The sequence below is a fragment of the Coenobita brevimanus genome, chromosome 50, assembly GCF_032717465.1.
Source record: "Coenobita brevimanus isolate Jiangsu-jjx chromosome 50, ASM3271746v2, whole genome shotgun sequence".
Taxonomy (NCBI): domain Eukaryota; kingdom Metazoa; phylum Arthropoda; class Malacostraca; order Decapoda; family Coenobitidae; genus Coenobita; species Coenobita brevimanus.
The window spans coordinates 42,927,109-42,999,197 of NC_137003.1; the positions used below are offsets into that span (position 1 = coordinate 42,927,109).

The window sequence follows — 72,089 nt, forward strand, 5'->3', positions numbered from 1 at the left end:
ATGGCGACGACGAAGGCAGAGGAGAAGAGGCAGCAGCGTGCAGCAGATGATCAGCTGGTCCGCACAGCAAAACTGCTACACCCATTGCTGAACCTGCAAAACCAATTAAGGTGGAGCATCAAAAGTGTCAATGAGACAAAATTCTTATTATGTTACAATTACTCTCTCTGGCTAGCAGTCAGTACATGCTATGAAAAGTACACTCGAGGTCGCCATTAATTTTAGCACACGATTATGGTCGGCAAGTTGAGAATCCCTGTGCAAACTCGGGTCTTCCATAGCCTCGAACTGCACACGGGTCCTCAACCTGTGCCTCAACCTACAGTACTTATATTAATATCGGAGAGCTGAGAAACCTTGTGCAAACTTGGGTCTTCCATAGCCTCAAGTCGCCTCTGCAGAGTTCTCACTTCCCCCTTAACCTACAGTACTTATATTAGTATCGGGAGCTGAGAATCCTTGTGCAAACTTGGGTCTTCCATAGCCTCAAGTCGCCTCTGCGGAGTTCTCTCTCGAACTTCCCCCTTAACCTACAATAATTATATTAGTATCGGGGAGCTGAGAATCCTTGTGCAAACTTGGGTCTTCCATAGCCTCAAGTCACCTCTGCGGAGTTCTCTCTTCCCCCTTAACCTACAGTACACGTGTATGTACAGGCCCTGGACATACTGTGTCCTGTGGGGCCAACAAGTGAGACGTCAGGTCTACACTTTTGACTGGGAACCAGGCTAGTCCTTGGATTACTCAAATCTCTGAGGATGCCTATCGCGGAACCCAGCATACAACAACTGCCCATGTTAGTCAGCAGTTAGTAGGCGAGACATCAGGTCTGCACCTACGTTATCACTTCCCTTGATGTATCTCACAACAAGGTTAAACTGCTGTAGATACAGTGTCCAGCGTGTCAATCTTGCATTAGCCGTCTTGGTCGTGCTAAGACTAGTGAGTGGCATATGGTCAGTTTCCAGAACAAATGATGCCCCAAATAAATAATAATAATATTTTTTAACACCATCAACCACAGCCAAGAGTTCCTTCTCAACAGTACTATAATTCCTCTCGGCGGGTTTTAGCCTACGGCTGTGGTATGCCACTGGGAAGATTCCACCTTCCGATTCCTGCATCAATACGGCACCTACTCCATCTTGTGAAGCATCAGTGCGCAGTATGAAAGGTTTGCTGGAATCAGGCAACTGCAAGATAGGCTCCTTGCACAACATATTCTTGAGGGTGGCAAAAGATCTCTCTTGCGCTTCTCCCCATTCAATGGTGTTTGGAGCATATTTCCGTAGCACTTCGTACAACGGTTGGGCAATGAGAGCAAAGTTGGGGATAAAACTCCTATAATACCCCACTAGACCAAGAAATGCCCTAACCTGTTTCTTGGTCACGGGTCTCGGGGCTTCTTTAACCTTTCTGATCTTGTCACCCTGACACCTGCAGTGATTGTTGCCAACAATATGACCGAGGAACTCCACCTCACCGTGAGCAATCTTGCATTTGCTAGGCTTCACAGTCATGTTGAAACTCTGGAGTCTACTGAAGACAATTTCCAAGAGTCTGAGGTGCTCCTCCAATGTGGCGGAATGAACGAGGACATCGTCAACGAACATCTCTACTCCTACAATACCATGGAGCACTTGTCTCATGGCACGATTGAATACTGCTGGGGAATTGGTAAGCCCAAATGGGAGGACTTTATACTGGTACAACCCCCTAGGAGTAGCAAAAGCAGTGAACTGACGACTCTCAGGATGAAGGGGAATCTGGAAAAATCCCTTCGCTAGGTCGAGCTTCGTGAAATATCGTGACCCTGCCAGCTTAGAGAAGATGGCAATATGGTCACCCATTGGCTCAGCATCCACTTTGGTGATTGCATTGAGCCTTCTATAGTCGCCACAAATCCTGACTCCACCATCTTTCTTGCGGACTACTACCATCGGACTACAGTAAGGAGATGAGGACTTTTCAATAATGCCTGCAGTCTCCATGTCAGCAATTTCCTTATCTACTGCACCCTGTAGTCGCATGGGAATCGGATATGGCTTAACCTTTATAGGAACATTGCTGGTCAACTCAATTTTATGACACGCAACCTTTGCAAGTCTAGGTCGGTCTGAGAAGACATCAGCATAATGACAGAGCAGTGACCATAAGGCATTCTGGTCCCCTACTGCTAAGTCAGGGTTAAGTAAAACATCTCCGACAGTCTCTTCCTGATGGGACTGAGCGGTTAAGGGCTCGTCATCATGGTCATCAGCTGGGATCACCGCAGCTGCCCCGGTTTCTTCCAGTGGCTGGTCACTATCATCAGCTACTCGTAGGCCAGTCTCCTCGGGGTCTGACTCATGATAAGCCTTCAACATGTTAATGTGGAACCTTTTACGAAGATTCCCCATCTGTATTATGTAGTTGAGGTCTGAAATGCGCTCTACTACATCGAATGGACCCTTCCACTGCGCCAACAACTTGTTCTGGGCAGTGGGGAGTAATACCAAGCATTTATCACCTGGACTAAACTTCCGAAGCTTTGCCTTCTTATCATAATAAGCCTTTTGAACTTCACGCGCCTTGATCAGTTCTTCCTTAGCTAACTCGCACGTCGACTGGAGGCGGTCAGCCAAATCAAGGACGTAGGTGTAGGTGGTCTTGACTTCAGGGTCGGGTTCTTCATCGTCCCATAACTCACGAAGGACTTGGAAGTGGGCCCGGACCGACCTCCCATACACCAGTTCAAAGGGTGAGAATTTCAATGAATGCTGTGGGGCTTCTCGATAAGCAAATAGAAGAGGAGCAATGAACCGCGGCCATTCCTTTGGCTGTTCGGCGGTCATGCGCCTCAACATCTTCTTGAGAGTTCCATTGAACCTCTCACACAACCCGTTACACATGGGATGATACGGCGTAGTTCGTAAGCCTCGGATGGACAGCAACCTGAACGTTTCGTTCATCATTGCCGAAGTGAACTGCGAACCCCGGTCGCTCAAGACCTCCTTAGGGATACCTACACGACAGAACACTTCAATTAATGCCTCAGCAACAGTGACGGCCTCTATATTCTTAAGGGCCACGGCTTCAGGCCACCGTGTGCTGAAATCAACTATAGTGAGGATATACTTTGATCCATCACTAGCCCTAGGAGAGATTGGCCCAACTATGTCAACTGCTACTCTCTCGAACGGTTCAGAGATTATGGGCATTGGCTTCAATGGCGCAGGACGGACACGTCCCCGGTCAGTGGTACGCTGACACACATCACAGGAACGTACGAGCCTCGTTATTTCCCGTCCCATTCCTGGACAGAAAAAGTCAGCATGGATGCGGTCAGAGGTCTTCTTTTGACCCATGTGACCTCCCATCGCTGAACAGTGACCTAATTCAAACACTGCTCGGCGATACTTTGCAGGAACGACAAACTGCAGTCGAACCTCACCCTGGGGTGTCTGTGACTCACGGTACAGCCGTCCTCGCTTACGAAGGAACCTGGCTTGACCTCCCCGTGAATACTTGATCACATTACCCTCCAGCTTCTTGCGCACTGAGGCAAGTGTCGAGTCAGTCTGTTGCTCTTGGACAACATCTTGACTACGAATCAGATCTTGCGGCGTTGCGACGGTCATCGGAGTGACGCGATTTGGAGCCTTGGCCATGGCTCGTGTTATCGCAGCAGCCGAAGTCTGAGTAGCAACATCTATGGCACAACTATTTTTGATGCCAGCGATGTTGCCTAATATGAGGTCAAATAGAGGTTCTGGCATGACAACTGCAAGTGTTGTACCAGTATAAAATGGAGATGCCACCTGGATACGTGCCTCAGGGAACAACCTCAATGATCCATCAATAAGTCTAACTTGGATCTGTCGACCTGTATACTCATCAGGCCGAACTAAACTCTGCTTAACAGAGCAGCCTGAGGAACCATTGTCCCTCAGGACATTTACAGAAACACCTCCTACAGACCCTGGCTGAACAAGAAAGGCAGTGTTGTTGGTGGAAGGGTCTGAGGAGGTAGCAGCCAGTCATTCATGAGACTGCGGAACAACCGATGCAGCAAACGTGGCGCCCTGGGAACTAGGTGTCTGAGGAGAGTTCATGGTCGGAGGGGGACTTGTGAACTGTTGGGAAGTACCTGTACTGGTAGAGATGACACCACCGGGTACTTGAGGAATGAAGGCTGCATTTGCCTCCTGCCTCCGATACACTAATTGACCTGACTGAGGGTTACGTGGCTTGTCCTTGTACTGCTGCTGCTGCTTGGGGAACTGCTGCTGGTTGGGGTGCTTGTACCGCTTCCAAGCAGGCTGCTGTATATTTTGCCCCTGGTCCTTCTGTGGTTTTGGACCTTGGCCATTACTCTGAGAACGGCCTTGGTGCTGGGATTCAGTGTGAGACGGCTTCCCAGACTTGGCAGTATCTTTTCTGATCCAGGTGTTTTGCTTACGAGCTTGATACCCGTATGCAGTAAAGAATGCGTCAGCCTTTTCTGCCATTTGGCTGGCATCTTTCACCTGGCAGATCTTAAGCTGTGCTATGAGCTCAGCAGGCCACGACCTCTCTAGCTGTGTACGCAGCATAAGGTCAATTATCCTCACTCACGCAGCGTGGAAGGAGTTTCATCTTTCTCCATCCACTCATTTAAGTAAGCTGTGAGACGATCAAGGAACTGAACAGCTGTCTCCTTGTCTTGGAGACGAGCTCGCATGAACTGAACTTTGGCGTCGTCTACTGTGAGACCATACGCCTTAATGAGTGCAGCTTTCATCATCTCATATGTGAGATTGTCTCCACGAATTCTGTGGAGAATATCGAGGGCAGGGCCCTCAAATAGGCTAAGAAACTGAAGCCGCTTAGCTGCCTCATCCAGTTGATATAAGTCTGCCATGTCCTCAAAACGAGCTATGTACGGCTCGATTCGCTCGCTTTCCTTGTATGAAGGAAGCTTGATGCGTGGGGTCGCCAGGACATGTGCAGGGAGAACGCTCGTGGAGCTTTGACCAACTGCACCAGACGTGTCTGAAGACAAGGAATCCCGCTTGAGCTTCAGCACTTCAAGTTCATGTTCTCGTTCTTTGTCTCGTTGTTCACGCTCGTATTCGCGCTGTTCTCGCTCTTTTTCTAACTCGAGCTCGCGTTGTTTTTGCTCGTATTCGCGCTCTTTCTCACGCTGCTCTTGTTCATAAGCACGCTCTCTTTCACGTTCCTCACGCTGTTCTCGCTCGTATTCGCGCTGTTCTCGCTCGCATTCGCGCTGCTCTCGCTCGTACTCGCGCTGAATCCTACGCTCTTCACGAGCATCTTTCTCACGTTCTTGCTCGTAATTGAACCGTGAGAGAACGTAACTCTGTATTTTCTCTGGGTCTGTGAGACCAATATCTTTGGCTTCCTGTACATAAGCACTGGCTGCCATGATGCTAGCTCAATTTACTAAGAAACCGAAACTGAGTACTGACTGCTTAGCGACGAATACTAATAAACACCAGTAAAGAATACAGACACAAGCTAGTGGTGACCAGTCTTATCCAGTTAACTGGCAAAGAATAAATCAAAAATGTAAATGACTGGGAAGACTCAATAATAAACACAATGGTACGGCGACTTCCCAGAAGCGAATAAAATTGTCTGGCGTTACCAAAAATAAACTAGAGTTAAGTATTCTATTAATTAATAAAGCAAAAATTCACTTGTTAAATCAACGGTAACCACCAGTAAACTTGTGCCTATAAACTTTAATGATAAATACCTAAATATGAATGAGTGAGCACTATCTCGTGAATAGCTTTAGAGCTAGGAGTTAATATCCTGGAATGAGGTCGCCAATTGTCACGGGGTTTTTATAATATCACTGTGTTTTTTGAAATATAAATGGTTAAATATTTAAATTGATAACAATATTCAACAATATTGAAGAGCAGAGACAATGATTGTCTTGCTACATCAAGCAACGATTACTTTACGCTGGCTTAGCACGATTCTCTGAGAACGAGAATTTATAAACTTTCTCAACAGTACACAGCAGAGACTAATTACTCACAATTGCTGAATTACTGTACTGTTAGCCTCTGGAGAAAGTTACATCACCCCTGACAATAAATAACTAATACTAATAATAATAACATCAGGTTCTTGCTGATGCATTAACTCCTGGCACAACGGATTTTAAGTTAATACAAGACTGGTCTAAGTACCAGTTATGAAAGCAAAACGTTTATGCAAGCTAGGAGCTATATGGGAAATAAGCTTAATAATGGAGAAATGAAACAAGATTTTACTTTAAGCTCAAGGAAAAGAACTGTTAAATTTATTAATTACAAAAAAATAAATTTAACGTTACAATTCAAATCAATTAAATGAGACGCACTCACTCACTCGCACAAAAGCTAAATACTTACGCCTAGGAAAAACACCTTAACTAAACTCTTAAAACTAGGAAATACACAAAGGAAATACCAGTCGATGAATACTTTGTATCACCCAGGGGGTGGGAGTTTGAAGAAACTGATACTCTGTGGAGCTTGGGATGCTAGCTGACCTCTCTTCACTTCTGAGCACAGGAACTCTCTCCGTCAAAGCCACCACTAGACTGAATTCAAATACATTGTATGGGCAGGACGCAAGGCGTGGCTAACGGTTGAGGGAAGTAGAGGCGAACGATAAAGAAACAATAGTATCGCTCAGTAGCGCAGTTAGTGACGTGCATCAAATCGGTCACCCCTGAAAACGGTGACGAATGATTTGAAAAGTATACCCCGAAATGGAGAGAGAAACGGTTAACTGAGCGATACACAGTGAGTTTTCCACTAATAGTTCGTGGCTTCTCACAAAAAGGAAATGTCGCGAATTGATTCGTGACAACGTGAAGGCGTCCCTATCCTGCACAGACTAAGGCAATGTAACAATTATGCGAGACCGAAAGTAAAAGGATGCGTTGGAGAGAAGATGACGGCGGACTGGTAGGTCGCGGCCACACTTGCTGCAAACATGTTATCGACAGAAGGAAACGAGGCTCAGGGGTCCGTCTGACCTTAAGCGTCGGATACTGCATGAGCTTTAACCCGGTGTTTCGTTTCATCTTGTCGATCACATATTTCGAGCAAGTGTGGCAGGTCCCTTATGGTAACTAAACGTCCGACAAAGTGACCGATGCCTGGATGTCGGGAACTCATGAATAACTGACAAAGAAGAGAACAGATTGGGTGAAATATGCAACACATAAGTAAATAAATAGATATAATGCACATATATTGGTTTCACATTTTTCCAGACAATCGACGAAAGCAACATAATAAGTAACATGTGAAGGGTGCAGTTGCCAACATGAATACTACTCCATCGCATGATAAACAAAAAGACAGCGTACAACGACATCAGAATCCCAGTGATTTTAATGTGGTGCTTAACAACCTTTCCGGAATAGTATGTAACAGTTTTGGTAAATGTTCGACTATAAATTGATACGATATAATTCTCCGGAACTGTACGCGTGGCTGGAAAAAAAAAATATATGGAGTATGTAATGTGTGCCAAAATATATGTCTGATTTCCCTGGGCACTTAATTTTTGCACAACTTTCAATTTTCCTTTTCTTTTTTTTTTTTTTTTTTTATCCTTCTAACCATTTTGATGCATTGAGATACAGGGTGATAGTGATGTTTCCACTTCCGGTCATCATCATCATCCTTCTCCTCCTCCTCATCATCATCATCATCACCATCATCATCATCTTTCTATTTCCAATGAATAAATTTGGTGAGGGGAATCCAAAAATCAGAAGAGGAAAGCATAGTATTATTATCATTATTATTACTGTATATTCATCTATCTACTGTGTTACGAGTACATAGCCTATGATTTCATCATCCTTTGTGTAATTTTAACGCACAGTTGCTGCATGTTTGATCACGAGCGTGTTCTGCCTCAGTCCCCCCCTTCTACCGTTATAGTAGAGTAAGTCGTTCTCTTTGTTATTTAGAGTGGGATTGTCAACTCTTTGTCCCCATGGCTTCATTTGCGCGTCCTTCTTACAAGTTGTATCAAGCTCTGCCAGCCCCTATATAATGAGCTCAGTCTCTGCATCATTGCCACTTAGATCTGCTCCTCATTTTGTTCACATCTCTGTCCTCCCCTGTACAGATATTATTATTGTGAGTGCTCAAGAAATCTCCAAACATCTAGCAGCTGTGTGTAATTTGAGTATAACTGTTGTATTTTTTCTTGTACTGTGTAGCATGAGTTTAATTTGTGGGCCTGGTGAAGTTTTTGTAATTCGTGTGGGGTTCTTTATGTCAGTCATCATTAATAATATTTTGTATCTGTAATGATATATCTGGCATTCACTGAGTATTATCTGGTATCTCATTTTATCAGGGCTGACTTAGATAAATTTACTCTTGCTAATTTCGTGTTAATAGAGGCTATTGCAGTTAACCATATATTTAACCTGTTTATTTGCCATTACATTATCCTTATGAGTCCTGAATGTTTTGTTGTTAGTTTGAGCATTAAACTTTAACTTGTAATTTTACCTAACTCTTTTGTTTTGAACCTGGAACTTTACGGGACAGTAGTGACTCTTAGTATTCTCACTTAAAGTGTACGTTATCTTTCTCTGTTCCGTAACATAAATTTGGCGACCTCTCATCAGGATATTCAGGATATTATCATAAGGATATTGCTTGATATTTTGTGACTGTTACTTATTCATGATGTCTACTATTACTACGCTTGATGAAGCCAAAGATTTTTTGTCAAATGTGCAAACAGTGTGTGATGTAGAAAACAGAACAAAGAATGAACTTAAGCTTGTTGCTCAACAATTGGGAATTGCTGTTCGCTCTCATCATTCTGAAGATCAAATTGTTGACATGATTAATGAAAGTTTGTTTAATGTAACTCCTCCAAATGAGCAAACGCAGACTGAATTAGCTAAGTTACAGCTAGCCCTGCAGGAGGCTCGTGTGAAGGAAGCTGAATTTCAAGCACAGGCTAAGGAGGCTGAATTTCAGGCAAAAGCTAAGGAGGCTGAGGCACAAGTTGAAATTGCTAGGATTCAGGCAGACCATGAGTATCGCATGAAACAAGGTGGAACTGGATCATCTAGCTCTGATGATTTTGATGTGGCTAAAAATGTTAAACTTGTCCCTCCTTTTAATGAATCTGATTTAACAAAGTATTTTCAGTTGTTTGAGAGGGTAGCTACAGGTTTTAATTGGCCTAAGGAGTATTGGCCAGTACTCCTTCAAACTGTTCTCACCAGTAAAGCTCAAGTAACTTATGCATCTTTGCCTCAGGATCAATCTGATAATTATGATGTAGTTAAGAGCTTGATTCTTAAGGCCTATGAGCTTGTTCCTGAAGCTTATAGAGTAAAATTTAGGACAACTTACAAGCAAGATAAGCAATCCCATGTTGAGTATGCAAAAATCTAAGAAGATTTGTTAGAGCAGTGGTTAAATTCTAAGAATGTGGATTCTGATTTTGACAAATTTAAGCAGATGATTTTGCTGGAGGATTTCAAAAGGTGTATTAGTAAAGATGTAAGCCTATATCTTGATGAGAAAAGAATAGATAATTTGTCTGATGCTGCAGTTTTAGCTGATGAGTATGTTCTCACTCACAAGAGATATTCTAGAGAAAAAGGGAAAGCTGAGAGTAAGTACGTTGCCTCTACTCAGAGTACAGGTAACAGGAAAGAAAATAAAGATGATGTTTCTCAGGAAGTAAATACCAGCTTCACCTCTAGATTTCAGAAAAGTAAATGTACTTATTGTAGTAAGCTTGGTCATACTACGGAGAGATGTTTCAGGAGACAGCGTGATGTGAACAAAAAGGAGTCTTTAAATATTCAGTCAATTGGTCTAATGTCCACTCTTGAGAGTTCCCAGAATTCTTTAACTGAGTTAACTGAACCTGCTTTGAGGGGTAACTTAAATTCTCATGATGGAGCTCCTCTTTTGAGCAGTAACGTGGGTGACACTCTCAAGAGTTCATGTGCTAATTTCCTGTCTGATGGTTTTGTCAGTCCTCTGGACAGTAATGACAGGAAATCAGTTAAAATATATCGTGACACAGGTGCTTGCCAATCCCTTATGCTGACCAGTGTTCTAGGCTCTAATGTTAATTCCTCTGATGAAACTGTAATCTTACAAGGTGTAGGGAATAATTACTTCTCTGTCCCTCTGTGCAGAGTGAATTTAGAGTCTGGTTTTGTTAATGGTTCCGTTATGGTTGGGTTGGTTGAGACACTCCCAATGTCAGGTGTAACTTTCTTACTTGGAAATGATATTGGTGGAAGTCAAGTGTGTCCAGCTCCTCAGTTGTCTAGTGAGCCAGTGGCTGTGTCCCAGGATTGTGATGTCCCTGATGTGTTCCCTGCATGTGCTGTCACTAGGGCTAAGTCTAAAGTTACTGGTGATTTAGAGGATAATGATGATGATGATGTTATCCTAGCTAACACTTTTCTTGCTAATTTGGACCACTCACCAGATGAGGCAGTACCCCGTAGTGTTGATAATTTGTCTCGTCAAGAGTTGGTTGAGTTGCAGGTTGCTGACCCTGAGTTGAAAGGTCTAGCTAACTCTGCTTACAGTGAAGAAGAGTCAGCCGGTGCTTCTACTTGTTATTATGTAAAGTCAGGAGTACTTATGAGGAAGTGGAGACCCCCAACAGCATCAGCCGACTGTGAATGGGAGGTTGTACATCAAGTTGTCATCCCTCGTGTTTGTAGGCAGGATATCATTCGAGTGGCTCATGATTCCAGTTTGGCAGGACACCTTGGAGTGAGGAAGACTGTGGCACGCATTTTGAAACACTTCTACTGGCCAGGTATCTTCAAGGATGTTTCCTGGTATTGTAAGTCTTGTCACACCTGTCAAGTTGTGGGGAAGTGTAATCAGACCGAAAAGGTTGCACCTCTAGTTCCCATTCCTCCTTTTGAGGCGCCTTTCACCCGAGTGTTGGTGGATATTGTGGGCCCTCTTCCTAAGACTTCTTCAGGATTTTCTTATGTGTTGACCATGATTGATATGGCTACTCGTTATCCTGAAGCCATTCCACTTAGAAACATCTCAGCAAAGAACGTGGTTAAGGAAATGCTAGGGTTCTTCACAAAGTTTGGTCTGCCCAAGGAGGTACAGTCAGACTGGGGAAGTAATTTCATGTCGAATGTTTTCAAGCAGTCTCTGAAAGAGTTGGGCATCACCCAGATCACGTCTTCAGCTTACCATCCCCAGACCCAAGGAGCGTTGGAGAGATATCATCAAACACTCAAATCGATGCTCAAGAAATACTGTTTGGAACATCAGAAAGACTGGGATAAAGGTCTTCCATTCGTTGTGTTTGCCGCAAGAGAATCTCCAAATGAATCACCGGGCTTCTCACCTTTTGAACTACTGTTTGGCCATGAAGTAAGAGGACCCCTTAAGCTACTCAAGGAATGCTGGCTGTCGGAGGAAGATGACGTCAACCTGCTGGAGTATGTGATGAAGTTCAAAGAACGGCTGTCCACTGCTTTACAGCTGGCGAGAGAGAATTTAGGAGCTGCTCAGGAGAAGATGAAGACTTGGTATAATAAGAAGTCCAGGTTACGCCACTTTCAGCCAGGAGATCAGGTTTTGATTCTGCTACCAGTTCATGGGCAACCTCTTCGAGCCAAGTTTAGTGGCCCTTATTTCGTGGAGAAGAAACTCAGTGATGTCAACTATGTCATCGCCACACCAGATCGTAGAAAGAGCAAGCAACTATGTCACATCAACATGCTAAAGTTATATCACAGGCGGGACGAAAATAATCCAGTCTGCACTGTAGCTGTTCCACCCGAGTCTGCAAGTGAAGCTCTCCCATGCAGTATGAGCCTGAGTGATAGTTTGGGGAAGAATCCTGATATCATGAATGATCTCCAGACTAAGCTTTCTCATCTACCTCCCAAGGAAAGGCAGGAGTTTTCGGCATTACTGCAGGAGTACCCGCAAGTGTTCCGTGCCACTCCAGGAAGAACCACTGTGTTGATGCATGATGTCGATGTTGGAGACGCAAAGCCAATTAAATTGCCTCCTTACCGTGTGAACCCAGTGAAAGTTCCTCTCATCGAGAAGGAGCTTGGCTACCTGTTGGACCACAAGATGATTGAGCCCTGTCAGAGCGAGTGGAGTTCTCCTGTCACTCTAGTCCCTAAGCCAGGTGGGTCACAGCGGCTTTGCATCGACTACAGACGTGTTAATCAGATAACCAAAACAGACACTTACCCTCTCCCTCGTGTGGAAGATTGCATAGACAAGATCGGAAAGGCTAGGTACATAAGTAAGTTTGATTTGTTAAAGGGATACTGGCAAGTACCTATGACTGAACGTGCTAGGGAGATCTCATGTTTTGTAACATTAGGAAAGGCTTTTGCATGTTCTGTAATGCCATATACAGATTGTTTTAGAGTAATAAGAAATTTCCTTTGTAAATTTCTTTTTCTTTGTGGGGAGGTGTTACATAGCCTATGATTTCATCATCCTTTGTGTAATTTTAACGCATAGTTGCTGCATGTTTGATCACGAGCGTGTTCTGCCTCAGTCCCCCCCTTCTACCGTTATAGTAGAGTAAGTCGTTCTCTCTGTTATTTAGAGCGGGATTGTCAACTCTTTGTCCCCATGGCTTCATTTGCGCGTCCTTCTTACAAGTTGTATCAAGCTCTGCCGGCCCCTATATAATGAGCTCAGTCTCTGCATCATTGCCACTTAGATCTGCTCCTCATTTTGTTCACATCTCTGTCCTCCCCTGTACAGATATTATTATTGTGAGTGCTCAAGAAATCTCCAAACATCTAGCAGCTGTGTGTAATTTGAGTATAACTGTTGTATTTTTTCTTGTACTGTGTAGCATGAGTTTAATTTGTGGGCCTGGTGAAGTTTTTGTAATTCGTGTGGGGTTCTTTATGTCAGTCATCATTAATAATATTTTGTATCTGTAATAATATATCTGGCATTCACTGAGTATTAGCTGGTATCTCATTTTATCAGGGCTGACTTAGATAAATTTACTCTTGCTAATTTCGTGTTAATAGAGGCTATTGTAGTTAACCATATATTTAACCTGTTTATTTGCCATTACATTATCCTTATGAGTCCTGAATGTTTTGTTGTTAGTTTGAGCATTAAACTTTAACTTGTAATTTTACCTAACTCTTTTGTTTTGAACCTGGAACTTTACGGGACAGTAGTGACTCTTAGTATTCTCACTTAAAGTGTACGTTATCTTTCTCTGTTCCGTAACAACTGCCAGACGCTTTAATCCCGTAAAGGGTGGCCACAAACAAATTATTATTATTATTATTATTAGTAGTAGTAGTAGTAGTAGTAGTACTGTAGTAGTGGTAGTAGTAGTAGTAGTAGTGACGCTAGTAGTAGTATAATGTTAAGCACAACGGAAAATACACGGAACATCACACACACACACACACACACACACACACACACACACACACACACACACACACACATTAAAAAACATTTAACATAATTTCACGCAGTTCCTAAAAATCCCAATACAGTTATAAGCCAAAAAATTCATCCGGGTGTTTTTCGTAATTACAATATCGGTAATGGACAATGCAATTTTTCAGGATAAATTTTAATCATTGCTAAGCCTGCTCCACTCATTTTTGTACGTGTGGACAGGGAATGCATTTAGTGGCATATGGAAAGGGGAATACTATTTACTATCAGTGTGTTTTATTGCTACTCACATGGGTATTCTCACATATATAAACCAGCTGACATTCACGCAAGCACGCACGCACACAGGCTACAGATACGACAGTTTATCAGTTACTTCCACCCCCCCCTCTCTCTCTCTATCCATCTGTCTTTTCATCTATCTATCTATCTATCTCTTTCTATGATTTACAGTACTGATTATCAGTAACTGGATGAGAGAGAGAGAGAGAGAGAGAGAGAGAGAGAGAGAGAGAGAGAGAGAGAGAGAGAGAGAGAGAGAGAGAGAGGAGAACAAGAGTAGTTTATCTATCAAAAGATGCTAAATCCCTCGGCGTCGCATGTATTTTGGATTTGTGTGTAGAACAAAATATTTATCCGTGAAAAAGAGCAAAATTAATGACGCAAACTGTCAGACCATTCTCAATTATTTTAAACACCATACGTAGCTTCAAATGCCCTAAATTAAGGACTATCATGAACCTCTTCACCACGATGACGAATTTTGTGTTGCATCTTTCTTACCTCCTGACGATTATATTCAGCTTAGATAATTTTTCGATCTGGTGGGGGGGATTAGAGACGGCCTTCAATGACCCGTTCGCTTCTAAAATCTTGTCTTAAGCTGAACAAAATCGTCAAATGGGACGCTGAAGGTCATAATTTTGCTTACCTAATCAACGTCAGTATTGTATAGGCTATTATGTGATGTGAATGCATTATCATTATTATTATTATTATTATTATTATTATTATTATACAAGCTTTCTGTATAGGGCAAACCTCAGCCAGGGCACAGCCAAATGAAGCCTTTTTGAGAGGAGATGGAGTGAGCAGACCTTGTATTCATCAGACCTTGTTCTCTAGTAATTTTTAATAGTCTGCTTGAGAACTTATACCTTAATATATTGTTTTACTACTGCAAACGATATGGTCAATAGTAAGACACAAATAACATGCGAGAGATGAGCAGAATGTAACAGGGAAAATAAATCGGTAAGGGAAAAGCGTTAGAAAGCCTCCGAAATTAACCGGGAAAGTAAATCAATAAGAAATTTGTTAGAAAGCCTCCGAAATTAACCGGGAAAAAAAAATCGGTAAGGGAAAAATGTTAGAAAGTCCCCGGATTTAAGCTAACTATAACCTTCAACGTGTCCTCCCTCCACTCTGCCTCTCTGACTGATTCCACTCCCAGTCCCTGTTTAAATGAGTCGGGCGGGGATTATAGCACTTATGTATAATGCAACACTAGGCTGACATTTAACACACACTGAGCGATGTATACCACTGTTGTCTTGCGAATTACCTGCCTATATATCATCTCTCTCTCTCTCTCTCTCTCTCTCTCTCTCTCTCAATAGTTGCATTCTTCTCTATATATAGGCAGTTTTCATGCCTACATGATTTCCCTCCTCTGCCTCCCCTACTCTTCTCGCCCACGCACCAATTTATGCAATTTGAATGAACACACAGACAGACAGACAGACAGACACACACACACACACACACACACACACACACACACACACACACACACACACACACGCCCACACACACACACACACACACACACACACACACACACACACACACACACACACACACACACACACACACACATACACACACACACTGACTCACCCCAGCCAAACACCGCCTTGCTAATGCTTTAAAGAGAGATGGACGCAGGAGGGAGAGTGAGAGGGAGGGTCAGGAGAGAAGGAGAGAGTAGATGAGGGAGGAGGAGGAGGAGGAGGAGGAGGAGGTGGAGGAGGAGGAGGAGGAGGAGAAGGAAAGCGATAAAGGGAGAAAATGCAATAAGAGAGAGAGAGAGACGACTGGAAGGTTGTATGTCTGAATGAGGATGAAAATGACCGAGGGATGGAAGAAGAGGGTGAGTCAGGGTGAGATTTATGTGCACGTGGTAAGAATATGAGCAAGTGAGGGAGAAAGAAAAGGAGCGAGTGCTTGGAAAAAAAAAAAGAGTGAGTGGGCGTGAGAAAAGAAGACTGGGAGTGAGTAAATGAGAGAGAAAGGGACTGAGTGAGTGGGAAGGAGAAAGAACGTAATGGAAAAAGAAAGGGACGGATGGAGAAAGAGAGGGATACAGAAAGGCAATGAGTGAGTGAAAGAGTGAGTAATCAATAGAATGGGAGTGAATGGGGGAGAAACAAAGGGAGTGAGTGAAGGAGAGAAAAGCGGTGAGAAGGGAGGGAGTGAGGGAGAAGTAAGGAAGACATGTGACAAGGAAGAATAGATGGAGAGAGAGAGTTCAAAAGCAGTGTGTAAAAAAGTCGAGAAAGTAGAGATGAAAGCAGTGAAATAGAGAGTGCGAGGGCGGGCATGCGAGGGTGAGCGAAGGGTGGAGGAAGAGGGAGAACGGGAATGAAGGAAAACACACAGTGCATATACAGTAAGGGAAACAACGCAGATGTACACGAAAACCGTCCCCCACGAAACTTAAGAAAAAAAAGTCAAACCGAGTGAAGGTTGAAGGGAACCATCGAAATATTTTTCTATACACTGCAAAAAATAAACAAAAAGAAACTTTTACATACACAAACATAGGGAGACCAGCTAGTAAAAAAAAAAAAAATGCTCAACAGTGTTAAATAAGCGACTGTAGAAAATGTATATTTAGGCAACAGAAAAAATTATATATATATATATATATATATATATATATATATATATATATATATATATATATATATATGCATAAAACACAGGGAAAACAACAGACAAAATTTGAAAATCCTGAGGGGAAAGGTTTAAGGAAGCACTAAAGACTCGCGCACGCACACACACACACACACACACACACACACACACACACACACACACACACACACACACACACACACACACACACACACACACACTTCAGAGCTACAAAAAAATCTACATAGGCAAACATCCCCTTGAAAAAAAAACTCAGGTTACCCCTCTGTAGAAAAAAAAAAACACCAAAGTGGAAGAAGGTTGAAGGGAGCGACCGAAAAAATTAAAAAGACTCCACAGCAACAAAGAAAAAATAAAAGTTACATAATACACGAACTCAGAGGAAACCATGAAAAAATGTACTAAAAAACTGAAGCGGGGAAAGGTTGAAGGAAGCGACAAAAAATAATTACTGTATGTACTAAATAAATAAATAAATAAAACGTTCAAAATTATACAACAAATGGCCCAGTTAACCCACTCATGAGCGGAACAACTCCAGGTAACGTCAATTATTTCTTCAGCTGATAAGTGGACCCTAGGAGTATGAATATTATCCCTTGCGCCTTCTACGGATGCATTATTTTAATCAGGATCTCGTTTTTGCTTATTTGAGACTAATTTCTGGTAGTCAATGGATCTAATACTATCCAAATTAACTCTGGGACTCCTAGCAATCTCCTCAGGTACAAGGAGAAACTCCCCTCATGGTCAGGACAGCTCTAGTACTCCAAGTCACTTACAGTCGAAAAGTGCACTGAAGGGGCCTGAGTGTTAGAGAAAAATTCAATAGTCAAGCGCGCGCACACACACACACACACACACACACACACACACACACACACACACACACACACAAGAAATAACTACAGACTTGCCACAAACTCGCCACAAACACGAAAAACAAAGCCCAAATTACCCAATATACCACTGCTTTTCACCACCACAGGCCTTACCCCTCGTGGCAGAAAAGGGGAAAACAAACAGTGAGAGATCAAGTGTGGGGAAGGCAGCACAAATTGGCCCAATAAAGGATATATGGCGGGGATCGTTTTATTTTTATTTTCTTCATTTTTACCCACCTCCTCCCCTCCTCCGTCTCTTGGTCTGTTTACTTTGGTTGGGAAGTTCCGGCAGAGGTGTGTGTGAGTGTTTTCTTTTTCGTATTAGTGTTTTCTGGCGTGTATTTTTTTTCCTTTTTGGTGTTTTTTTTTTGGACATTTTTTTGTGTTGTGTTTCTTGGCGTGTATTTTTTCTGTTTAGAGTTTTTTAATGATGTGTATTCTTCCGTTCAAAGCTTATTACTGACATGTACTCTTTCGGTCGAGTTTTCTGACGCGTACCTTATCCGGTTAGTGTTTTTTTGACGTGTAATTTTTCTTCCGTTTACAGTTTGTTTGGTGCAGTTTTTCTGATTTTTTGATGTATTTTTTCCCCTGAGAGTTTTTTGACGTGTGTGTTCCGCATAATTTTTTTTTTTTTTTTTTTTTTTTTTTACATCTCTCAGGTTCCTACAACTTACCCTTAACGGAAGAAAAATGTCAGTGTTCACCCAAATAAAATATACTCCTTTCACCTTAACTTGGCCCAGATTTTCGTCCCCTTGCATCTTATTCCACGTAGCTCAGCAGCAGAAAATGATAATACTACGGCTCCGCATCCCTTCCATTGCAATTATTCGTGACTATTATCATATTCTAACGTTAAGCTATCGTTATAACTTAGCATTCGAGACGGAGACATGGCAATTTATGGTTAACTTAGAGAGAGAGAGAGAGAGAGAGAGAGAGAGAGTATTGACACACTCAGGTGTTTACACACATTTTGGAAAAAAAATCATCTGATGTTAGCTTAAGAAGGCTTCCTAGCACCTCTTTCTTAGCGATATATTTTTGGATATGCCAGATTAGTCCCGATAAAATGCTAGAGTTACCCCGATGATGAAAGGGTGTTTTTATTAGTCCCCTCGGGAAGATGACGCTTTTTTCATATTTTTAAAAATCCTCAGTCGATTTTTTTCAGCTGGGGGTGGGGGGAGTCTCGGTGTATTCTCGTTTGTTCAGGAAGCTCCCTAACATCTCTTCCTAAGAGATTTACTTTGTTTAGTACACCTAACTGTTCTATTCTCTGCTATAAAAATCTTTCCAATATCATCATACACTGCATAAATGACGTACAAAAGGATATTAACGAACCACATCCAAAATAAATTGCTTAGAAAAAGGTGATAGGGAGCTTTCTTCACGACAAGAACAAGGGCCTTTGAGATATTGTTCAGTACTCTTCTGGTATTGGGATTATGATAGCCTTCTTGCACCTCTCACCACAGCCAACTACCACCATTACCACCACCACCAACTACCACCACCACCATCAACAACTACCACCACCACCACCACCACCACAAACTACCACCATTATCATCACCATCACCAACTACCACCACTACCACCGCTGCCACCATCAGGACCAACCACCATTACCCCCACCACCAGCAACAACAACCACCATTACCACCATCACCAACTACCACCATTACCACCACCACCACCACCGCCGCCAGATACCACCAATACCACTGCCACCACCAAGTACCACCATTACCACCATCACCTGCAACAACTTCTAACATTACCACAGCCACCAACAACAACTACCACCATTACCATCACCACCACCAGTACTATCACCACAACCAACAACAACCACCATTATTATCACCATCACCAATAACTAACCACTGCCACCACCAACTACCATGATTACCATCATTACCACCACCAACTACCACGATTACCACCTTTACCACCACCAACTATCGCCGTTACCAGCTACCACCATGACCACCACCACCACCACCACCACCACCCATTACCACCATTACCACCACCACCATCACCATCATCATCCATAACTACCACTGTTACCATCACCAACACCAACTACCACCATTACCACTGCTACCACTACCACCACCACCACCAACTACCAGCATTACCACCATCACCATACAAAGCAAAAATAAAATTAAAGTGTCATCCTCCCTCTTTGAGGTAAAACAAAAGTTACAGTGTGTGTGTTTGTGTGTGTGGTCTACGGAAGAAATTTATGGTTATTTTGTTAACTGAACACTGGTTAGGCTTAATACTGTCAATCTAAAACCTTGATATAGTTAGTATGGATGAACAGACGAATGCTGTAATGCTGGAGTGTATGGTGTGCAGTAATCAGTGAATAGTAGAGGAGGAGACAGCAGGAAAATACAGCAGTCGCTCCTTAATTCTTACTCAGAGAAAACGATAGCAATGTGAGAAAACGAGTATTTTAGCAGTACCTTTTTTTATATTCTTTGACATTCTGACGCACCCCGCAATAAAGATAATTCATAAAATCACATCTTTAACTGCGAAATGCATGAAATGGGGGACAAAAGAAAAGTACCCTGTCCATGCTGGAAATGCCTAGTGTAAATTTCTAGGTTGCCATGCTTGGTTCATTATTCACCCTTTTTTTGTGTCCGACTCTGGTAAGAAGGCTATGCATTCATAAAAACACATGCTCCTATGATTCACTCTCAGCTACATAAAATCGCCTGTCGTTGGATTGAATAGACTACTAGAATTATCTCAATCATGATGGAGTTAATGATACCAATATTATCAGTCCCAGGGCCTTATACTCAATCACAGATAAAATATGTCCCTGTAATTACTCAGTTTACATTATGTATACTATAACACACTTTAATTTCAAGTGCAGTGACTAGAGCGGGAGGTCATGTAGAAAATAATATGGTAAACAAGTGAGGCACGAATAATGGATGGAGAGGGTGGTGGGGAGGGAAAAGGAAGGGGATGGAAGAAGACAGCGGGAGGGAAGGGGGGAAGGAAGGCAGAAGGATGAGGAGGAAGGGTGAATATTCAGCTGCCACATAAAGACAACTTAATAACGAGTTCCAGGCACATCCTAATACATTCCGAAATGAAAGACAGATCGCCATTATTTACTACTGACTTAATGAGAGTTTTATATTTTCCTTTGCCACGTTGCCAGGCATAGTATTGTGTCAATCTCAAGTCTTTTAACGAAATGGTTTGGCACAAGCTCATCAAAGGCCTAATTTTGCCTCTTTAAAACGTATTTTGAAACCTCGCCCCCTTGATTACTGTAATTAGCGTTTTCACTTTGGCTACATACAAAAAATCAGATAAAACAATATTAAATGGTTCTCTTATGTCCTTATGCAAAAGAGGGAAAACACTGCATAACCAATGGCTGGAAGGATTATTTAAGTTAGACCAAATACCGTAATAACACAGGTGATTAAACATTAAGATCCGTGTTCCCGTCGCTTAAGGAGGCTCCCCAGCACCTCTCTCTTAGCGATTTTTTTACCTCCGACAACGAAGTTGGAGGAGGTTATGTATTCACCTATGTTTGTCTGCCTGTCTGTTTGTCCAGACGATATCTCCAAAAGTTCTCAATGAAATTCAACGAAATTTGGTGGAAGGGTGGGTCATGGGCCAAGAGAGTATTGATTACATTTGAGGGCGGATCCAGATCCGGATCCTGTGTATAATATCTCCAAAATTCTTAATGAATTTCAATATAATTTTGTGGAAGAGTGGGCCATGTGTCAATGAATAATTTATTAAATGCTGGGGCGGATCCGGATCCTATGTATCCCACACAATGTCTCCACGGATAGGGTTCCGGAACCTTTGGCAATGGCACTGGCGAAGGTATGCGCTGTCTGAGTGCTTTCCGTTTTTTTTTTTTTTTATATAACTGGTAAGTATCCTTTGTACACTATTTGTACAGAGTATGGCGATATTAGATGGATTTATGAAACACAGAGGAGGGTAATAAGATGTAATAAGCAAAATAAGGCTGCATCTAATTCACCCCTTCCCCCTTCGAAAATTCTCTGATAAGCATCATCTGAAGGTAGTAAAAAGAATATATATACATTTAGTTATGGACAGATAGATAGATCGATGGACAGATAAAAAAACAGATGGATAGATCGACAGATAGATAAATAAATAGATACTGATAGTGCTGTACCAGTGTAGTATAATGGTAGGATTATTTAACCTCCTCAATCCAACAGCAAATCTTCCTCCGTGGTTTGCCTGTCTCTACACGGCTTTCTTTACCTCTGACATGACTTTTCGCGTTTGGAGGGGCTCTTTCTGACCTGATACTATACTCTTTTCACTATAACTTGGCGAGGATTTTCGTCCTTTTCAAGTTTATTTAACGTAGTTCAGTGGCAGCAAAAGGCAATGCTAAGGCACTATACATCCTTTCCATAGAATTTCTTCGAGACTAGCACCATAATATAATGTTCAATTTAAGATGAAGGAATGGCAGGTATGGGCCAAGTTATATTGAAACGAGTATAGTGGTAGCCTGGGTAAAAGTTCGTCATCGGACTGAAGGGAACAGAAAAAAAACAAAAAAAAGGCTCAGAAGGGTAGATGGACGTGAAGGAAGAACTGCAGCTGAGTCGGGATAAGGCTGAGTGGATTTTTTCTTTATTGTCACCCCTGGACGAACTCTCGAGCTAAGATGTCAGACAGATAGATATATAGGTAGACAGACGGATAGACAGGCAGCAGTGGTAGTAGCACTTTGTAGCCCCAGGTTCATCTAAAATGCGAACCTATTAAGTTCCAAGCTGAGTGTCCCAGCACTTCACCATTCTTCATTTTTCGGGGGAGGGGGAGGAAGGTGAGGGACGTTTGTATAACCGGGCAGCTCCACCGCTCAGTATCAGTGCCACCTCGTGAAAATGTTCTCCTGCAGCACTACACAAGCAAATAAACAGATAGATAGATAAATAGAAGGATAGATCGGTAGACAGATAGAGGGACAGAAAGATAGGCAGGCAGATATACAGCCAAATGTGGAAGATACAGTTGTAGGAGGCATGGGACGAAATTACAGCACCAGCAAAAATGAACAGGAGAAGACATTAATATTTGACTGGTGAGAGGAAAACATATTCCAGTTATAATCATATGCTGTTAATCTCTACTTTCATACCTGTCATAAACCAAACAAATTATATACAAAAACATTTCATACACTCAGCAGCTTAGTTATTGTTTTGGGTTGTCTCCCCATGACACCTTCACTCATAATAGTAACATTTTTTTTTTTTAACATTGTGCCAGCTCTAGACACTCCCTTGGTTGTGTCTTGCGTGTTGCGGGGACAGCTCAGTCTGCTGGTGTGGGTGTGGCAGACGTTTCGGAAGCCTCATAAAATTAGTACTCAACAACGCACTCAGTGGGGGTAAAACACCAAATACTATAACGCATGTGAAGGGTTATGGGAAGTAGGCTAGACTGAGGTGACGCTGATTGAGCCGTCCCCGCAGCACACGAGGATTTACCAACAGAAAGGTGGGGGTAATATATGGACCACCTCTGCAATATCATAAGACAGCTGCTCAGGTTTCATATCAATTTCACATTAACTTGTTTGACAGAATTAAGCTAGTGCAATAAAAGGACACTGTTTACCCTGGGTGAAGATTTATATTGTACTGCAGCATTATAGTAGTACGCGTTATTTAATTACAAATGGACAGAAAAAGTAAGTGCCAACAAAAAACTTATATATGTAGATTTTCTCTTTATCTTACATGGATCAGATATGGGTGTTCTAGGGCTAATTGATTCACTTAATATCATTATAGACTGGGGCATACACCAGAGCCACTTAGCCAGAGCATGGTCACAGCAAGGACCCAGAGATAGGTGCGTGGAGGTGAGGCGCTGAAGGAGCCAGACATACTGCTCTTAGACGGACCGGTAGAGACGGAAGGAGCAGCCGCCTTGAGCAAAAGAGACTTTGGGTGTTCCACGAAAGAGTCACTTAGTTCTGTAGAGACTGGTGGGCTTCGGGGGATGACGTGGGAAATAAAGATGGTTTCATTTCCAGCGTCTCTCCAGGTCGGTTTCTCTTCTGGTTCTGGATCGCCTTCGGTTGGTTCCGATGCTGGATAGTCTTCGATTTGTGTCACTGATTTCGTTGTTGTTATTATTGTAGGAAATATTATTGCTTGTTGATCATCTGGTGGAAATTGAGGAATGGTCACCGCTCCGTATGGTGAACTGGTCAGAGTGTCATCCGATTTATTCTGCGGATCGCTGGATACTGTCTGTGATTCTTCTGTTAATTCTGTACGATTTTCATAGCGATCAACCTCTTTTCTCATATCAGTAGTGAATATTTCTCCGGGATTTAGGTTAATGCGACGTTCAGTAGTTGGAATGTTCTTGGTACTGTCTTCCACGATATCTTTGACTCGAACAGTACGAGTATTATCTTCATCTGAGTCGACCAAATTCGTCCCTCCAGCTAACGGGTCGAATGGGTCTTCTTTAACGATAATGTATCTTGGTCGACTATAGGACTTGGAATTGTGTATATATTTCGGGGATAACTGATCTTTTAGGCTTTTCTTTTTTGTTCCTTGGATAAAGGAAGAGGAAGGTGAGAGTGGGAATGAAGAATTAGGCTGTCCCTCATTCTCAAAGTAAATAAGGAACTTTTCTCCTCCTTCAGACGGATTGACGTATATATGTGTGTTGACGCCCTGATCATCTGGCATGCTTATCTCTGGGTGAACTACTGTGTCAGGATCTTTTGATTTTGTAGATGTTTCCTCTGACTCAGCATCTGTATCTTGGAGGCCATAATCACTAGGGATGTCATTGCTCTCTACTTGGATGTCACTGTCCTCTGTTTGGATGTCATTGTCTTCTGTTGGGATGTCATTGGTCTGTGCCCGGATGTCACTGATCTCTGCTTGACGCTCTTGCACAGAGACAGTGTGTTGGTCAGTCAGATTCAGAAGCCCTTTTTCAATGTCTTCCTCAAGGTCTGTGTCTCCTTCCTTCATGGCTTCTGAGGGGGAGTTAGCTACTGCCGAAGAATTTTCCTCCTTCACGTCAGTCCCTCTACCTCCGTCGGGCACACTGTCATCGCTACTGTTATTCCTGTTGCTGGACTGTGTTTTTGTATCAGAGTTCTGTGGTGCTGCTTCCCGAATATTAAAAAACCTTGCTCTTCTGGATGACCCTGGGGGACGGATTACTGGAAGACGACGGGTGTAAACAAAGGGCGAGTCACCAAGGCGGCCAGCTTGTAAAATTTCTATATCCTCGTCCTCTGAAATCGTCCTGGAGGTGGCCGGTTGCTGAGGTGCGAAGAAACGCCTAAACCAACGATTGAAGCCATAGGGACGCCGTCGTCGAAACAGGGGTGGTGGTGGCAGCACTGGTGGTGATGGTGTAGTCGGTCTTCTGTTGCCCTGTAAATTTAAGTCGTTGATCTCATGCTCTCCACCGGCGATTGAGAGAGAGGCGGAGACAACAGTACCCCCATCATCGTCGAGTACAGGAAGAGACTTACCCATCCATAACGCCCGACCCTCACGCAACTTTCCAACGCCTTCATCTTCATTCCCAAGGCCACTCATAGAACGTTCCTTGCGACTTCCTGGGGCCCCGGCGTTGATGGTAATTGGACCAACGATGTCCTTGATGGAGCCCCAGGTAGCTTTGCCGGGGAAGGTGAGTTCAGATTCCACCAGATCAAACTTGGCTGTACCTTCCACCAGTGGCAGGAAATTCGAGGCGTATCCAGCGATGACCACGAACACAAGGGCCTAAAAAATGTACCACCACCACCGTCATCATCATTATCGTATTTTCCACTGGTTATGTAAACAGTACCTTAATAAATAGATTTTTTTTTTTTTTTTACTGAGTTTTGACCAAAGGCATTGACTGTTGTACCGAAACACGAGAACAGAAGAGAAGGAGAGTGAGAAGATAAAGAGAACGGTGAATGAAATTTTACCGAGGTCACGATGAGACTCGGAAGAATAATTAATAGTGTTTTAAATATTATACAGGCAGATACTTATGAATGTTATGTATTTACTGCATCATAGTTTCTGCTACTAGGAACCATTAAGCATTTTATTTCATCTGATACCCTAATACTAAGGGTAGATCTATTGCTAAAATGTGATAAAGTGAATCAAAGCAAGATAAGTCAACATACCTGCGAAGAAGAAAATGACATATCAGTGGCCTAAATGCAGCTAATTAAAAAAATACGGGACTGCAAAGTAAAAATCGCCTTTCTCATCTAATCATCATCATCATCATCAACCACAGATAACATACACTACATAAAAAAAGAAGAATGTTTATCTTTATTAGCTAATTAATCTTACTAACATACATAATGAGCTTTGGCGAGGTAAATGTTTAGCACTCCCATGTTAATGCCACCAACAAATCAGTAGTGTCAGGTGAAGATTGTTTTGGTTTTGCTTTTTATTATTTTATACCAAGATGGGGAAATTATAGATGGGGTAATAAAAAGGAATATGTGGGTGTGTGAAGAAGAGGATGTGTGATCAGGCAAGAAGTAGGTGTACTGAATATAGTAAATGAGTGGGTGAGAAGGGCAGGCAAGGAAGCTTATGAGGCGAGGGTTATGACGGGGACCTACATGGTTGAACGAATTACATAAGGAGGAGCACACAACAAGGGTTTGACAACCCATTTTTAACACTCTAGTCAACGGATTGACTGTAATCTGGGAGGTTTATGCGAAAATACATCTGTAAAGAAAACTGCCAAACCAGTTCTATGCAGATGGCTAGGTCTGTGAGATTGAGTCAGGTAAACCAGTTCTATGCAGATGGCTAGGTCTGTGAGACTGAGTCAGGATTCTGGGATTTTGCATGAATTGTGGATGATCGTATGGTCATTTTCACTGGGCATACTTAACACTGACGCAGGCGACATCTACCACACAGATGACCACAGTAACAACGATGAGCTACGGACAAGGACGACGGCGACAACAACGATCATGATGATGATGATGATGATGATGATGATGATGATGATGATGATGACTGTACGAGTATGAAGGGATAAGCAGATAATTTTAAATGGATGAGTGAATCTTCTGACTGGTTGCAGGAAGACTGGAGAACGTACCTTTGGCCAAGTGCAGGAGCAGGTGTGGGGTGACGTCATCTCCGTTCTCCCTTCGTCATCACCATCAGTGGCACACCTGTGGGGGAGGGGGGTATATGAACAATGTTTTATACTGTAAAGACCATATGCACAAGAAGTTATACTGGTAAATAGCCTACTGCTCCACGCACTTTTGTACACACACACACACACACACACACACACACACACACACACACACACACACACACACACACACACACACACACACACACACACACACACACACACAAATATGCACGTTATCACTGGACCACCACGAACACATACCTACACACACACATCCTTATTTTCAAAGAACATTAGTTACTGGACCGGAGACGAGATGTGATAAAAGAAACATGAAGGTGTGTGTATGTGGGACGAACGTCTCGGGTTAACTTTGGAATTAGGCGTCTAACAAAAGTAGTTACTTACAAGTGCTCGTGGGCCCTTCGGGCTCCTCGTACTTGCTCCTGCAGAGGGCTCTCGCGTTTATATGCTGTTCTAGTGTAAAGTTGTCACTTGGATTTTTTTGCAGCTAACCAACTGATCGTGTTATTTGCAGCTTCGGGAATGGAATCCAAGTTGTCCGAACGCAAGTCCGAAATACTTTAGTTGTACCTGTGGGCAAAAAATTCTACGGAGATCCTATGCCGGGAGCCAGGAGCAGCGTTTTTTGGTCAAAATGTGATCGCTTATTAAATATAGTAAAAGTTTTTCAATCGTGAGGGGACCAAGTTTTTTCACATCAGCAATTTATTTGCAATTTCTGTGCTAATTTTGTTGCGATTTGAATGTGTAGTTTCGGCTGCCCAAAACACACACACACACACACATCACACACACACACACACACACACACACACACACGGGTACTGCTATAGTATTTTAGATATATTTATTTACCCATCTATTTTTGCAGCTATTTATTTATTTGCGTTATTTATCAGGAGCCTGTGGAGTCACGTGAAGAGACAGGCTGACAAATGAGGATATAAAGGAGCGTTGTGGTGTGGATGCGGATGTGATAGGAAGCGTTATGAGGAATACACTGAGGCGGTTTGGCCATGTGGAGAGGATGGAGGGCGAAAGACTGAAGAAGAGAGTGTATGTGAGTGAGGTGGAGGGGGGGAAGAGGGAGGGGGAGGCAGAGGATGAGATGGAGGGATGGGGTGGAGAGGTATATAAGAGAGGGCGGTGTGAGTTGGGAGCGTCTGCTGGGCGAGGTTCTTCACTTTTTGTACAAATTATGTAAATACATTATATTATCTTGCTTAAGTTATTCTAATTAGGGACGACAGCTGACGTATATGGAAATGTTCCTGACTCGTCTGGTTCCCTTTCATATATTGATGTCCCCTATATTAGGTTGTGCCTCGACTGACAGTCAACAGGTGATGAGTGCAGGTATGTAATGTAGAAAGGCATTACATATCTGCAGTCGATGGTGTTCAGTTAGTCGAGGTATTTTTACCATTAGTGTAGGTCTAGCTATTTGTCTCTGTAGGATTTAGTATAGGTTAGCGATTTGTCTGTTAGGTGATTAGTTTTAGGGTCTTTAGATTAGTTTTCCTTTATAATATAAGGTATAAAAAATATAAAACCAAGAAAAAATTTAAAAAAATAAAAATACAAAAAAAAAATAAAAATAAATAAGATTAAAATTATTATATATATATATGTACGTTTGCATGAAAGTGTGTCTGTATGTATGCATGGAAGTGTGTGTGTGTGTGTGTGTGTGTATGTATGTATATATATATGTTTGTATATATATGTATATATGTTTAAATGTATATACATATATATATATATATATATATATATATATATATATATATATATATATATATATATATATATATATACACGGCCTTAATAACCAGGGGCTTCGGCCCCAATGGTTGATAGGCCGGAAAAAAAAAAAAAAAGTTGGGAGCGGGGCTATGAAATGGCGGGGGACAGGGCGACGTGGAGGCGATTTGTTTGTGGCCACTCCGAACGGGATTGAGGCGTCTGGCAATAGATAGATAGTAATTATTTACTGATAAAGCTGTTAACCATTATATGCGTGAATTTCTCTTAGCTGACCAAAGTCTTATGGAATTAGTATTTTATATCAAATACGTCCATACACACGAAATTCATCTGCAAAACACACACGTCACTCATACGCCGGGGACGCCTCATATCTAAACAAAACACTACACTACATTTGCCTCAGAGCATCGAAATCTAAACATAATGCAAACGTGACTAAGGTGAACATGAATCATTAAAAAATAAGAGACGGCAAGGTGCAGAATTTAATGCCATGGAAAATATACAAAAAAATGTGACTTCTTGAACCTGAGGAGGGATTTTTCGAACTGGAGGGGTTTGATATTAGCTTTCATTAACCCTTTCACTACTGGAGCTCCTTTCAGAAATTATATTTCCCTTGGGTGGGAAAGGAGGTCCGGATGATGATGATGATGAAAAAGTAATCGACTTGATGAGGTTAAAGTTTTATTACCGGTGCCCTCTCATCCTTCCCTCCATCACCTCTCTCTCTCTCTCTCTCTCTCTCTCGAATAATGAACCTGTGCTCCTACTCTTAAAGGTGCAGCAGCGGACATAAATACTGAACCACTTAAAAACAATAAATAGCGAGACAATGAACGAAAACTCTCAAAACTCAGTGACCTGACCTTCGAAGCCTAACAAACTTTTTCAGAATACTTTGGAAGTTTTATAATCGTTCGACTAATAAACGTAATGATACTTTTGTCCGCGATTGTACACTTGTGGATAAAAAAATTACTACACATTTTTTCAGTCGAAGAATTATGAAACTGTAACACAATAATCTGAAAAAATCTGCTAGGCTTCGAAGATCAGTTAACTGAGTTTCAAAAGTGATCGTTCACTCTCGCTTCACTTATCGACAAAAAGTGGATCAGTACTTTGACCGCGATTGCAGATATTTGGTTAAATGTGGCACTGTGCTATCTCTTCATGCCACCTATCCCCCTGCTTACGACCTTCAGTCTTTCAGACCTCGGGTGTTCAGGCATCTCGAGCTGAACGGTTCTTAAAATTTGACTCACACACTCTTTCACTTGAAGGCACTTTGCACTCCCCCACTTACGACTCTCTCTCTCTCTCTCTCTCTCTCTCTCTCTCTCACACACACACACACACACACACACACACACACACACACACACTGAAGTAGCGAAAACATATACAGTATATAATCGTCGCTTGAAGGAAAAAAGTGACTATAATAATAATAATAATATTAATAATAATAATTATTATTATTATTATTAGTAGTATTAGTATTGTAATAATGATAATGGTGATGTTGCTGCCGATGATGATGATGGCAACGACAATGAAGGTGGTAAATTGTGATAAAGGTGACAATGATCCTCAAGAAAATAATAATGTTGCTGTGGTTGCTGCTGCTTCAACTTGTGTTGCTGCTGCTGCTGCTGAAGATGACGATGACAGTGATGATGACAGCCACGATAACAGTGATGATGACAGCCACGATAACAGTGATGATGATGACACTGATAATGAAAGTGATGATGACATCCATGATAACGATGATGATGATGATAATGTTGTAAGAAACTATAATTAAAATGCAGTAAAGTTTTCCCCTTCCCCTATACATTCCCGCATCTTAGACGGTCGTAAGCCTCGACCAGTGAGTTCCACAGAATATACAGACTTCTTCCTTTTTTTTTTATTATTATTATTTTTTTTTTTAACGCTCGACTAACCCTCACTTCCTCTGTCCCGGAAGCGTTGGTGGGTGAAGGACGAGAGGAGGGAGACGGGGAGAAGAAAAAAAAATGGAAAAAAAGACAAGAAGAAAGAGAAGGGAAGAAGAAAGAAAAAAGAAGAGGAGACGATGAGGATCTGAAGTTGGGAAGGAGAGTAGGAGGAAGGAACTTATAGGAAGTAAGAGAAAAGGACAAGCAGAGGACGAAGAGGTGGAGAAGGAAGGAGAAGGAAGTGATGGGAAGGAAAGAGGAAAGAATGAGGAGAAAAGGGGTAACAGGGAGAGGAAAGAAGGAGAGCGGTGAGGGGAAGAGAGGCGAGGAGGAAAAATGGGGAGAGGGAACGAAAGATAAAGAGAGAAAAAAAAAGGTGCAGCTGGGAAGAGGAGAGGGTGGAAAGAAGAAATGCTTATGGGTAGGGGACTGGAAGGGAGGAGAGGAGAGAGGAGAAGCAAGAAATGGAAGGGAAGAGCAAAAGGAGAGAGAGAGAGGGACAGAATAGAATAAGTTTAAGAGAAAGAAAAAAGGAAGGAGGGAGAAAGAAGAAACGGAGGAAAAGACATGAAGGAGAAGAAGTGAGGAAGGAAAGGAGAAGGAGGGAGGGAGAAGTGAAGAAGGGGGAGCAGGATATATGCCAGTGGTCACTTTAAGGAGGGGGTTAGATGGAGAGAAGTTTTGAGGGAAGGACAAAGAAAGGGAGGAAGGGAATGACAGAGGAAGGAGGGAAGGACAGAGGTAAGGAAGGAAAGATGGAAGAAGGAAAACAAAGGACGGAGAAAGAAGAAAGGACAAAGAGACGTAGAAGAGGAGGCTGGATGGAGGGAAGGAAGGAAGGAAGGTAGGAATAAAAGAAGGAATGAGGAAAGTGAGCAAGACAGGAGAAAATGAAAGAACAATGTATAGAAAGACGTGAAGAATAGTAAATGGGATAAGAAGTTGAAGTGATTTTTATTTACATATATTTCTGAAGGAGTGTGAACTGATGAAGAAGTTAGTGGGAGGGTTGTACGACAAATGGAGAAATATTTGGATGTTTAAGTGAATCAATGAATAAAACCTTCAATAAATGGTCGGTTTGCCGGATGAATGGAGTGATCTGCTGTCTGAAAGGAGGCGAGCTCCATCTGAGGTTCGGTCAGGGAGCAGTCAGACGATCTGAATTTCGCCAAAAGAGATTTCACAGATTTTCCGAAAGACCAGCCAATATGTCATACAAATTCCCCCGCTAATATGACCTCTGGAGTGGAAATGATTTAGGGAAATGGAGGGGAGTGGATGTGGAGATGGGGAAAATAGATGTGGGGAGGGGAAAAGGTGGGGGAACAGGGGGAACGGTAAATGTGGGGGAGGGATAAAGGTGGAGGAAAAGGTGTGGGGGAAGAGAAGTGGATGTGTAGAGGGGGAAAACCGACGTGGAGAGAGTAAATGGGTGTGGAAGAATGGGGGAAATCAAATGGGGAGAGGGGAAATTGACCAGAGTAATGGGAAGTGGTGAAGGAAAATGAATAAGAAGAGGGAAAATTCAAGACTGAGAAAGTAATTTTGGGAGGGAAGGAGAAATGGATGTGATGAGGGGAAGGGGGGATGTGGGAGAAATAGATCAGGGGAGAAGTGGATCGATGGGGGGGGGAGAATAAAGAGATGGGGTGATGCATTTTCCTGTGATGGATGTGATGAGAGGAGAGGTGCGGAAGAAATAGATTAGGGTGAAAACGTGACTAGAGAGAAAGGAAAATAAACTGATGGGGTGAGGAATTTTGTTGTGATGGAGGGAAGTGGTCTAGGAGAACGGAAGTACGGTCACGAAAAAAAGAAAAAAAGAAAAAAAAAAAGGTATCGTCCATCTTACCGCACGTATCATTCTGAAACACGGACCATGCTATGTGGTATATGGGGCACCCTGTGATTATACGTGCAAATACTGTCCTTGGTAATCATTGGGACTCGAAATTGCATAAATCGTCCTATACTGGGTGGTTAATTATTTGAGGCAACATGTTAACAGATTTATGTGCGTCTGTAAAACTCGCTCATTTTCACATCCATCGAACCCAGGTGTGCGATTATTTTATTTTATTTTATTTTATTTTTTTGTTGACTGTACTGTGGCTAACAAACCGAAAAGCGGAAGACATGCATACACCTAACTAGGATGGGCAGCTCACCTATACACGTCCAAGTTATTTTATGTGTCGTGAAAGGCAATTGAACCGTAGGGTCTAATCATTTCCCTGTCACCTGAGAAATTGTTCCCACCCTGTGTAGGTGTGGAAAGCTTTGGGAGGCATAGAGCGAGAAATGTGTGTGTTGGAATTTGCGATGGAGTGTCTGTGTCTGCTTGTGAATCTGTGTCACTGGAGAAATTTCAGCAGGGTGTGTACTCTGCCTATGAGAACGCATTAAATGTTCGCTTCCTCTTTCATGTCTGCCCCTGGCTGGAAAGGTAGAAGCACGCGTTACCGACCCGACCACCGCAGGCTCAAAAATGGATGCAAGGAGGGGAAATAAACATGAGAGATCTAAATTCAGGGAGGACGGGTGGATGTGGGGATGAAAGTGGAAGTGGAGAGAGAAAGTAGATGTGGCGAAGGGCTTTGGAAGACGTGTAGGGACGACAGAAAAATGAATGTTATTTAAATAAAATTAGACAGAGATCCTTGCAGTGGAAGGATTAATAAGACAGACAGACACACAAACAGACTGACTGACAGATAAAAAGATAAGCAGATGGAAAGACAGGCCGAGAGAGAGAGAAACAGGCAGAGACAGAGTGTTGCTAAATAGACAGAGTGACTAGGAATGGAGGAAGGATGACTGGCTACCTGGGTAAATGAAAGGACGGAAGGACGGGCGGATAGATGGATGAATGGATGGATGGATGAATGGGTAGGTGGGTGGATGGGTGGGTTTGTGAGTGGATGAAAGGATGAAAGGTTGGATGAATGGATAGACGGACTCATGGAAGGATATGTGAATAGATGGGTGGGCTGATGGACAAATGGAAAGGTAGAGGACTGAATCGATGGAAAAATGGAAGAACATAAAAACGAATGGATGGATGGATAGAAGGATGGGTAAACGGTTAAGTGGATGGGCAGGTGGATATTGGATGGAAGGATGAATTATCAGAGGATGAATGTAAGGTATGTTAGAAGAAAGTGAGGAGAAGGAAGAAAAAATGGATAACAAGATATGAAATGGAGGGAGAAATACAGTGTGTATATATATATATATATATATATATATATATATATATATATATATATATATATATATATATATATATATATATATATATATATATATATATAGAGAGAGAGAGAGAGAGAGAGAGAGAGAGAGAGAGAGAGAGAGAGAGAGAGAGAGAGAGAATACTGAGCAAGAAAACAGCAATAGAAAATGAAAGGTTAGTCACGCAGAACGTGAAACCGAAAGGCAAATTTCTGAGATAGAAACTGGAGAGGGCGATGAGAGAACAAAATAAAAGAAAAAATCTGAAGACATAATGACAGTAAATTACTGAAGCATGATGTTCCCCACCATGGAAATTTCCCAACTGGAGAGGAAGTTTGGTCAGAATGGATGGATGAATCACTGCACGCAAGAATGAATGAATTAAGAATGTGTGTATGAATGAATGTGTGTGCACTGTGCCTGAATGCGTAAGGTGGTCAGTATATTGTGCACCCCTTGACATGCTTTGTGTGCTGCAAGGACGGCTCAGTATGCTGGTGTGGAAGTGTGACGTCCATGCCTGCTGAAATGACCATATAATGAATCAATGTAAAAAAAAAAAGAACGATAAAAAAAAGGCAGTGCAGATCAGGAAATGGGTCATGGGAAGCAGAAACATGATGCAGGATAACAGTGGTAATTCTGACTGAGCCGTCCCTGCAACACAAGAGAATCACCACGAGGAGGAAGATAGGAGCAATACAAGACCCACCCCAGCCTGCATATATGACTGCCTGTGTATATAGCTAAGTTCCTGACCTCTGATACAGACGCTGTGTTATAGGACCACCTGATTTGGCCTCCACAGCACACCGACAGATGGACCAGCTGCAAGTCTCCCCACTCACTCACTCACATGCCGCCACTTGGGTACAGTTTGCCGGCTGTAGTCCCTGGGTATGGGGAATATCATACAGTACAGTGTATTGACAATAACAAACACATTTTGTGTGTGTGTGTGTGTGTGTGTGTGTGTGTGTGTGTGTGTGTGTGTGTGTGTGTGTGTGTGTGTGTGTGTGTGTGTGTGTGTGTGTGTGTGTGTGTGTGTGTGTGTGTGTGTAATAATAATAATAATAATAATAATAATAATAATAATAATGATAATAGTAATAATAATAATAATAGTAATCAATATCATCATCATCATCATCATCATCATCAACATTGGTTTCATAGTACCAGGCAACTTGGCAGACAAAAATATACAAACTGGGGAATTTATAAGACGATTTTATTCAGCTGAATGAGCCATAGGAGCCACAGTGCAAAACAAATAAATGATATAGCACGGACGGGAGTGTACGAAGTGGGAAATAACACACTTCCTGCCCAATGAGGAAATGACCTTGAAATGCTGGGACCTCCTCTTATAATTAAAGGAAATAAACAAACATCATCATCATCATCATCATCATCATCATCATCATCATCATCATCATCAGCCCACCGCAGGAAAAGACCTCCCCAGCTTTCTCCACTCTGACCTTTTAGTTGTTAGTCTGTTTACACTTTTCACCTCTGTCATTCGCGGGTATCTTTCACATCCCATGCATTTCTATACTGTCACTCGGTTACCCCGTTTTCTAGGGAAGGAAAATAACACTGAATAGTCAAGATGTAGAAAAATAGCAACGATTAGTAATGTAATAATAGCACAGGACGAAACACTGAAAAGGTACAAATTAACTAGAAGTATAGTATGAGGTACCTTTCTGAAAATTTCCACAAAGAAAATGTAATGAACGTGTCGCGGAGCAGCAATCTCGACACGAGCAGCCCGCTGGAGCTGGAATTATAATCGAGAAATAATGGTAGTATTAGTATTAGTATTAGTATTAGTAGTAGTAGTAGTAGCAGCAGCAGCAGCAGCAGCAGTAGTAGTAGTAGTAGTAGTAGTAGTAGTAATAATAATAATAATAATAATAATAGCAACAGCAACAACAACAGTACTACTACTAATTCTGCTGCTGAAGTTGCTGCTACTACTACTACTACTATTATTACTGCCACTGATGATACAGTAATAATAATAATAATAATAATAATAATAATAATAATAATATGTATGTATGCACCAAGGTAACAAATATAGAAAAATTCTCACGATAATGAAATTACAAAAAGAAATCTTAGTACAGTCTTAAATAAACGTAATTTTATCGACGCCAATGTATAACCAGGAATTAAAATCAAGAAGCAGATAATGTAACCTGGATACACACTCGCACCCAGCTGAGATACCTCCACCCTACGCACAGGACAAGAGATGACTGAGGGTGTGCGCGTGCGTGCGTGTGTGTGCATGTGTGTGTGAACGACGGTGAGGGAAGGGGCGTGAGGAGAAGGGGACAGGGAGCTGTGGGAGGTGAAAGGGGATGATAATGATGATGATGATGATGATGATGACTCCTACTACTACTACATCTGTTACCATTACTGCTGCTGCTGCTACTACTACTACTACTACTACTACTTCTACTACTACTACTACTATTATTATTATTATTATGCCACTAAACTCCTCAAGCAGGAGCAAGAGAAGGACGCCCTCATGTGGTGGCACTGATATTCCCGGGAGACTCCGCTGCCAGGTTATACGAACGTCTTTCAATTCCCTTTTCATACCCCCCAGAAGAGGATGGTAAACTCACGGAATATCACAACTTCAGCCTGCAGTACACCGGGATAACATTTCAGATAATTAAAGAAAGTACATGAAAGGTAGAAATAAAAGAAAGAAATAGGTGTGTGTGTGGGGGGGGTGATATGAGGGAGAAAGGAAGGGGAATGAAGGTGTTAATGGATGAGGAAGGTGGGGTTGGGGTGAGGGAGGTGACAACGAGGATGAGGGAGGGGAGAGGGAGTCAGGGAGGGGTAAGAGAGTCAGGGTGAGGAGAGGGAGTCAGGGAGGGGTAAGAGAGTCAGGGTGAGGAGAGGGAGGGGAGAGGGAGTGACGGAGGGGAAAGAAGCGGGGAAAGGAGTGAGGGAGTGGAAAGGAGGGTGAAAGGAGGAGTGGAATAAGGAGTGGGGCTAGTGCATGTGTGGGTGAGGAAGGGTTGATGGAGTAAGTGGTTAGTGGAAGGGGAGGGGTAAGGGAGTAAGGGAGGGAGGGAGGGGAGAGGTAAGGGAGTAAGAGGCAAAGGGAAGGGGGGGTATGGGAGGCGTAGGAGAGGTTAGGGAAGAGGATGAGGGGTATGTGAGGGAGGTAAATGTGTTGATTAGGTTGGTGTGAAGGAGGAAGGGATAGACTTGAGAGATGAGGTAACATACTAGACAGACAAATAAACAGATCGCTATATACAGTACATCGATGTATATCTATCTACCTATCGAGCGAAGGGGGGGAGGAGAAAAATGTTTAGAGGTATAAAGAAGAGGCAGAGAAGTAAAAAAAAAAAAAAAAAAAAAAAAAAAAAAAAGGATTGTGTGTGAATAGATGAGTGGATGAGAGAAGCGGATGGGGTGTGAAGAATGATGAAGGAGGTGTAAAGAAGGACATGAAGGAGCTGGGTGAAGGAGGGAGTGGAGGAGAAGGGGGCGGGGATGTGCTTGAAGGAATCTAGTCTATTTCTCAGTCTGCCAGTGCAAGTAAAAACGCCCTGTCCTTACTGGGATTAGGAGGGATGGAGGAAGGGAATGGAGAGATGGAGGGATGGAAGGAGGAAGAGAGGGAGGGAGGGAAGGGAGGGATGGAAGGAGAGAAGGAAAGACGTAGGAAGGGAGTGAAAGAGTGAGGGAAGGAGTAAGGAGGTAAGAAAAGAATGGAAGCAAGGAAGGAAAGGAAGGGGGAAGAATGGAGGAAGGGAGGAAGTAAGGGCAAAGGAAAGAAGGAATATATGAAGGAGAGCAAAGAATGGAAGGAAAGCAGGAAGAAGTGAAGGAAAGAATAGAAGAAGGGACTAATGAAGGAAGAAAGGAAGGAGGGAAGAAGAGAAGGGGGAGGAGGATGAAAGGGGGGAGGGAAGAAGGGAGAGTAGGAAGGACAGAGAAGTGGTTCAGTTCGGAGGAAGGAAGGAAGAGAGACAAGAAAGGAGGCAGACAGGGTATGTGGGTGATAGAGATGAAAGGAAAGAGGGAAAAAGGGAAAAGGGTGGTAGGAAAACAAAAAGAAGGAATGAGAAGACCAGAGAGAGAGAGAGAGAGAGAGAGAGAGAGAGAGAGAGAGAGATAGGGGGGGGGTGAGACAAAGCGGGACAATGTAGAGAGAGACACAGCCCTAGAACAAGGAAGTAACAAGAAGAAGTAGTAAAAAGCATCAGTGTAATTACATATGTCGGAAGCAGGGCGATGGAGCAAAACATGGGGAAAAAGAGGGGAAGGGGAAGGGAGGTAGGTAGGGAGGGAAGGAGGAAGGAAGGGAGGGGGAGCAAGAGAGAAGGATGGAGAGGAAGAGGGAGGATGAGAAAGAGAGAAGAAGGGAAAGAAAGAGGGAATTAGGGTGAACGTGGAGAAGGAAATAAAGAGGCGAAAGAGGGAAAGAATGGGGGAAGGAGAGAAAGAGGGGAAGGCAGGAAGGGAAAAAGAGTGGGAGGGAGTGTGGAAGAGAGAAAATGAGAAAGGGAGGGAAAGAATGAAAGAAAGATGAAGGAAAACAAAGAAACAAAGAAGGGAGAGGGAGAGACTGGGTGAGAAATGAAGGGCGGGAGGTTGAAAAGGAGAGTGAAAGAAACATAGGGAGGGAAAGGCGTAAAGGAGAGTGGGAGAAATGTGAAAGGAGGGGAAGAAGGAAAAGGAGAAAGGGAGGGGAAGAGAGAGAGAAAAGAGGATGAAGAAAAGTGGAAAGAGGAGGGTGAAGGAGGAAGGGTACGAACGGAAAGAGAGAGCAAAGGAGAGCTGGAGGGAGGAAGGGAAGGATAAAAGGAAGAAGACAGGAAGAAACGGATAATTAGAAGGAAAGATGGAAGCAAGGAGGTGGGGATGGACATAAAATAGTGAGGTGAAGGGAACTATGAAAGAGAAGTAGGGAAAAGAAGAAGAGACTGAGAGAGAGAGGGGAGGAAGGAACCAAGGAAAGGAGGAGGGTGGGGGTAGAATGAAAAGAGCGAGATATGGAGGGAAATGAGGAGAGGGGGGAGGAAGGAGGGATGGAAAGAAAAGAGTGGAAGAGGAAAGGAAATAGGATGTTTTGGGAGGACGCACGGAAAGACTGAGTGATAGGGAAAGAAGAGATAGAAATAAAGGAACAGGGATAAAGGGAGAGAGAGAAAAGATCAAGGGGACAATGTAGGGAGAGAGAAGGAGAAAGGAAGGAGAATGGAGGGTAGGGGGGAGGAAAGGTAGGAAAAGGAAGAGGGAGGGAAAGACATTAAAAACAGAGAGGGGGAGAGACTGGATGACGGAAGGAAAGTAAAAAGGAAAGAATAAGAAAGGGAGGAGTAAGAAGGTGCATATAGAAAGTACAGATTAATGGGGGTCATTGGCCTGATATGAGGGTGTTTGCGTGGGTAGAACTAATTACACTAAAGAACGAACCAGCAACTGTGGGAAAAAGCTAGAGAAGGCGAGGGCTCTCCCACACCCACCACACCCTCTGGAATAATAGCTGTCAGGAAATAAGCAGAAAAACGCCATGATTGCTAGAAAGAACATGGAAAATGCTATCGGAAAGACAGAACACAGAACTCTATGATCTATTAAGCCTCTGATCAACAATTATAAACTAGAAGCATAAAACACACACACACACACACACACACACACACACTGAAAGGGAAGAAGAGAAAGAGAAAAAGGAAGAGAATGAAGGAAGAGGACGAGGGGGAAAGGAAGGGGGGGGGGAGTGTCAGTGTAACAGCCCGTGGAGGTAAAGCAGGGAGGGTGAGAGGGCAAAAGAACAGCGCCTTAGTTTTTGCGTGGCTGGAGGGAGGTGTAGGGGAAATGTTTGCGTTCTTTGTTTTGAGGTGCTTCCGTGTGCTAGTGCCTCTCCCTTTCTCTGTTTCCAGATGTGCTCATACGTGCACGCACACGCACACGCACTTACACGCACGCGCAAACTCACAACCACACACATTGAGTCATTCAGTATCATCATCAGTATCATCTCAACATTAATTCCCATCATCATCATTATCATCATCCCAGTAGTAGTCCCATCATCATCACCTTCATCATCATCATCTTTGCACCAAAATGCTGGGGTAAGGCAGGATCCAGCAACAAAGAAAGATAAAGCACAAATAATAAAATGTGACAAGTAAAATCTACCGCACGGAACTGGTATCAATGTTTTGTGCGACGACGTATTATTATTAGCATTTTGTGTTATTTTTCCTGCCGAATAATGTCTGTCAGTTTTGAAGAGATTATTATTATTGTCATTATTATTATTATTATTATTATTTACCTTTTTTAATGGAGAGGTTTCGTATTTTTTCCATTCACACCTTCACTTCAGAACGTCTCCCTAAAATGGAATAAAATTGTCTTGCACAAGCAGAAAGAAAACAAAAATGATGTCTTGGGACTGATGAGATTAATGGTAAAAGGACACTGACTTATAAAAAAAAAAGAAAAAAAAAATACATGACTGATCAAAATTCCAGACCTATATTTTCATGACGGAAAAAAGAAAAGAAAAATCTCTCCAAGTGAACTACCCCCCCTCCAGGTAGGAATTCCCTTTTCTATTTTCTATTTGCATTATATCTAGACTTCTTTTCTTTATTTTTTTGCCTCTTATCCAGTCATCACTAGCTTCACCTCAGATGTGCGTCTCCAGTAACCATAACAGAACTGTATGAATGTTGTGGTTACGGATGAAGATAAGATAGACACGTAAACATCCACTTTTGTAATCCCCCCCCCCTTCTCTCTCTCTCTCTCTCTCTCTCTCTCTCTCTCTCTCTCTCTCTCTCTCTCTCTCTCTCTCTCTCTCTTATACCTATAGTCCATCATGCTTAATGAGCCTGAGACCCAAAGAAGAACACGAACAATAATATCCTATCTCTTTTTCACCTTTCAGCAGTTTCTTTCACCTTCTTGTGGTTCAGTGCAGTCCTTCATTCCATCCCAGTTTTCCCTCCAATACAACTTTATTTCCCCAGTTCAGTCCTCCATTCCACCCCAATCCACCTTCCAATACACACCTTTCCTCCTTAACTTGGCTCCTTCACACGATGTCACCAAAATTCGGTTTCTAGCAAATTCTCTTCCACCTTACTCCCGTTAACCTTGCTGATCTCATGTAAGTCTTTGTCGCAGTATATCAATTTTCCTTACCCTGGCTCAACTGCAGTCCTTAATTCCAACCTGATTTACTTTCAGGCAGATATTCCTCTACCTTCCTCCTTACTCTGACTGATCTTGACTTTAATCTCATCTTACTTTTTATTGCTGATACTCCTCTACCTTCCTCTTCACTGTGATTGATCTTGACATTATTCTTGTCTAAGTCTTGGTTGCATCTTATCCATCTTATCCCAGATCAACTGCCGTCCTTCAGGCCATCCCGTCTAACCTTCAGGCAGTCACTCCTCCACCCTCTGCTTCCACCAAAACACTGGGTAGAATGAGTAAGGAATTGTCATAGCCTTGGAAGACGTAACGAGACGTGCAGAGGAGTCAAGTCAGAGTCTTAGTTATATTATTGTTATCTTAGAATTTGTAACACCTCTTCCTTAGCTATTTATTTCACCATTGTCTTGTGTGTGTGTGTGTGTGTGTGTGTGTGTGTGTGTGTGTGTGTGTGTGTGTGTGTGTGTGTGTGTGTGTGTGTGTGTGTGTGTGCGTCTGCGTGCGCGCGCGTACAGGTAGGTGCGAGAACAAGCGAGAGTGAGAAGGTAAATAAGAAAGACCTTGATTACGCAGACCTCGACTTACACACCAGGATTAAGACGGTGAGTCAGAGTCAGCGAGTGAGCAAAAAGATCCCTGCCATCTATAAAAATGTGTGTGTGTGTGTGTGTGTGTGTGTGTGTGTGTGTGTGTGTGTGTGAGAGAGAGAGAGAGAGAGAGAGAGAGAGAGAGAGAGAGAGAGAGAGAGAGAGAGAGAGAGAGTAAAGACCTTGGCTATACGCAAAAATGTACTTATACGCAAATCACTGACGTAAACAGAGCGTAGCCAACCTCCACTCTAACGATGCAGGTAGGTAGGTAGGTAGGTGGATAGGTAGGTAAGTTGGTAAGGAGGAAGGATGGTGTAGTGGACAGAGTAATTATAGGGAAGCACTGAGTAACGGGATTGTTTGAAGGACGGAGAGAAGAAGGAGAGGAAAGTGGGGAATGGGGAAGGAGGGAAGGAGGAGGGAAGGCAAGTAGGGAATGGGGGAGGAGGAAATAAGTGGAGGAAAGTAGGGAATGGAGAAGGAGAGGGGAAGGAGGAGAGGAAGCAAGTAGGAAATAATAAACGGGAACATTAGGAACGGGATATTTGTGAAGAACAGGGATTGCATTATACGGGAGAGGAAATAAGAGGCCTGCTGGGGAGAGGAAACTAAGTGAAAGACTCTCCCCTGCCCACCAAGCCATTCGGAATAATAGCCTGGATGGAATATAAAAGATAAAAAAACACCCAGGAAGAAGAAGGAATGGGAAGATGAGAGGGAAGAAGAGAGCGAAGAAAGAAAGAGTCGGAAAGTAGTGACAGAGAAACGGGAGCACTAGGGTAAGGGGAAAACTGTGAGGGAAAGCAGTGAGACGATATTTAACAGACAGAATGAACCAAATGCTACAAGTCAGCAAAATCTATCATTCTCAAAGATAGCTAAACAACAAAAAGCCAAATTCAAGTTCCGTTCATGCCGAGATGCCTTGAAAACACTGTGCAGTCAAGGACAAAAGTTCGCTTACTGTTTTACTGCATCTGCTTGACTTAAGTACTTTAGCCCTCGTCGGTTAAGTAAGCTCTCTAACACTGTTTCCTAAGTTATTTATTTTGTTTGTTACACTTTACTGTCCTATTCTGTGATATATAAATCCTTCTGATGTCTCAATACTCTGCATAAATAACGTAGAAAAGGATATTAACCAGCCACATCCAAAAACTAATCTTTAAGGAAGAGGTGCTAGTGAGCTTCCATAACCGACGAGAAAAGGTCTTTGGGTATGCCTATCACTCTTCCCCCTGACGCAACGCACCAAAACAAATCCTCAGTAGCTAGAGAAATGTATCAAGCCTTTCTAATTTTAAGAATATTAGCCACCAGAGGAAACTTGGAGGCGGATGAGAAAAAATATAAAGGAATATTATGTCCCAAGCTCTACTTGTAAAAAATGAAGGTCGTAAGCAGATGAAAAAATAAAAAACAAAATAAATAACTACATAAATAAATAAACAAATAAAAATGGCGTCACCGAAATAAAAGAATGAAGGTGAGAAGACTATAGATGAAGTATGTATGTTTCGGTAATTACATAAATGATCTAAAAAATGGATGAAGAGGTAGTGAAAATTTTTGAAGACATCATTTTCAATTACTAGTTCCTTCAAAATTCGTAATCATTTTAACCCCTAATATTTTGTTGAGTTAAATAAATGTAAACGAATTATTGACTGGGTCTTAGCAGTTTCGGCTAGTAATATCGATGTACTATTTAGCCGAACGGTCATGAAACTCTCACGTATTATTCTGAAAAGGTTATTGAACTCCATATTTTGCTTCAGTGAGTATCGAAAGTCATCGCTCACTGTCACATTGTTCACCGTAAAGAAGCGGATCGATATTAATTTCCTTCATCCGATGGCCTATTTTTCGTTTTATTACCACAATCTTTAAACAGTTTATTCAGCATTTTTATTCAACTTCAGCACAAAGGGAATGTATTAAAAATTATACCAAGCATCGTAAGTTCGAAAAGTCTCCCCTAAGCTGAAAAAAATCGCCTGTGGGTCTATCTGTCTATCTATCTACTGTCAGACGCCTTAATCCCGTTCGGGGTGGCCATAAACAAATCGCCTGCATATCGCCCTGTCTCCTGCCATTTTACTGCCCTGCTCCCAGCTCACACCCACCTCTCTCATATACCTCTCCACTCCATCCCTCCATCTCATCCTCGGCCTCCCCATCCCCCACCACCTCACTCACATACACTCTCCTCGTCAGTCTCTCATTCTCCATCCTCTCCACATGGCCAAACCACTTCAGTGTGTTTCTCCTAACGCTTCCTATCACATCCACATCCACACCAAACGCTCCTTCACTTCCTCATTTGTCAGCCTATCCATGTGACCCCACACGCTCCTCTCAAATAACTCATTTCCACTGTTCTCGCTCTTGACTTCTGTCCCTCCAACAAGGTCCAAGCTTCACTTCCATACGTTAGAGTTGGTATCACAATGCTGTCATGTAGTAACTTTTTCACTTATATGCTCACTTCCCTATTTCTTACCACTGCATTCAAGGAAGCAGCAACCTTTCTTCCTTGTTGTACCCTTTCAAGCACTTCACCCTCCAAACTCCCATCCTTACTCATTACACTGCCCAAGTACTTAAACGCACTCACATTTTCCATTTCTTCATCTTCCAGCCTCACTGTGCAATCACTGACTTCATTCCTTTCTCTGGGTACCAAGAATAAAACTGAGCCATCGGACTGAAAGGATTAATTAGACAGGAAGCTTCTGAATGTTAAGAAGCTTGCAATTCAATCAGCAAGGAGGAGGGGACAGAGGAAGGAGCAAACGGTGAGGAAGTCAATTTTGGAAGGATCACGTGAAGAGACTTAATCCCATACTCCAACGGCCATACCACGTTGAGTATACCGCTTCCCGTCCGATCAGCGAAGTTAAGCAACGTTGGATCTGGTTAGTACTTGGATGGGTGACCGCCTGGGAACACCAGCTGCTGTTGGCATAACGTTCTCCCTACGTGTCAAGTGGGGTTGGTGGAGGATTAGTGCCCCTCCCTGTAAAACAATTAACTCTAAGCCTTGGCCACCCCATTTGGGATACATGGCGTCTGGCAATGAATGAATGATTATTTTTAGAGTGTGCTTGATTCATGCGTTATCCAGAGGTTTTTATTCAGCGTAGATTTTATTATTTTTAGCTAGATGACTTTTCTCTATAAGCTTAATCAATTGCCTAGTAACAGCAAGAGAAAGGGCTATAAATAATGTACTAGATTATTATTATTATAACTGGAGAAGGGCACAGACACTTGGCCAAGCAGACTGGGTTAGGTTCCCATTCCTGTTCCTTTTCTTGAAATCGGGCTCAAATAGTAACATGTGCCGCAGACCTGAAACTAAAGAAAGAATGCATATACAGTATACTGTGTGTGTGTGTGTGTGTGTGTGTGTGTGTGTGTGTGTGTGTCCTATTCCAGTTTATGCAAAGAGACCCAGCAATGTTGATACTTTCCTTCCTCCTTCACCACCACACTCCTCGTTTCTTATAACGGCATCCAATTTCCATAGCTACGGAGGGTAAAATGACGGAACAAAACATGGTGGTGGTGAACAAAGGGCGTCATGGCTTGAGGAAAGGGAAAGCCAATTCATTTTCCTTGGGTCAGAAGCGTGAAATTAACTTTATTATTGCCCTAGGTAAGCATGCACACTCCACACTAGCTTTCAGTAAGGCGTGTGTAGTTCATTAATGCCGTGAGTGACTGAGATTACAGTTAATAAAGTATAACATAAAGACAACCATGTCTATGATAGTATTTGGCATTCTCGGTAATTTCATCCAAGAAGAATCGTTACTCCATAAATATCCGTTTTCTTTGGTTAGGGGAAGCACTAATTTTCTGTCAGTATTCTACACGACTAAAGTAAACTTTCATAACCGTAACAGTGATGTTTGCCAATAGTTGTTAATCTTCTCTGGAGCATCATCCATAAACAAGAAAAGTGAAATGATCAGATTTTAGAAAATCTGTACCTGAACCACCTTTCATGGTTAGCATTCAGTGTGCAGGGAACCAATGGGCATGGGCATAGATCCTGAGAGGGATGGGGTTATCCTGTTTTAGGTTTGGTCTTAGTTTGCGCCTCAGCTCTTCCACCAAATGTGATTAAAGAAGGATAAAAATTGTGCTAGTTATCTCACCGATGGAACTGTTGTAAGAATAGTTCCGGTTGTGAAAGGTGGGATTACTTGAACCGTTTTCCCAAGATTTTAACCAGACTTGGTGGAAATGCTTTGGATCATCAAATGAGGATACGTATAGTTTTTTAGAACTATACACCAAAGGTCAAGGTATTGTACATGGCAGTTGGTTCGGAGAGTGAAAGGTTGAACGTTGAGGGTACAGCTGAGAAAGGCAGACTGAAAAAGACTTGGGACGAGGTCACAGAGTGCGACCTCAGGGATAAGGAACTGAACAGAGAGGCTGCTAAAGATCAAGCAGGTCGAAAGCCGCCATTAAGAGATCAGGCCGATGCATGCAAAAATTCTGGAGCCTTTATAAACGAAGGAACTAAAGAAGAGGTAAGCGGGAAGACTGCCTGTCCATTAATATACCTCGCTTACCTTGACCTAGGCCCAGATTTTCGTGCTTTTGCAGCTCATTTATGTATATGAGTGGCGGCAAAAGATCATGCTACGGCTCTACATCTTTTCTATAGCGCTTCTTCGTGACGAGCATCATATTCTGATGTTTTTCTTTTATTAAACCTCAGCATTCATGATGGAGAAAGGCTGCTTAGGCCAAGTAAGAGTAAAAAGGATATACTGTATGTGATTACTTCGTCGTACAGTGCTCAGTGCTGGTCGTAGACAATTTGTAGTCTATATCAGAGCGGTGTTTCTTTGAGTACTAGATAAAAACTCGGCCTCAGAAAAGATTGTGGTAAAAGTTAGTAGGATTTTTAAGCTTTCCTCAACAAAGACCGAGCGTGACCCGAGTGTTGTGAAGGAGTGATGACTAGAGGTGTTGTGTGGTGTTGCATAATGTTGCATTCCCACCAATTGCCCATGCAGTTCTGGTTCGTAATCTGACGTTGCAAGCTTATCAATAGCCAGTGCTGTTCTGGATCAAATTCTGAAAAATCATTCACGCAGTCATAGACAGTGAAAGTATTCTGGACCCACCTGGCATAATCACATACCTTTACCTTAACTATCAATTAGATGACGCGCGCGTGTGTGTGCGTGCGTGTGTGTGTGTGTGTGTGTGTTCTTGGCTTTACTATTGGCGATTATATATATATATATATATATATATATATATATATATATATATATATATATATATATATATATATATATAGCCCGACGCCCCAATCCCGCAAAGGGTGCGGCCACCCTTTGCGGGATTGGGGCGTCGGGCTATAGATAGATAGATAGATAGATTATATTAAAGTGAGGATAGATTTTTAGAAACGGAGAGGCTGGACACAGATTTCAGTAACCTCCTCACTACCACAGACCTTTCCAAAGCTGAAGAGAATAGTCTGGTGGTAGCAAATAATCGAAAGTGCGTCCTTGGATTGAATGGGATTAATAAAAAAAAAATAATCTTGCGTTCCATTCGTAACATCTCAGTGACCAGGACCACTGGCCATGACGCGTTATATTCTATAGTATTGCTCTTTCTGGTTAATTAAAATCCACTTTGGAGAGATTTTTCGAACTAAGAGGTTGCATCATAGCTTTATTTCCATGAATATGAGGGGTGTCCTCTACGTTTAGCAGAATCGTCTGGAGGAGGCAAAAATGTAATGAAAAAAAGGCTTGATCGTTCTGAAGTGGATGAAGTTTTGGAAAAAAAAAAAAAATCTATATAAAGTGGGTTAATGTCAGGATGACGCATGAGTAGCCAAGACGATGGTTTGATACCGTACAGTAAGGAATGTGTGAGGTGTGGTATGGATACTGATCCCATTTCACCTGGGGACGTAATCGTTATCTTTAATTTCGCTAATCCAAACGATTTTATACTGCCGAGAAATGACCGTCTGAGCTGAAAGTGTTAGACAGAGCCTTCCTTAACCCGTCCACTACCACTAGCTCTCTTAACCGGAATACTGTAAAATGGTCCTGTATCAGCGAAGATAAAATGCAAATATTACTTTCTTGTTAAAGGAGCGGAGGTGCAAAAGAACTGATAACAGTACAAATGGATGGAAGAAAAACGAAGGGTATCGCACACGAAAAGGATAGCACTCCATTATTAACCTCCAAGGTGAAAAAACAGCTCTGACCTACATGTGTTACGAGAGCGACGTAATGAATGGCATCATCTTTAGTAGTGGAGGGGAAAAATCCACTGCCTGAATGACGAATAGATATAGGAACTGAATGATTTTCTTTTACTCAAATGTATTTCTTTTTAGACTTCTGGATCGCATGTGTATTTCTTTTTAGACTTCTGGATCGCACGCACCCCATTTAACCTTGGATGATGATGATGATGATGATGATGATGATGATGATGATGATGATGATGATGATGACATATTGTAAGGCAACAATGTTATAAAACACAGGGAGGGGAAAATCAAACTTTCAATCATGGAGAGAAATATATACATGATCTTTTGTCTGGTCATAAGGTGGCAAGTCAAGGTGATATGAATATGCAGATTTACTACCGTCATTCTGTGTGTGTGTGTGTGTGTGTGTGTGTGTGTGTGTGTGTGTGTGTGTGTGTGTGTGTGTGTGTGTGTGTGTGTGTTTATATTAAGCCATGTTTTCCTACAGCTTCACCTTCAGTCATTTAACGATAATACTAACGTTATTGTTCGAACGAGGGAGACGAGCGAGAACATTGTACTTCATTATGTACAATATACTTCAGTCGAAAAATTTGCCCCAAAAGAATCATAAAATTTCCCTGCTTGAGGAACACTTAGCTTTGTTTTCTTCTAGACTATCGAACCAACAGTGACTTGTGATAACATTTTGAAATTATCTTGAACCTGCCTTCCAGTGTTTCGGATTTTTTTCACCCAAAGAACAAACTACAACCAAACAACTTTTCTTTTTCAGATATTAGGCCAGTCACGGCATGTTACACCTTTTTGAACGAGTCATGAAAATTGCCCTGCGATGGTAGTCATTTTCCCCCAAAGAGTCAAATGGTGCCAAAAAGGGCCAAAAACATAACTGTGTTCGTTCGGACACGTTTCACGGTCGTAATGAAGACGGCAGTTTCTTGATATTATGAACTGAATTCAGAAAATCTAGCTTTCGCACGAAGATTAGTATGCAACGAGGAATTACATGATAGGTATGTACATGTACGAGAAAATATGACATCAAATCGAAAATTCTCGAAAGTATTATATCATTTCAAGAGTAAACCTCTATCAAAATAAAATAGCAAAGCATTAGTAAAAAGATATTAAAAAAAAATCAAAGATTCACAGCATCGATTCTAAAATAACCATTCATGATTTCCTTGTTTTATATATATATATATATATATATATATATATATATATATATATATATATATATATATATATATATATATATATATATACATATATATTGTTACATAGCCTATGATTTCATCATCCTTTGTGTAATTTTAACGCACAGTTGCTGCGTGTTTGATCACGAGCGTGTTCTGCCTCAGTCCCCCCCTTCTACCGTTATAGTAGAGTAAGTCGTTCTCTCTGTTATTCAGAGCGGGATTTTCAGCTCTTTGTCCCCATGGCTTCATTTGCGCGACCTTCTTACAAGTTGTATCAAGCTCTCCTGGCCCCTATATAATGAGCTCAGTCTCTGCTTAATTGCCACTTAGATCTGCTCCTCATTTTGTTCACATCTCTGTCCTCCCCTGTACAGATATTATTATTGTGAGTGCTCAAGAAATCTCCAAACATCTAGCAGCTGTGTGTAATTTGAGTATGAGTGTTATTGCATTTTTTCTTGTACTGTGTAGCATAAGGTTAATTCTTAGGCCTAGTGAGGTTTTTGATTAATGCTGGGTTTTATGTCAGTCATTTTTGATAATAGTTTGTATCTGTAATAATTTATCTGGCATTCACTGAGTATTATCTGGTATCTCATTTTATCAGGGCTGACTTAGATAAATTTACTCTTGCTAATTTCGTGTTAATAGAGGCTATTGCAGTTAACCATATATTTAACCTGTTTTTGCCATTACATTATCCTTATGAGTCCTGAATGTTTTGTTGTTAGTTTGAGCATTAAACTTTAACTTGTAATTTTACCTAACTCTTTTGTTTTGAACCTGGAACTTTACGGGACAGTAGTGATTTTTAGTATTCTCACTTAAAGTGTACATTATCTTTCTCTGTTCCATAACATAAATTTGGCGACCCTGCCAGGATATTCAGGATATTATCATAAGGATATTGCTTGATATTTTGTGACTGTTACTTATTAATTATGTCTACTATTACTACACTTGATGAAGCCAAAGATTTTTTGTCAAATGTGCAAACAGTGTGTGATATAGAAAACAGAACAAAGAATGAACTTAAGCTCGTTGCTCAACAATTGGGAATTGCTGTTCGCTCTCATCATTCTAAAGATCAAATTGTTGACATGATTAATGAAAGCTTGTTTAATGTAACTCCTCCAAATGAGCAAACGCAGATTGAATTAGCTAAGTTACCGCTAGCCCTGCAGGAGGCTAAGGCTAAGGAGGCGGAGGCTCGTGTTAATGAGGCAAATGCTCGTATTCAAGAGGCACAGGTACAGGCTCAGGCACAAATTGAACTTGCCAGGATTCAGGCAGACCATGAGTATCGCATGAAACAAGGTGGAACTGGATCATCTAGCTCTGATGATTTTGATGTGGCTAAAAATGTTAAACTTGTCCCTCCTTTTAATGAATCTGATTTAACAAAGTATTTTCAGTTGTTTGAGAGGGTAGCTACAGGTTTTAGTTGGCCCAAGGAGTATTGGCCAGTACTCCTTCAAACTGTTCTCACCGGTAAAGCTCAAGTAACTTATGCATCTTTGCCTCAGGATCAATCTGATAATTATGATGTAGTTAAGAGCTTGATTCTTAAGGCCTATGAGCTTGTTCCTGAAGCCTATAGAGTAAAATTTAGGACAACTTACAAGCAAGATAAGCAATCCCATGTTGAGTATGCAAAAATCAAAGAAGATCTGTTAGAGCAGTGGTTAAATTCTAAGAATGTGGATTCTGATTTTGGTAAATTTAAGCAGATGATTTTGCTGGAGGATTTCAAAAGGTGTATTTATAAAGATGTAAGCCTATATCTTGATGAGAGAAGAATAGATAATTTGTCTGATGCTGCAGTTTTAGCTGATGAATATGTTCTCACTCACAAGAGATATTCTAAAGAAAAAGGGAAAGCTGAGAGTAAGTACGTTGCCTCTACTCAGAGTACAGGTAACAGGAAAGAGAATAAGGATGATGTTTCTCAGGAAGTAAATACCAGCTTCACCTCTAGATTTCAGAAAAGTAAATGTACTTATTGTAGTAAGCTTGGTCATACTACGGAGAGATGTTTCAGGAGACAGCGTGATGTGAACAAAAAGGAGTCTTTAAATATTCAGTCAATTGGTCTAGTGTCCACTCTTGAGAGTTCCCAGAATTCTTTAACTGAGTTAACTGAACCTGCTTTGAGGGGTAACTTAAATTCTCATGATGGAGCTCCTCTTTTGAGCAGTAACGTGGGTGACACTCTCAAGAGTTCATGTGCTAATTTCCTGTCTGATGGTTTTGTCAGTCCTCTGGACAGTAATGACAGGAAATCAGTTCAAATATATCGTGATACAGGTGCTTGCCAATCCCTTATGCTGACCAGTGTTCTAGGCTCTAATGTTAATTCCTCTGATGAAACTGTAATCTTACAAGGTGTAGGGAATAATTATTTCTCTCTCCCTCTGTGCAGAGTGAATTTAGAGTTTGGTTTTGTTAATGGTTTCGTTATGGTTGGGTTGGTTGAGACACTCCCAATGTCAGGTGTAACTTTCTTACTTGGAAATGATATTGGTGGAAGTCAAGTGTGTCCAGCTCCTCAGTTGTCTAGTGAGCCAGTGGCTGCGGCCCAGGATTGTGATGTCCCTGATGTGTTCCCTGCATGTGCTGTCACTAGGGCTAAGTCTAAAGTTACTGGTGATTTAGAGGATAATGATGATGATGATGTTATCCTAGCTGACACTTTTCTTGCTAATTTGGACCACTCACCAGATAAGGCAGTACCCCGTAGTGTTGATAATTTGTCTCGTCAAGAGTTGGTTGAGTTGCAGGTTGCTGACCCTGAGTTGAAAGGTCTAGCTAACTCTGCTTACAGTGAGGAAGAGTCAGCCGGTGCTTCTACTTGTTATTATGTAAAGTCAGGAGTACTTATGAGGAAGTGGAGACCCCGAACAGCATCAGCCGACTGTGAATGGGAGGTTGTACATCAAGTTGTCATCCCTCGTGTTTGTTGGCAGGATATCATTCGAGTGGCTCATGATTCCAGTTTGGCAGGACACCTTGGAGTGAGGAAGACTGTGGCACGCATTTTGAAACACTTCTACTGGCCAGGTATCTTCAGGGATGTTTCCTGGTATTGTAAGTCTTGTCACACCTGTCAAGTTGTGGGGAAGTGTAATCAGACCGAAAAGGTTGCACCTCTAGTTCCCATTCCTCCTTTTGAGGCGCCTTTCACCCGTGTGTTGGTGGATATTGTGGGCCCTCTTCCTAAGACTTCTTCAGGATTTTCTTATGTGTTGACCATGATTGATATGGCTACTCGTTATCCTGAAGCCATTCCACTTAGAAATATCTCAGCAAAGAACGTGGTTAAGGAAATGCTAGGGTTCTTCACAAAGTTTGGTCTGCCCAAGGAGGTACAGTCAGACCGGGGAAGTAATTTCATGTCAAATATTTTCAAGCAGTCTCTGAAAGAGTTGGGCATCACCCAGATCACGTCTTCAGCTTACCATCCCCAGACCCAAGGAGCGTTGGAGAGATATCATCAAACACTCAAATCGATGCTCAAGAAATACTGTTTGGAACATCAGAAAGACTGGGATAAAGGTCTTCCATTCGTTGTATTTGCTGCAAGAGAATCTCCAAATGAATCACTGGGCTTCTCACCTTTTGAACCACTGTTTGGCCATGAAGTAAGAGGACCCCTTAAGTTACTCAAGGAATGCTGGCTGTCGGAGGAAGATGACGTCAACCTGCTGGAGTATGTGATGAATTTCAAAGAACGGCTGTCCACTGCTTTACAGCTGGCGAGAGAGAATTTAGGAGCTGCTCAGGAGAAGATGAAGACTTGGTATGATAAGAAGTCCAGGTTACGCCACTTTCAGCCAGGAGATCAGGTTTTGATTCTGCTACCAGTTCATGGGCAACCTCTTCAAGCCAAGTTTAGTGGCCCTTATTTCGTGGAGAAGAAACTCAGTGATGTCAACTATGTCATCGCCACACCAGATCGTAGAAGGAACAAGCAACTATGTCACATCAACATGCTAAAGTTATATCACAGGCGGGACGAAAATAATCCAGTCTGCACTGTAGCTGTTCCACCCGAGTCTGCAAGTGAAGCTCTCCCATGCAGTATGAGCCTGAGTGATAGTTTGGGGAAGAATCCTGATATCATGAATGATCTCCAGACTAAGCTTTCTCATCTACCTCCCAAGGAAAGGCAGGAGTTTTCGGCATTACTGCAGGAGTACCCGCAAGTGTTCCGTGCTACTCCAGGAAGAACCACTGTGTTGATGCATGATGTCGATGTTGGAGACGCAAAGCCAATTAAATTGCCTCCTTACCGTGTGAACCCAGTGAAAGTTCCTCTCATCCAGAAGGAGCTTGGCTACCTGTTGGACCACAAGATGATTGAGCCCTGTCAGAGCGAGTGGAGTTCTCCTGTCACTCTAGTCCCTAAGCCAGGTGGGTCACAGAGGCTTTGCATTGACTACAGACGTGTTAATCAGATAACTAAAACAGACACTTACCCTCTCCCTCGTGTGGAAGATTGCATAGACAAGATCGGAAAGGCTAGGTACATAAGTAAGTTTGATTTGTTAAAGGGATACTGGCAAGTACCTATGACTGAACGTGCTAGGGAGATCTCATGTTTTGTAACACTAGGAAAGGCTTTTGCATGTTCTGTAATGTCGTATGGTATGAAGAATGCACCAGCCACATTTCAGAAGCTCATGAATGTTGTAACAGAGGGTTTGGCAGGGTGTGTTGTTTATATTGATGATGTATTAATCTTCAGTGACAACTGGAAAGATCACCTATGCCATGTCAGTAAATTTCTTGACCGTTTAGTTCATGCTAATCTTGTAGCTAATTTATCAAAGTGTGAGTTTGGTCAAGCTAAAGTTCAGTACCTTGGGTATGTAATTGGTGATGGACATGTTGCACCACCAGGAGCTAAGGTTCAGGTTATAAGTGATCTTCCCAGACCTAAAAGTAGGAAAGAGCTACAAAGATTTTTGGGAATGGTAGGTTATTACAGGAGATTTGCTCTTAACTTTTCAATTCTTGTATCACCACTTACAGACCTACTGAAAAAGGGAGTTAAATTTGTCTGGACCGATAACTGTGAATCCTCTTTCAACAAACTTAAAGCTATTCTATTAAGTCAGCCAGTGCTCGCTACTCCAAATTTTGCTAAGCCTTTTAAGATGGCTGTTGATGCAAGTGATACAGGAGCTGGGGCTGTTTTGCTGCAAGAGGATGATCAGGGTATTGAACATCCTGTATCTTATTACAGTAAGAAGTTCACTCCACCTCAAAAGAACTACTCAACTATTGAGAAAGAGCTTTTGGCCTTGATTTTGGGTTTACAGCATTTTTCATTTTATTTGTGTTCTGGTTTTGACCCCATATTCATTTATACCGATCATAACCCACTGAAATTCCTTAGTAAGTTTAAAGATAAAAATCAGAGATTGACAAGATGGAGTCTACTTCTTCAGGAGTATTCATTAGACATACAACATGTCAAGGGGAAAGAAAATGTTATTGCAGATTGCTTATCTAGACTTTAGACAGATTGTTTTAGAGTAATAAGAAATTTCCTTTGTAAATTTCTTTTTCTTTGTGGGGAGGTGTTACATAGCCTATGATTTCATCATCCTTTGTGTAATTTTAACGCACAGTTGCTGCATGTTTGATCACGAGCGTGTTCTGCCTCAGTCCCCCCCTTCTACCGTTATAGTAAAGTCGTTCTCTCTGTTATTCAGAGCGGGATTTTCAGCTCTTTGTCCCCATGGCTTCATTTGCGCGTCCTTCTTACAAGTTGTATCAAGCTCTCCTGGCCCCTATATAATGAGCTCAGTCTCTGCATCATTGCCACTTAGATCTGCTCCTCATTTTGTTCACATCTCTGTCCTCCCCTGTACAGATATTATTATTGTGAGTGCTCAAGAAATCTCCAAACATCTAGCAGCTGTGTGTAATTTGAGTATGAGTGTTATTGCATTTTTTCTTGTACTGTGTAGCATAAGGTTAATTCTTAGGCCTAGTGAGGTTTTTGATTAATGTTGGGTTTTATGTCAGTCATTTTTGATAATAGTTTGTATCTGTAATAATTTATCTGGCATTCACTGAGTATTATCTGGTATCTCATTTTATCAGGGCTGACTTAAATAAATTTACTCTTGCTAATTTCGTGTTAATAGAGGCTATTGCAGTTAACCATATATTTAACCTGTTTTTGCCATTACATTATCCTTATGAGTCCTGAATGTTTTGTTGTTAGTTTGAGCATTAAACTTTAACTTGTAATTTTACCTAACTCTTTTGTTTTGAACCTGGAACTTTACGGGACAGTAGTGATTTTTAGTATTCTCACTTAAAGTGTACATTATCTTTCTCTGTTCCGTAACAATATATATATATATATATATATATATATATATATATATATATATATATATATATATATATATATATATATATATATATATGAGAACCTCTGTGGTAAAGTGTGCGTTTTCATACACTGGATAGCGAGGGTTCGCGCCCCACCAGGGTAAAAAACTCTGGGAGCGTTCTCCTGGCCACGTACTGCTTGGCGGACATCAGGGGTGCTGTGGTTGAACTAGTGTCGCATATATATACTATAAAGTAGGCTTGCACCCAGTCGGCTTGCGCGGACCGATTACACTAGGTTCACAGACTACACACATATCCAAAGCCACTCCAACACCACAATTACACTTACAAGTACTTCACACCCTACATACAGTCTCTACCAGACAGCCTAAGCCACTTGGTAAGATACATTGGCTGTATCGTCCCCACTTCGGTTGGGATAGGCCGGTCCTGCAGTGGATACTCAAACGGCTGATGATGATGATGATGATATATATATATATATATATATATATATATATATATATATATATATATATGTGTGTGTGTGTGTGTGTGTGTGTGTGTGTGCGTGTGTGTGTGTGTGTAATACTAATTAATGCTGTCTTTTGAATAGTGATAAATTTGCTTATGTTACGTTAGCAGTAGTAACAAGGATATTAGGCACCCTTATGAACGTCGTTTTACTGATGGTTACGAATAGTGGTGTTGAAGAATATAACTAAGTAAATGAAAAACTACACGTACTTTATATAAATATACATATGAATATATATATACAGTGTACTATATTACAAGCTTTATATGAAAATCAAGTAAAACTGCTCTGCATATGAATCACTAAAACAGGATGAAACCCAGCCATATAAAAATAGTGGCAATTAAAAAGTAAGAAAAAACACAACAGACCTGGTTTTATGTATAGGTGGAATATACTGTAATACTGTGCTTCGTTACATCACAAGAGCGATATAGCGGAACGAAATGAATGTAATGAATGAAGACAAATGTCACTTAGGTTAAGAAGCAAAACCATACAAGAAATTGTGTATTTAGTTTTATACTCTCTCTCTCTCTCTCTCTCTCTCTCTCTCTCTCTCTTGTCACGTGCGCAGTATTGACTTTTTTTCTTTTTTTTTAATGCCCCTGCCGACTATTTTTTTTGCCTCAACTTTCACTTCTGTTTCACTCACGTTTTCTGTGGAGACATAAAATACGAAGTGGGGAGTCTGTACGTATCTATTTGTTCATTCGCTTCTATGTCTCTCTGCCTGTCCTTTGGTTTGCCTGTCTGTCCTACGGTCTTTCTGTCTGTCTGTCTGTCTGTCTATATCTGTTTGCTTATAGATGTCTGTATGTCTGCCCGTCTCTTTATATATATGTCTGTCTGTCTGTATGATTAGGTCTTTTGTGTTTATCTGTCACTCTGCCTTTCTGTCTTTGTCAGTTTGTTGATGGCTCGTTGTGTGATTATTTAGCTGTCCTTTGCTTAACTGTCAGTCTCCCTGTCTTGTGTGTATGTTTGCCTGTCTATTGGCTTGCTTTTCCTATCTCTTTCCCTGTCCTATCTGTCTGCCTGTCTGTTTGCTTTTTCTATCTCTTTCCCTGTCGTGTTTGTCTGCATGTCTGCGCATTTTTTTTTCTGTCTTATTAACTGTCTGGATGCCTCTCTGCTTACTAGTTAATCTGTCTGTCCGCCTGTCTGTTAGTGCTTTTTTGTCTGTTTTTGTTTACGGTATGTTTATTTGTATGTTTAATAATCGATTTGTCTGTTGGTGGCTTCCTTTGTTGGTCTGTCTTTTTTTCTTGGTAATCCGAGTGTCTCTATTTGTGTGTGTGTGTGTGTGTGTGTGTGTGTGTGTGTGTGTGTGTGTGTGTATCGTCCGGGTGTCAGATCAATATCTCTAAACCCTACTGATTTTTACTCTGTTTTTGTTCGCATGTACGTATGTATGTTTGAATGTATATATGTATGTATGCACATATGTATGTAGGCTATGTATGTATATATGTATGTATGTATGTATGTCCAAGGGTCTATCATCAGTCACTCAATATAAATTTACCCATCTATCCAACTCTTTCTATCAGACAGCCAATCTACATCTCTGTCTATGTTTATGTATGTGTGTGTGTCTGTCTGGCCGCGTCAAAATCAATCAATTAATCAATCAGTCAGTCAGTCTACTGTATCTGTCCAGTCTCCATCTTTACATATCTTTCTTTGCCTGTCTGTTTATTAGGTAGCATGGAGGCTGATGGTCGGCCTCTCTCTCTCTCTCTCTCTCTCTCTCTCTCTCTCTAAATCTCTCGTACATTCATCAGTGACACAGCTGATCGACCAACCATTTATCTGAAGTGTGTATTTAGTGATAAAAAATATTTAAATGCTAACAATGCGATCAATTATTTTACAGTGAATGTTGTGTCGCTCGAGTTTTTGCTTAGGACAAATATTTCTTTCTGTCTGTCTGTCTACTTACCTTCTTATATAACTAGCTATCTTTCTGTTTATCCTTCTATCTATCTATCTACTTATCTATCTACCTGCCTGCTTACCCACCCATCTTGCTATCTATTAATCTATGTCCTGAATCTCTATCTCTCTGTCTGGTTGTCTATCTGTCTGTCTATCCATCTGTCTATCTATCTGCTTATGTTTTTCTCTCTGTCTGTCTGTGTCTGTCTGTCTGTCTGTCTCTCTGTCTGTCTATCTGTCTCTCTCTATCTGTTACTCTGTCTGCTTGTCTATGTCTATCTATCCATCTGTCTGTCTATCTTTATGTTTCTCTCTCTCTCTCTCTCTCTCTCTATCTGTCTGCCTGTCAATGTGTCTGTCGGTCTGTATCAATCTCTTTATCTGTCTTTGTCTCAATCTTTGTTTGTCTGCATGTCTGTGTCTGTGTCTGTCTGTCTATCTATCTGTCTATCTACATCAGTCTATTTATGAATCTACTGTATCTATCTACCTATCTATCTATCATACTCCAACCTCCATTTTCACACCTCCTTGAGCTGAGTGTGACATGATCAAGAAAGAGAACACACACACACACCTAACTTACTGCCTGCCACCAGCTCACTTCTCATCGCTACTCATTCTTCATAGTGACTTTCCAAGGCTTTTCCTCGTAGCGAAACATTCAGAAAAATGCTCCCTTGTAATCAGACGAAGTGTGGGAAAAGCTGAACGAAACAGGATGAAATATTACTCTCATTTCACATTTTATCGTCGCTACTGTCAGGCAAATTAATTCTGCTTGGATGACGGTGGGAAAAAACTGTGAGAAGCAAAATGAAATATCACCCCCTTTCTTATTTACTGTTGCTGTTACTTCACGATATTTTAATGCTTAGTCGTTTGGAAAAAATTGCATGAAACAGGGCAAAATATTTCTCGCAATGCATTTTTCAATTTTTGTTTTTATTTTACCTCTCTAATCACCTGTTGGTTTTACTCTGCTAGTCGAAGGTTGGCAAAATCGATACTATATTACTATGTTACCTTTAACTTAGCCCAGATATTCGTCCTTTTGTCTCTTACTTCACCTTGCTCATGGGTAGAAAAAGACAATACTACAACTCTACATCCCTTCTATAGCACTTCTTTGTGACTAGCATCATAGTCTAGTGTCATTCTGTTCATACAACTCAGCATTCATGATGGAGAGAAAGGAATTTTAGGCCAATTTAGAATAAAAAGAGTAGAGACTGTGAAATATTACCCTAGATACAAAACGGGGTGAAATATTACCTTTACACTTTCACCTGTTTTTCTTGCTGCCATCAAACAGTTTTTATTAAGGTTAAATGAAGGTGAGCAAGAATTGTACGAAATGAGGTGACCTGTTTCCTCCCTCCTTTTTTTTTTATATAATTTTTTACATCAAACTATTTTGTTTTTTTTCGTCGAAGGCGGGCATAAGGTATATGAAACGAAATAATGTTTGCTTTACGTCTCCCTGTTTATTTTACTAATGTTATCCCTAGACGATTTTATTCTGGGTCAGGAGAGATCACACGCAAAAGGTTTTGGATAATATATAAAGTAGGGAGAAATATTATCTGCATCTACCCTCCCCCCTCCCCAGTGAAATGTCCCGTTTATTATATTACTCCTGCTACCGCCACAAAGTATTATATTCGGCCTTGTAAAGGCACTTCGTTGTGAAAGTATTTGAAACAGACGCCATTATCTCCAACAGCGTGATAACGCTTGTTTTAAACTAATTTTTGCTACTGACAGACGATTTTATTATGCCTGGGAGAGAGAAGTACGTAAAGTGCTCCCAAGTACAGCGACACCTCACCCGAACTTTGACCATGACCCCTGACCCCTGACCCATGACATTTAATGGACTAGCGCTAGATCGGATCACTTCTTATCTCCACGTACAAAATATGTGGCAAGTTTGACCCCCACTGGCTCAAGCATTCAAAAGATAACGCCGCCTCTTGAATTTAAGCCAGTGACCTTGACTTTTGAAAAATCTCCACCAAAATCGCACCCACGTCTTCCCGGACCCATAGACAATTTATGTGTCAGTTTTGATCCCAGTCGCATCAGATGTTCATGGGATATTTTGTTAACATGGACGCATCCTGTACAATCGCAGGCATAAATATCGATAGACAGGAAATATCTCTCCACGCAGTTTACGCACATGCAGTTACAGCCACACACAATGCCCTCACACACAATATACCCACATGCAAGGTACTTACAAGTAATATAGCTACACACAATGCACCGACATACAAAACATCTACACACAACACACAACACACGCTATAAGCTTACCCCCCTCTCACACACTCATATTGTTCACCTACATTGCGTGTTCTCTTGCAATGTACCCACACGCACTGGACTAACACACAATGTCCCCACAGGCAATTAACCCACACGCAATTCACCCATATGCACTGGACCCACACACAATGCACCCACACACAATGCACCCACACGTAATGCACCCATACACAATGCACCCACACATGGTGCACCCACACGCAATGCATCCACACGCAATGCATCCACACGCAATGCACCCACACACAATGCACCTACAAGCAATGCATCCACACGCAATTAACCCACAAACAATGCACCCACAAATAATGCACCCACACACAATGCACCCGCACGCAACGCAATCAGACGCAATGCATCCACACACAATGCAACCAAACGCAATACATCTACATGCAATGCACCCACACTCAATGCACCCACACGCAATGCACACAAACTCAATGTTAACACACGCAATCTATACAAATAATCTTGACTCACCACAAATGAGGGGTGTTGGACGGAAGCAGGTGTGAGTCATGTGCATTCTCACTGCTTTAGTATTACCACACACACACACACACACACACACACACACACACACACACACACACACACACACACACACACAAGTACACACATACACACACTCACACACAAACAAATACACACACATACACACATACGCACAAGCACAGACACAAACACACACGCGTACACACATACACACTTACACACTAACAAACTAATACACACACACACACGTACTCACACACAGAGACAAAAACATACACACGTACACACTCACACACAACCAAATATACACACAAACAAACAAACAAATACACACACACACACACACACACACACACACACACACACACATACACACACACACACACACACACACACACACAAACACACACACACACACACACACACACACACACACACACACACACACACACACACACACACACACATCTACCATTGTCTCGCAAGCATTAGTATGTTTTGTGCAAATGACCACACATGAACACCCACTCACGCTGTATCATAGTCATGACACACACACACACACACACACACACACACACACAGCGCTAACCTAGAAATAGCACACAAAGACCCTCCGCCTCTCCCATGACTCAGCAGCTCAAGACTTAAGCAGTTGGGACGACAATCCTACTTTATCGCCTTAGAAAATGATACCTAATGACGACCTCGACCCGGGGCTCAAGATCTGTCGAGTTCGGATGAAAGACGAACTCGGTATCCGGCTGATTATTGATGTCGGATTTGTTCAGTTGGGCGATAATTAGGTTAAATCAGTTAATAACGGATGGATGATGAAACTGGGAAGATATAATCAGCTGGAATTATTTAAAAGGCTGTAACAGGGCTTGTGGACCGAACTGGCTTCCGGGTCGAAATACCTTGGATTTGTTTACCAGCTGTTGATAATGGTATACCAGATAGGATTTCCAGTTTTTGCAAGCAGGGCGAGGAGAGAGAAAGGTCGGGGGGAGGGGGGGGAGGTGTGAAGGAAGGGAGGCAAGGGGGAGGGAGGGAAGGAGAAGAAAAGGTGGGATGGATGAGGGGAGTGAGTGAGAGAAAGAGTGAGGAAAAAGAGAGAAGAAAATGTATGAACTTTTTGTGGAAAGAAACGCTGAATGGATGAGGCAAGTGGAGAGACTCGAAGAAAGTGATAGGGAAAAAAAGAAGAGGGAAGGAGTGATTGAGGAAGGAGAGATGGAGGGAAAGGAAAGAAGTGAAGAAAAAGCTTAGTTAATGATAAATAGGAGAAGTAGAGAGGGCGAGAAGCGGAATAATGTGGAGGTAGGATGGAACACAGGGAGTGAGGGAGAAAGAGAGAGGATTAATTAGCAGCAGTTGTAGCTATAAGGTCAACTGGAACGTGAACCCAGTGGGCTACAGGCTCAAGTTGGCTTCTTCTTGCAGTTCACCATTCTGCTTTTGGGAGACAGGGAAGTAACCGAAGGATATTTTCATAACCAGGCAGTGGAGCCGCCAGTCTTAACGGTGGCACCACACGAGGGCGTCCCTCTCCAATACCAAGAGAATTAAGGAAGGAAAAGATGAAGAGAGACGGAGTAAGAAAGGGAAGGAAGGAAGGGGGGATGAAGACAAATGGAGAGGAAGGAGGGATAAATGGAGTGAAGGGAAGGGAAGGGAGTGGAGGAAGGGAGGTTGGGAAGGAAGAAATGGTGGTTGGGTTCACGGTAGAAAGGGAAAGTGATGTAGATGTGAGGCAAAAAAAACACAGACAAGGGGAAAATAGTGGTATATACTCGTATGTAACACTGGGAAAGTGAAGGATAGGGTGAGGGAGAGACGGAAAGATGGATAAAACGAATTCTGATGAACAAAATTATCATTATCTACTATACCTATCTATCTACCTATCTGTGTACGGGTATTTACAGATATATAATTGTAATCTATCTATCTGTCTATTTACGGGTATATATATATATATATATATATATATATATATATATATATATATATATAATCTCATCTCATCAGCCGTTTGAGTGTCCACTGCAGGACCGGCCTATCCCGACCGAAGTGGGGACGATAAAGCCAATATATCTCTACCAAGTGGCTTAGGCTGTCTGGTAGAGATTGTATGTAGGCTTAGAAGTGCTTGTAAGTGTAACTGTAGTGTTGGAATGGCTTTGGATGCGTGTGTAGTCTGTGAACCAAGTGTAATCGGCCCGCGCAAGCCGACTGGGTGCAAGTATACTTTATAGTATGCGACACTGGTTCAACCACAGCACCCCTTGTGTCCGCCAATGCAGTACGTGGCCTGAAGAACGCACTCAAAGTTTATTACACTGGCGGGGCGCGAACTCTCGTTCTTCAGTGTATGAAAACGCACACTTGACCACTGTACCACAAAGGCTCATATATATATATATATATATATATATATATATATATATATATATATATATATATATATATATATATATATATATATCCACCCATCCATCATCCAATCCTCCGTTGCCCCATGAGGAGTGTAGGAGCCCAGGGCTAGGCAAGTTGGTCCTGACATTTAAGATGAGAGTGACCAGCCTCACTCATCCCTGAGTGGTATTAAGTGGGCAATAAACCCCAACTACCCCTTGGATATAAACCTTCACTGGCTCAATCCGATTGGAGCGCCTTAGTTACCCACTAAACCACCAGGCGCCATAATCTGGTTATATGGTTACCACCCAGCGTAGCAAATGGTTTCTTGGTGTACAGGAAACCATTCGGCTTGTCACTCAGTGTAGAGTCACCCATGGGCAGAAGAAAGAGGAAAGAATGAAGGAAGAAAGACAAAAGAGGAAGTGTAAAGTCACCCGTAGGCAGAAGGACGAGGAAACAATGAAGTAAAGAAAGACAGAAGAGGAAGGAAGGAATGGAGAGAGGAGAGGAAAGGACAGACATCCGAGAGTATCACTACATCATGTGAGTGGATGGTGAGGACCCCCACCTACCATAAACTATATATATATATATATATATATATATATATATATATATATATATATATATATATATATATATATATATATATATATATATATGGTATATCTATCTATCTATACCCCCACCTACCATAAACTATATATATATATATATATATATATAATATCAATCTATCCATCTATCTATATCTATATCTATCTATCTATCTATCTATCTATATATATATATACAGAGAGAGAGAGAGAGAGAGAGAGAGAGAGAGAGAGAGAGAGAGGCATTAAGGAGGGTACAAATTGTTTCGTGCCTTCTTGCATATAAACTGATTTCGCTATCTCGATATCAAGAGTAGGAGGAGGAGGAGGAGGAGGAGGAGGAGGAGGAGGAGGAAGAGAAACAGGAAGCGATAAAGTAATGTCTGGTGAAAGAAAAGGAAATCGGGGAATGTAACTAAAAGAAAAAGATAAAACAAGATATGGAAAAGATAATAAATGAACAGAAAAGAATAACGGGAACATCATTATAAAGCAAAGAGTGATCAACAAAAAATCTAGCTCAAAAACTGAAAAAAGAAGACAAAAGGAGACGGAAAGAGAGATGCAATGATAGAAAAGGCGACTGAAAGGAGAGAGAGATAGAGGGAGAAAATATGAGAAAGTGAGAGATAGACAGAGAGATAGATGGACAGCCGTAGATATAAGCGGTAATGGAGAACCACGAAAGAAAAAAAAAGAAATACGTCAGAACCTTGAAAAGAGAAGTAAGAAAAAATAAATAAACGGGAAATGGCGAAGGGAAAATGAGAGAGAGAGAGAGAGAGAGAGAGAGAGAGAGAGAGAGAGAGAGAGAGAGAGAGAGAGAGAGAGAGAGAGAGAGAGAGAGAGAGAGAGAGAGGTAAAATGAGCGATAGACAGAAATATAAAGTCAGAAATTAAAAAGAAAAATAGCCAAATCTATCACAGTTATCGAAATCAATGGAAGGGAAGGTGCAAGACCGGGAAACTACTACAAAGGAAGAAAAAGAGAGAGAAAGAGATGTTGAGGGGAAAAAGTATGGGGAGACCAGAAATTAAAATAAAAAATCAAATTAATACAAAGAGACGGAAGGAAAGATGCAAAAATAGGACACTTCACTGAAAAAAAAAAAAATCAGAAGAAAATGAGAAGCAGAGACCACAAGAACTTAAGAATGTAATGCACGATTAAAAAATTATAGAAAAAATCGTACAACTCAATAGGTATGCATAGTTATCAAGTTGCGCAACGGGAGAAAGCGCCTCCAATGCAACTGCAATTACGTCTTATATCTTAAAGAGTAGTAGTAGTGGAGGTAGTGGCTCTCAGTGAACAACCCAATTTAATGTCCTCTTCAATTACACATAAAATAAAAAGTTCAATTGGCACTCCAAGCCTTAGAGTAATATTTAATAGCAAGTGATGACATTATTGGAACGAGGTCAAGGAGCTGGGTTGAGACCTTTGAAAGTACCCAGTTGGATGTTATAACTTACTTTTTTCTTTATATACAGTAGTGTTCTTTGTTTCCGACTGCTGCTACTACTACTACTACTACTACTATTGCTACTACTATAACTGTTTTTATTATTATTATTATTATTATGAGAGAGAGAGAGAGAGAGAGAGAGAGAGAGAGAGAGAGAGAGAGAGAGAGAGAGAGAGAGAGAGAGAGAGAGAGAGAGAGAGAGAGACAACACTAGCTAAACAGAGACTTGGAAGACGGCGATAATGATAGCCAAGGCAAGGCAGCCCACCTTTCACAGCCTGGGAACTCCTTCTAGACGGTGTGTGTGTGTGTGTGTGTGTGTGTGTGTGTGTGTGTGTGTGTGTGTGTGTGTGTGTGTGTGTGTGTGTGTGTGTGCGCGCGCGTGCGCAAAAACTGGGAATTATCATTTTGCGTCTTGAAGGAAGACAATGTGAGGTGTGTGTGTGTGAGAGAGAGAGAGAGAGAGAGAGAGAGAGAGAGAGAGAGAGAGAGAGAGAGAGAGAGAGACAGACAGACAGACAGACAGAGATTTAGGTGTGACTTTTTGTGGGGTTGGTGAACGTAATGGCGGCAGTGGTGATTGTTATAAGAGTGAAGGTGGTTGTGATGGTGGTGGACGTGGTTGTGAAGAAGGTGAAAGGCCATGGGAGTAGTTATGACGTTTTGCTGTTTATTTCCCACTTCCATAATAAAAGAAATAGAAGATAATAATGATAGATATTCACTCGCACACTGAATCATCTCACCATAAATAATATAAATAAAGTTCCAATGTATAGGTGTTAATCCCCTCCTCACACACACACACACACACACACACACACACACACACACACACACACACACACACACACACACACACACACACACACACACACACACACACACACACACACAAAATGGGAGTGTTGGTGGAAATAGTGGTGGTAGAATAGTGGTGATAATCGTAACCTAAAATATTATACAGCATTAGTGGTGGTGTTACTTTTGCTTGCAGTTGTGGTAGTTGTTGTAGTTGTAGCTGTACTGGTAGGTGTGACGGTCATTGTTGTTGGCGTAGTAGGAATGGTAGTAATAGGAAATGGTGTGGTGGTAGTAGCTGTGGTAGTAATTGGGAGTGGTGTGGTAGTGATAGTTGTGGTAGGAATAGTGAGAAGTTTGGTGGTAGTAGTTGTAGTAATAGGGCGTGGTGTCGTGGTGGTGAATGATGTTATAGTAGTTGTGCTGGAAGTTGTGGTAGTAATAGTGAGTGATGTGGAGGTTGTGAATTATATTAGGGTAATAAGAACCATTCATTTATGCCAGTCACTTATTCAGTAATAAAACCTTAAGTCAGTTCTGAGGTTATAAAGATAATCAGAAATTAATGTAGGTCAAAAATACTAGAAGAAAAAAAATTAACCTAATTCCATAGTATTTTTTCTTTTTTTACTGACGTGGAAAAAATCTACTTGTCAAAATATACTCACTCCCTTAACACCTAAAAAAAAAAAAAATGGTACTTACAATGTGCCATAAAAAAAAATAATAAAATAAATAATCATATACATCAAGACAATGGGGTTGACCATGACGCTACCTACTAAATAACTAAACAAAAACAAAAGAAAAAAAGGAAAGGAAGAAAAACAAGCATGCTTTCTTACACGCTCAGTAGCCAGTTTTTCAGTCTCATAGTATACACTATTGCCTTCCTTGTGATTAGGTGAAGGACGTGTTAGACATCTTTCCCAAATAGGATACCTAATTTGAAGACTTAATGCTGAAATTTTTTAGTCTAATAATTTGTCTGTTTATATGTGGAGACTTTGAATTGCTAATTAAATTTCACCTGCGCATTACTTTTCATTAGCTCCAAAAAATACAGATAGTTTGAGAAGTATCTAGTGGAGAAAATAAACGTAGGAAAATAAAATATATAGTCACTGTGAAGAGGGTAATTTGGGTGGGAGTGAGATGCAGGATAGAGTTTGATTCGTTTTTCGATAACCTCTCGGGTTCTGTTTTAGCCTAGTGAAAGAGAGAGAGAGAGAGAGAGAGAGAGAGAGAGAGAGAGAGAGAGAGAGAGAGAGAGAGAGAGTTTTCTATCCTGTGTTTCCCTCTCACCCGCCTTTTGAACCAAGTTACAAAACACGGAACTGGACTAACTATGGAAGAATGTGAGTGAACATGACTTTCTGCAGACATTCAGGTTCATTGGATGGTGACTGGGCTCCAAGAATTTCACCATCACCCTCCACCAAGACCTTGCTGTTATTCCTTGTTTTTTACCTCTGGATTTATTACAGCTTTCAGTACTTGGATATTGCTCTCTTGTTTTGCTTTGTCATTATTTTCCTTTACCATTTTTTTTCATGAAGTTTTTACCCACTTAGTGTTCAGAATGCTATGGGATGGCTTTATTTTTCTTTCTTAGGATATACTATTTTAGTCATGTGTTATTTAAGCCACGAAGTAAGAGCATTAAGGTAAATAATCTTCAGTAACTCCCTCACTAATTTGGATATAATCAGATGACATATTCTTGATAACGCCAGACGATTTTATTCAACTGATGGGAAACTCTTGTTGTGAAAAAAGTTAACAGTAAAACTAGGGATTTCCAGATATAATGATACTTGAGTAGCCTAAGGAGTACATAGCATTCATTTGTTTTCTTATTCTTTTCCCCAGTTTCTTTCTTTCCTTATCAGTACCATATTAGACTGTGATTAATCGAGAGTTTGTTGTATAATCTTCATGCATGACTTATAACTAGTACTACCTTCTTTTATATTAGCATTCTAGCTGCTCATTTTATATTAACTTTGGGCTAAATTTTCGTCCTTTAGCAGCTCATTTAACATAGCTCAGCAAGAAAAAAAAACTGCTCTGACTTTACATCCTATTCACAGTTAATCTGCTGTTACAACTCAGTATGAAAGAGAGAGAGAGAGAGAGAGAGAGAGAGAGAGAGAGAGAGAGAGAGAGAGAGAGAGAGAGAGAGATGGTAATTTTAGGCCAAGTAAGAGTACAACGAGTATATCTTTATCACTACATATTTCACGGGGGGATTAACGTATGACCAGGTATGTCAATTATTTTTTCCGTAGCGACACCTTTTATGTTATGATTTTTTTTTTTAAATTTCTGCAACTGTCAGATGCTTTTTATGTTAGTCAGGGAAATTCCTCTCGTACTGAAGGGGCTAAAAGCAATCTACGACAACCTATCACTACGATGATGTGATATATATATATATATTATTTTCTCTCGCTAGCACCAGACAGTTTTATTTTCAATTCCTTTCCGGTATTTCACTCCTGACTCCCTTTCCATCAGTTCCCTCTTTACCTCGTGCCAACATTTGCTTCTTTACTATTTTCAACATTTCCAGCCAACATTTATCTCTTTCGCACAAGTTTTCAGCACATCTTTATACATCTTTACCCCCTATCTAACCTTGCCAACCTTATCCCCTTCCAACATTGCCAACCTTACCCCTTTCCTGCATTCTCAACTTTTACTTCCCTTCCATTAGCTGTTTCTTTATTCCCTCCACAATTACTTTCTTTCTTCCAGCATTTCCTTCTTTACCGTTTCCAACACTGTTCTTTCTTTCCTTCCCACAAGTATTTCTTTCTTTGTCCCCTTCCAACACGTATTTCTTTCTTTGTCCTCTTCCAACACTTGTTTCTTTGCTAGCTTCAAACATTTTTCTGCAACATTTCCATATTCACTCCCCTCCCAGCATTTCCACAGCTACACCCTTCCATAATTTCCTTCTTACTGCTTTCATCACACACACACACACACACACACACACACACACACACACACACACACACACACACACACACACACACACACACACACGCACAATTAAGCAAAGAAGGCTACCATAGCTCTGTACACACATTAATACAAACAAAAATAATTTAAGGAGACAAATACCAGAAACAAATTAACAATAGTGACACCCAAACAACAACAACAACAACAACAACATCAAGCTCAGTGACACCTGCCTCACCCACCATCACCGCCTACGTGACCAGGTGACACAATTATTACAGGTACAAGGAAAGCCAGGTTGTGTGTGTGTGTGTGTGTGTGTGTGTGTGTGTGTGTGTGTGTGTGTGTGGCATGAGGTCAAGGCTTTCATATATTGCATACTCACTCACGCATACACGCTTCATACATTTTTGCTCTTTTTTGTCATTGTTTTCGCTTTACCAATTTCATACACAGAAGCCAGACAAGTATTCACAAATCATTACAAAACACATTTTTGCGCATGGTTCTTATTCAGGCAAAAATATCTTATAAATCACAGCTGTATCTTTTAAAATTCTCTTTCTCTACATATATTCTTCTACACAGTCTCGCCTTCATGCGTTCCTCCTAAATTGCACACACACACACACACACACACACACACACACACACACACATACACACACACACACACACACACACACACACACACACACACACACACACACACACACACACACACACACACACACACACACACACACACACACACACACAGCCTTCAAAAAATCTAATTCTCTCCCGCACACTCAATTCCTCCTACATACCGCTGCCTTAAGTCGAGTGGCCTTCTTCAGGCCTTTTCCTGCCACACTTTTTCATAACTGCGTCTTGTATCAGTCACTCTTGTCACACCTTCAGGATGACGTATTTACTCTTTTATTCCTGCCATTACAAGATACAGAAATTCTCTTTTACCTAGGAGAAATATTTCCTCTTATGGGGTTAGAGAGTATTTCTATGAGCCCTATCTCTACAGTACCATGACGCCTTTATAATTATCCTCATGCTACCACCATTTTTTTTTTTTTTAAGGTTAGGGGAGACCTCGTGAAGTGGAGAAGCTAAACTCTATCTTTATGAACCCCTTCAGTACTGTGGCGTCTGTTATCTGTGATCTTCGTATCACGAAGTAATTATATTTAAGCAATGTATCTCGACATGAAAAGATATTAGTATTCTAAAAAAAAAAAAAAAAGGAATATTAAGATGCAATATGCATAATAAATAATTAAAAGAACTGTGCTAGAAAACTTCCAGAGCTCACGAGGATAGGACCATCAAAGATTATTTTAGCACCCTTAGACAATATTCACGGTCATTCACTGCAAAATAGTAAAAAGTAATTTTTATATAACGTACAGTTTTAAACATAGATAATTACTTCATAGCAATGAGATATGATATGCTGGTTTGGTAAACACCTTAGTACATTCTGATCCATTGTGCAACAATTGTGTCGTTAATAAGGAAATGGCCAACCATAATTACCAGGAGTCATTGCTAATCTGGGGTCATTAGTGAGTGATTAATTTCCTCACAGCGGCGATGTACAGTATTTTTTGCTACAGCCAAGCATTTTTTGTTCAGCTTAAGGAAGGCTTTTCATGGTGAAGGGATAAGAAATAATCTCCATTAATCTCTTCCGCATGATGGCGCATTTTTATTTTAACGATGTTGCTGCCACCAGACGATCTGCTCCTCTAAAAGGGGTGAAAAGGTTAAGTAACTAAGTGTCCTTTGGCGTGTGATTGACCGGCTGAGTGAATGGTTAAATGACCGGACACTGATTACATCTTCGGCTGCCACGATGCACTCAGCTGATGTTTTATTTTGTCTAAGTCTCCGTCTGCATGACAGACTTGCTGGCGTGGGATGAAGTACTGCATCACCATAACCTACAGAAGTTCTCGCTCCTGCCTACGTCAAGTTTTTGTAGCAGTGACCCCGGGCTCATTTGAGAGGTGAGCCCAGCTGATTGCAGGCTTAACTTGCCCTTCTACAGAGGGATGTTTGTGTATCCTGGTAGTGTAGCCGCCTGGTTATACCGGTGCAACCACATGAAGGCATCCCTCTCCTGCACCACGCTAGCAGGAATTCAGTATGGACTCAGCCTGACACCTGAATAAAATGGCAAAGAAATTGTCATATATGAGAAAATAAACGTAGACTCGGATATACGTACTAAATACTTAAACATCAGTCTGTCTCCAAGAAAAGTGTGACGATGGAAATACTAATACTGATGACTAGTGACAAAGATGGCGGTAGTAGTTAAGATTAAGAGAGCAATTTTACGCCAAGTTAGGGTAACAAGAGAATAGTTGATATTTTCACTCAGATTTATCGAAACACGTTACACTCAGTGGGCCAGAAATAAGCTCCACAAATCTCATAAAGGTGGTGACGTCTTTGCTTGCTTATTTTTGGTGTCGCGTAGTAATGAAAAATAGTTTAGGGGACACCTCTTATAATAAATGGATTACTATTTCTTAAGACTTCCTTGCAACCGTCTCAAGAATTATATAAGAAAGAAGGTAAGGCATGCAGGCAAAAGAAATACAAGACAGGTGAACGAGGAAATAAGTAAGCAAATTGGTGAGTATGTAATTAATCAGACAACTTCCTATAACTTTACCTTCAGTAGCAGAGCAAAAAAAAAAAAAAAAAAAAAAGTAACCTGACGTTTTTCTTCCTTCATTTAGTCATACAGTCCTTCATTCCTTCCCTTCTTCAGAACTTCCTTGTTCCTTCCTTTTCTCCCCTTTCCTTCCCTTCCTCCTTGTTCCTTCCTTTTCTCCCCTTTCCTTCCCTTCCTCCTTATTCCTTCCTTTTCTCCCCTTTCCTTCCCTTCCTCCTTGTTCCTTCCTTTTCTCCCCTTTCCTTCCCTTCTTCCTTCCATCCCTCCTTCTTGACCAGCTGTAGAAAGGGAGACATGAGGTTACTGAGAAAGGAGAAGGAAAAGGAAGAAGATGAAAAAGGAGGAAAATAGATGGGAGAGAAAAGAGAAGGAAGGAGAGGATGAGGAAGAGGAGGACTGGAGAAGACGAGAAAGGGCAGGGAGAGGAGGATGGGAAAGAGGAGGGAGGAGATGAGGATGAGGAGAAATGAGCGGAGACGATAGAAAGGGAGGATGAGAAGTAAGAGGAGGACAGACGCAAAGATGAAGGGTGACCAAAAGTTGTAGGAAAGACGAAGGAGAAAGTAAGAGAGATGGGAGAATGGGAGGAGACGGGGGGAGAGGAGAAGAAAGAGAAGGATGGAATAATAAGACAAAAAAAAGGAGGGTTATAATGAAGAGAAGGGGGAGGACGAAGAGTGAGACGGA

General features: G+C 41.5%; 1 protein-coding gene and 1 non-coding gene across 2 annotated transcripts; one reads left to right on the forward strand and one right to left on the reverse strand.

Annotated features, from left to right (window-relative positions):
* Positions 1 to 23,086: 23,086 nt before the first annotated feature.
* LOC145399634 (uncharacterized) lies at positions 23,087 to 26,527 on the reverse strand. The gene is made up of 2 exons (XM_080272174.1): positions 26,456 to 26,527; positions 23,087 to 25,101 (listed from the first exon to the last, which is right to left on the reverse strand). Exons 1-2 carry the CDS (start codon positions 26,492 to 26,494, stop codon positions 23,119 to 23,121), a joined length of 2,022 nt encoding a protein of 673 aa, XP_080128300.1. The 5' UTR covers positions 26,495 to 26,527; the 3' UTR covers positions 23,087 to 23,118.
* A 17,630-nt stretch (positions 26,528 to 44,157) lies between these two features.
* Positions 44,158 to 44,276, forward strand: LOC145399935 (5S ribosomal RNA). The gene has a single exon (XR_013897381.1). It is a non-coding gene; the product is annotated as a 5S ribosomal RNA (ribosomal RNA).
* Positions 44,277 to 72,089: the final 27,813 nt, after the last annotated feature.

Coding starts and splice junctions, on each gene's coding strand:
- LOC145399634 (XM_080272174.1), bottom strand. CDS start 26,494: ATGACGTCACCCCACACCTGCTCCTGCACTTGGCCAAAG. Junction 25,102..26,455: donor GCTCCTGCACTTGGCCAAAG/GTACGTTCTCCA, acceptor TACATTTTTTAG/GCCCTTGTGTTCGTGGTCAT.